At 32.1% G+C, this 72089-nt stretch overlaps 7 protein-coding genes and 1 pseudogene across 12 annotated transcripts; 5 read left to right on the forward strand and 3 right to left on the reverse strand.

The window, feature by feature from the left end:
* Positions 1 to 13782: 13782 nt before the first annotated feature.
* LOC107619355 (uncharacterized) lies at positions 13783 to 15652 on the forward strand. Of its 2 annotated transcripts, none has more exons than XR_015899757.1 (2): positions 13783 to 14196; positions 14880 to 15652. XR_015899757.1 is itself a non-coding variant. In XM_088499462.1 (2 exons), the coding sequence occupies exons 1-2, from the start codon at positions 13896 to 13898 to the stop codon at positions 15360 to 15362; spliced, it is 588 nt and encodes a 195-aa protein (XP_088355588.1). In that variant the 5' UTR covers positions 13783 to 13895; the 3' UTR covers positions 15363 to 15652. The 2 variants fall into 2 exon arrangements, 1 of the variants encoding a protein (XP_088355588.1); XM_088499462.1 differs by having other exon boundaries at positions 15076 to 15652.
* A 2518-nt stretch (positions 15653 to 18170) lies between these two features.
* On the forward strand, positions 18171 to 22418 carry GAUT11 (galacturonosyltransferase 11). Its single transcript, XM_016338254.3, has 2 exons — positions 18171 to 18754; positions 20569 to 22418. The coding sequence occupies exons 1-2, from the start codon at positions 18602 to 18604 to the stop codon at positions 22021 to 22023; spliced, it is 1608 nt and encodes a 535-aa protein (XP_016193740.1). The 5' UTR covers positions 18171 to 18601; the 3' UTR covers positions 22024 to 22418.
* Positions 22419 to 24354: 1936 nt separating this feature from the next.
* LOC107634844 (isoaspartyl peptidase/L-asparaginase) lies at positions 24355 to 26256 on the reverse strand. The gene is made up of 4 exons (XM_016338256.3): positions 26008 to 26256; positions 25695 to 25928; positions 25179 to 25265; positions 24355 to 25052 (listed from the first exon to the last, which is right to left on the reverse strand). The coding sequence occupies exons 1-4, from the start codon at positions 26167 to 26169 to the stop codon at positions 24564 to 24566; spliced, it is 972 nt and encodes a 323-aa protein (XP_016193742.1). The 5' UTR covers positions 26170 to 26256; the 3' UTR covers positions 24355 to 24563.
* A 244-nt stretch (positions 26257 to 26500) lies between these two features.
* On the forward strand, positions 26501 to 28926 carry LOC107611712 (protein BREAKING OF ASYMMETRY IN THE STOMATAL LINEAGE). Its single transcript, XM_088503044.1, has 5 exons — positions 26501 to 26522; positions 26884 to 26904; positions 27830 to 28200; positions 28316 to 28440; positions 28818 to 28926. The coding sequence occupies exons 1-5, from the start codon at positions 26501 to 26503 to the stop codon at positions 28924 to 28926; spliced, it is 648 nt and encodes a 215-aa protein (XP_088359170.1).
* Positions 28927 to 30692: 1766 nt separating this feature from the next.
* On the reverse strand, positions 30693 to 34017 carry MPB2C (movement protein binding protein 2C). The gene is made up of 5 exons (XM_016338244.3): positions 33456 to 34017; positions 33079 to 33162; positions 31916 to 32272; positions 31491 to 31709; positions 30693 to 31098 (listed from the first exon to the last, which is right to left on the reverse strand). The coding sequence occupies exons 1-5, from the start codon at positions 33660 to 33662 to the stop codon at positions 30928 to 30930; spliced, it is 1038 nt and encodes a 345-aa protein (XP_016193730.1). The 5' UTR covers positions 33663 to 34017; the 3' UTR covers positions 30693 to 30927.
* A 17677-nt stretch (positions 34018 to 51694) lies between these two features.
* LOC107619342 (uncharacterized) lies at positions 51695 to 55293 on the forward strand. Of its 5 annotated transcripts, none has more exons than XM_088501774.1 (5): positions 51695 to 52223; positions 52822 to 52860; positions 52954 to 53359; positions 54496 to 54806; positions 54913 to 55293. In XM_088501774.1, the coding sequence occupies exons 3-5, from the start codon at positions 52982 to 52984 to the stop codon at positions 55019 to 55021; spliced, it is 798 nt and encodes a 265-aa protein (XP_088357900.1). In that variant the 5' UTR covers positions 51695 to 52223; positions 52822 to 52860; positions 52954 to 52981; the 3' UTR covers positions 55022 to 55293. The 5 variants fall into 5 exon arrangements, with proteins under 5 accessions (XP_088357900.1, XP_088357899.1, XP_088357898.1 ...); XM_088501773.1 differs by having other exon boundaries at positions 52822 to 52852; positions 52934 to 53359; XM_088501772.1 differs by having other exon boundaries at positions 52822 to 52852.
* Positions 55294 to 57553: 2260 nt separating this feature from the next.
* On the reverse strand, positions 57554 to 59138 carry LOC107634817 (dof zinc finger protein DOF5.4). Its single transcript, XM_016338234.3, has one exon. The coding sequence runs from the start codon at positions 58905 to 58907 to the stop codon at positions 57957 to 57959; it is 951 nt and encodes a 316-aa protein (XP_016193720.1). The 5' UTR covers positions 58908 to 59138; the 3' UTR covers positions 57554 to 57956.
* Positions 59139 to 71251: 12113 nt separating this feature from the next.
* The window catches only part of LOC148578436 (zinc finger BED domain-containing protein RICESLEEPER 2-like), a 23606-nt pseudogene continuing 22768 nt past the window's right edge, over positions 71252 to 72089 (forward strand).

Consider the following 72089-nt stretch of genomic DNA (forward strand, 5'->3'; position numbering starts at 1 on the left):
GATGAATCAATTGGTTTATTTTGAAGAAACTTTACCTGAAATACATTGACTGCATTCTAAATTATTACTGCAATTGTTGGTAGAAACTTGATGAGAAGCAGAATTATTTGCTAAAGTACTTTGCGAAGAGTTGATATACCTTCCTATTTTTAATGGCTGCAATCTTTGATTGATATGATTCTTTATAGTTGATGTTGATGAGAAAAGATTACTAATAGCTGTGTAAGATACAATTAGAAGTTAACCACACAAATGCATTTTCGTGCATGAGACAATTTTGTGTAATTTTATTAAAATTGAAGGTTTCTAAATATTAGCATGATTGAAATTGATCTTATAAAAGTGTTTATAATAATTCATATGAAGATACATAATTATTTTTAAGTGATATTATTGAAATAGGAGAAATGTGTTAAATGCATATAACATTTTCAATTCATTTAAAATTTATATTATTTTAATATTAAAATTGATAGTTACATATAAATTAATCACTTTTTTATTATATAAAAGTTCAATATATGTTCTTACTATACTGATAGAAAAAAGTTGTCTTTTTTTACAATTAACGTATTGAAAAATAAAATAAGTGATAATTTCTAAAAACAAATTAGAAATTAAAATGCAAAATAACTACTAGTTAAATATCTTCTTTTAATTATTTTTTTTGTATTGATTTTACTCATCTTATTTTTCCTAGACATGTGTAATTAATAAGATCACCAATAAAATCATGATCAACAAAAAGATAAACTCAAGAGTGCATTTTGGTCTTACAATTATAATATGACAAATTTTATGGTGTAGATGGTATAAAATATCTACATCTATAGATTTTACATGTACTGTGTCATTATGTGACACTTATTCGATAACAAGTTTGACAGATTTAGCAGTTGCCACAAGTACAATGATAGAAGCAGAGATTTTGACTTTGACGGTCTGTCACGAGAATAATTTTAGTTTTAATGAGGTTTAGCATAATAATATTATTACGGTAATCTTTTTTCTGGGAAATTGATTTTATGGGCTATATGATTTTTGTGGTGGTATCAGGCTTCAACGGTTGAAGGTTTGGTATTGTGGGTTTGTTAAGAAAAACAAAATGAAATTTTTTTTTCAAACAAAAACATAAGTAAAAATATTTTTGGGATGTTATAGATTTAATGGAGGACACGACCTTTGGTGGACGAACAGTAGTAAAGAGGGAATGTGTCAACTTTAATGACAATGAAAATACTAATAATAACGGGATTTTTATTTAAATAAATTAAACAAAATATTTTATTTATTGAAATAAATAATTTTAAAAATTATTACAAAAATACGTAATTTATTCTTATTTCGTTTTTTTAATGTATCACGTTTACACTGTAAATGAAATATGTGTATTTTTTTAATTTCTATATATCTAAACGAGATATTTTGTTTCTCGTTTACGCTATAAACGAGATATATTAAAAAATATCTCGTTTACACTATGTATTTGTAAATATAAAAGTATATTTTTTGAAAATAATAAAAAATATTAATAAACAAATTATATCTCAATTAAAAAGTTAAAGTATTATTTAAATTGATTTAGTGTAAATCCTACTAAAAATTAGTCAATACAAATAGTGGAAGAAGCAATAGTGTTAATAGTGGGTAATTAGAAAAGGTAACCGTATAAGTGTGTGTTTGGATTACAGTTTACAAACAGGAGTTTGCATAAAATTGATTTTGCAAACTTGATTTTGATAAAAAGTAAATTTGTGTTAAAGTGATTTATGTTTGGCAATCTTTATATCAAAATGGATTATAATAAAATAAATTTTGTTTAGATTACACTACTCAAAATCACCTTTAGATAAAAAATTACTAAAATAGATATCAACTTAAATGATTTTTATATATTATCTTATCATTTTAATTTAAATATTTAAATAGATCTTATTAATTAATTTTATAATAAAATTAATATTTATATACTAAAATAAAAATAACATATAAAAATTGACAAAATATATTTTTAATTAAAACTAACAAAATATAAATTTTAGAGAGCACTAAGAATAATAAAAAAAATTAAATATTTACCTTGGTAGTGATTGAAATAAATCAAAAAAAATTTGATGATATTTTTTGTATAGTATATTTTTAGTACTCTTAGTACTCTTTTCTAATATGTTATAATTTTTTATTATTATTTATGATTAATTTTTTGTTTAATTTACTTTACCTAATAGGATCAATAAATTATATTATAAAAAGATAATAAAAAAATAATACAAAAAAATCACAATTTTAAAAATGTATAATATCAAACAAATAATTAACAAAAAATAAAAATAATAAATAATAAATAATAAAAAAAGAGAGTTCATATAAAAAGAAATAATAAGAATTTCATAAATAATACAATAACATATATAAAGTATAAAGTTGGTAAAATATAAATAAAGATTGAATGTTGATGGCGAAAAACCCGTTGGTAAAACGCAAAAGCTCAAAATTGTTGCTTCTTGTAAACGTGATTTTGAAAAATCACTTCTGTTTGTGAATAAAAAATTTGCGAAACCAAAAATTGAAGCTTTCAAGAAATCTAAACTTGCTTCTTCTCTTCCAACGTGTTTTCCAAAGACACCCTAGGGTGTGTTTGGCAAACACGTTGGGGGAGGAGAGAAGCTCGTTTGAGCTTCTTGAAAGTTTCACTTTGATGTTTGGCAATTTTTATCTTTGTGAACGCAGAATTGATTCTGCCTCTGAACCCACCTTTAGGAGAAGCTCAAATTTGTAGCTTCTGCGTTTCACGTTTTACGTTTCACGTTTTACGTTTCACGTTTAGGAGAAGCTCAAATATTTCTTTTTTACCAACCATACCCTTCATTTTCTTCTATAAGAATGATACTAGTAACTATTATCTTCACGGTCATTCTTTATAGTTCTTCCTATTTCTTCATAATTTTTTAGTTCCATTTTTTTTCATCAAAATCGTTCAGATTTATTTCAATCACTAACAAATTGAAATTTTTTTATTTTTATTTGATTTTATTCATATGAATTTTATTTACGTTTTATGATATTTTTTTTGTTCATATGATATATGTTGTTGGTTTTATGGGATTTTTATTATTTCTTATCTGTATAATTTTTTTTCTATTCTTTGATGTACTCTATTTTTGTTTTGTATTAATTTTTTTTATTTTTTATTCTGAATTTATAAAATTTGTAATTGTAATTATTATATACTATGTTTATTATCAAAATTTTGAATAATATAAATTATGATCCTATAAAAAATGACAAAATAAATAAAAAATTAATTATAAGTAACAATAGAGTCATAAATAATAAAAATTTATAGTCTAAAATAATACTAAATTAAAGAGTACTGACGATACTAAAAAAAATTATAGAATATTTTCTTTTTGTGTGACATTATAAAATTTATAGTACTCTCTTTTATATTTTATTTTTTATTATATTTATTTTATTTATATGATAAATATTTTTTTATAGTATTCTGATTTTGCAGGTATATAAAATTGATGTCTATTTTAGTAATTTTTTATCTAAAAGTGATTTTGAGTAGTATAATCCAAACAATATTTATTTTACTATAATCAATTTTAATACAAAGATTACCAAACATAAATCACGTTAACCCAAACTAACTTATCATCAAAATCAATTTTACAAAATCAATTTTATGCAAACTCTGGTTTGCAAACTGTAATCCAAACACACACCTAATAGTTGGCAGCTACTTAGGTGCTTTCACTTATTTCAATGGTTAGGAGAAGTAAAAGTATTAATAGTATTCCATTTTTAAAACCGTTCATCTTCTCTATTATATAAAATCGTCCATCTTCCCTGTTATTTCAAATGTTCCATTTTTAAGAGTTTGCCCAATTTAAATTATTAATATTTTTATTATTTTCAAAAAATATATTTTATATTTACAATGTAAACGAGATACATTAAAAAGTAAACGAGATAAGAGTAGATGGCGTATTTTCATAATAATTTTTAAAATTATTTATTTCAATAAATAAAATATTTATTTAATTATTTAAATAAAAATTCCGTTATTACTAGTAGATGAGTGTTAGGGGACTAAAATTTTGTGATTTGTAGTCATCAATTAGTATCGTTAGTATTTTAATGGTGTGAAATTTTATCCAATAATATAGAATTACTTACTTTTTTTTATAATTAAGTACTGACCAAATTTTAATAAAAGTACTTGCCCCTAAATTTTCTTATCATTAGTATTTTCATTGTTATTAAAGTTGTCACGTTCCCTCTTTATTGGATCTATAACAACCTGAAAACATTTTCACTTTTTTTGGTTTGAAAAAAGATTTCCATTTTGTTTTCCTTAACAAACTTACAATACCAGACCTTCAACCGTTAAAGCCTGCTACGGCAAAAAAAAAATCATGTAGCCCATAAAACCAATTTTTCAGAAAAAGATTACCGTAACAACATTATTTACTAATCTTATTAAAGCTAAAATCATTCTCGTGGCAGACCATCAAAATCAAAATTTCTGTTTCTGTCAATGTACTTGTTGCAACTACTGAATCTGTTAAACTTGTCATCGAACAAGTGTCACATAATGACACAGTACACGTAAAATCTATAAGTGTAGATATTTTATATTATCTACACCATAGAATTTGCCTTACAATATAATACCTTTTTTTAATTCAACTATTAGATCTTTTACCTATAAAGATTAAAGATGTATATTTATTGGAATACTCATATCTAAATTTTTTATTGGTATATTTTAGAGTTATCCTTAAGAAAGATTTACAATTGAGATATGCTGTATCCATTTTGAGATATCATTTAATCTACTATTCTTTTGCAACAAAATAATACTATAAGAAAAAGAACGTAAGTGAGCTTACTTTAAATGATTAGTGACAAAGACTTCCTTTAAACAATACAATCCATATTCATTTGACTTCTATAAGTCTCGTGTTCTTGTATAGAAGGAAGAATATTTTTTTTGGAAGCAACAATGGCAAAATCTGATGAGCATGTAAGATTAGGAAAGCAAGAGGTTAAAAATTTTCAATTTATATAAATTAATTTATAAATATATAAAAAATTTGTATTGATTCAAGAAGGTTACCTTTAGTTTGTTTTTGTAGCAATTTTCTTTTTTTTTTTTTCCACTGATCTCCCATCTTTTACTTGCATTCTTGGTGCTTTTCAAATTCATGAAATGTCAATGAAGACAAGTTGATTTTGTTTTACTCTTGGTTTTTATTATTTTGCTATTATATAATTAGATGAAATCTGAGGAAGTCCTACAATTAATTACATATCCAAGATGCTCATGAAATACATGCAACAGTTCTGCAAAAGTCATCAAAATATTATTAGCAAAACTAAAAACTATTCAAAGAGAACTTAAAACTAAATACATCATCTAACTTCTAAAGCCATTAAAGTGCTACCTCAAGACATATTACTTAATATTAATATAACATACCAAAAAATATTGTTACTATTAAAGTATTAAGTAATTAAAGATAGACATAGCAACCTTTTCTTTTAAATATTCCTTGTTGAAAAGTTACCATATCTTCCTCAACTTAACAGTCTTTTTGTTGCAGAAATTTTTTTATTTAAAAAAAAATGCTTTTTTCAGATCCTAATGCAAAAAGTTGTTATTTTATTTTTAGGTTTGCATTTAAGGTTAAAAAAAAGTCTAAAAAGGACTTAACCTCGTCAACATATTCTATGTATCCACTTATTTTTTTCATCTCTGATCTCTTCCGACACCTAAATCAATAGTAACAACCTGCCCCTACTCCAATCCATCAGTCACTCCAAGCTCCTTAATATTAGCTTCTCCTATTTTTCAATCTGAATCATCCTCCTTATTTGTGGAACGAACCACCCGGTGAATGTTGACAACACATACCATTGCATCACATACCCAAGTCATTCACATTCTTTTATTTTTTCCAAGAAAGAAAAACTCAAGTTGAAACAAAATATACATAAATAAATGCAGAAAAAAGAAACTTTTACATCATTAAATCACATGAAAAGTTGTAACTAACACTCACATATTTTCTCCTAACCATCCAATAAAATATAAATATTATCTAAAAAAATTCATATAACTATATTAGATTTGAGGAAGTTCCTTGACTACTTACATATTTAAAGATGCTACTCGGTACCCAACACTTGGATAAAAAGTAGTAACAAAAGAGCAAGCATAATAACACTTTTTTAGATTAAAGAATATTGCTGCATTATTTCTTTTATATGATTGAATTCATTTGCTTAACTTAAAATTTTAGAATACTGGATTACAGAATCATTCAAACAACACTTGTTGCTAGTATTCAAATTTAATCTAAATGAATAAAAATAAATCAATAAAGCAATTAAAAGGTAGCAAAAAGACTTACATCCAATGTCTTGGACTCCAATTACTTTTGTTTTGCATTTCTAATAGATTCGTCAAAGAATATTGCCTCCTCATCATATCTGTTGAAATCAGACATTATTCACAAATAAAAAAGAAAGATTGAAATTCCATAAAGTGATTAAGTTATCCAAAACTGACCATCTTTAGAGACCTTGAGCGATGAAGAACTTCTCAAAGCTCAAGCAACAACAGCAACAGTGTCTTCGAAAACCTCATCAGCCTTCACATTACCAAGAGATCCACAACCCCAAACCAAAGTTTGAAAACGCAGCAGCTATTCCACCGAAACACTAAGCAGGTAAAATAAAAAGCAAACACAGCGTCGAGCTTCGGTTAAACACGACTCCTAAGGCAAAATCCGCCGCTGCTGCTGCTGCAGGGTCTCAACCTCCTCTCCCACAGAAAGATTCATTCACCAACCTCAACATGCATACCAACCAACTACAACACCGTCAAACTCGCAGACCTTTCCCTTTGCCCTCTTCTTCAACTCACACCTTTTCCAGTCTTCCTTTTTGCTTCTGTATTTTCTCTAATCGTGAATGGTCGTGAGATTGAATTGAGAGAGAAACAAATTGAGGAAAGAGAGAGGGAGAGAGAGAGAGAAATGATAAATTCAATTTTTTTTGAAGAAGATTAAAAGTTTAAAACTCATTCCAAAATTTTTGCGGGAAAATTTCCACTAATGAGTTTTGTTTAGAATTTGAAATCAAAACATTTGGCTGATTAACGAAAGGCAATCCGTGTGATAGTGTTATCAGCCAATCAAATGCTACGATTATCTATTGTATTTGGAAAATTGGAATTTTGGAATTAGGAATACACAAAGCTTGAATTACCTGAAAAACTTCTGTGCAAAACAATATTTCATCCATCTTTTTAGGCTCCATTGTACAGTCACGCTAGTTTCAACATCCTATCATGAAGAGAAAAAAAAAACAAAACTACATAGGACAATTGTCACTCTCTCAGAAATCATCTAACAGTGTTAAATAGTGTGTGAATTTACTGTTTGGTTAGTTAACTATTATATATTAATAGATATTTTGAAACAAATAAATAGCTTTAGACCACTCAGATGGACATTTTTTTTTGGAAATGGAGATAGTAACTAATTATAAAGAAGAAAAAAACAAACAAAAAAAAAAGCCTAATGAAATAGAAACAAACTCTTAAATCACCGCAAGTGCTAGAAGCAATGTAGTTTTTTCAGCACCCGAAAGACCCAATAAGAAGATCATCCTGAGATTTCACACCAAAAAATGAGATATATAAGGATTCAAATATCATTTAAAAAGAAAAAAACTTACTCTTTAGAATATAAATGAGAATCATTTGACCTCAATGATTTTAATATTCTACTATCATCTTTAAGAATCTGAAATTCTCTCTTCTTGAAGAGTGCAAGGAGAAATAATCCCAGGACGCTCTATCGTTCAAATGAATAAATCAGGGAAAGCATTAGTTCTACTAATGGTAATATTCTCAAAATTTAACTAACAATCATATATAATAATACAGAGAAATTATTTTTAAGTATTCAGCAATTTTAGAAGTACCTCAAAAGTGTTGAGAGTGGCATTAAGCAAAGTATGAAATGTTCTGCTCCCAACATACAAATATCCCTCCACAGAGAAGTTCTCATAATGGACTTCAAGTCTAGAAATTTTAATCCCCACCCAAAAAGTAATCATAGCAAAATTCATAAACTTATTAACAATAAAAAAAACTTTGGTTTCGATGATAAATAGAGAGATAAACAGAACACTTATCCACTCTATCTCTAAGCCTGCGCAAGAACTTCTCATTGTCTTCTTCAACAACCTTTAATATGCTCTGCATGAGAGGCATTCGATCATGGAAGCCAAGTTTGATAACATCAACTTCGCCATGGACTACTTCACTATTATCAAGAACTTGCTTGCGATCTAGTCGCGAGAGTTCTCGTATGAGTGACAAATCAAAATAATTGGTAATGACTATGTTGAGTGATGAACATTATAAATCATCTTTGCAAAATTTAAAATTTGAAATGAAAAACAGAACAGTGGATATGATTATATGAAAAGAGAGAATAGATAAATGGTTAGCTTGTCACGAAAATGGATAAAAGAAGACGACATGTTTAGTGACCAATATTGATAAAATATTTAGCTTGTATAATGGAGGATGGATGCTCTGCATGAAACATGTGTTTGAACCATGGATATTGGAATGCACATTAAGCAGACCAGATAGGAATTAATCTGGTGGATGCCACGTTGGAATTCCACTGTCTAACAACCCTCTTTTAAAGGATTGTTATAGGATTCCTCAGCGACGTCGTTACCTTCTTACATGGAGAGTCCTTTGGACCACGTGTTACCATGTCATTGGCGGGTTAAAGTGTCACCAGTATCCATAATACCGGACTTATTCTTAAATAATTTAAGTTATAATTATTTATCAATTATACTTGTCGAGATTACATCAATACGTGTGCCCATGTTTCGTTGATGTCTTCAAATTCTAATTAACGTTATCTCCGCATTTCATTGGTGTGTTTTCTTAATTTTCTTTGATTATTCTAATTGTGGTGCATTCCCTCAGAATTATTCCTCCATACGTGTGTAATCTATTAAAGAATGGAAAAGTATAGGTAAACAATAACATTAGTAAACAATAATGTAAACAATGGGGTTAAAAAAGTAAATTAATCCTAAATATAATTAATGGTTTGATTAATTAAATTCTAATAATAATAATCATTTTTTAAATTAAAAAAATAAGGATTTTCACATTGGTGAATTGAAGCTCTGCAACTAGCCTCTCATCTTATCTTCCTCTCGCTTGACCCTTTTCTCTTCTGCACTCTCAACTCGATCAGCCACAACCCTCCGTCCGACACCATCGCCATCATCACCGGCGACCACCGTTGCCTACTCCATCTCTCTTCCCTTTCTTCTCTTTTTCTTTTCTCTTTCTCCATTTCTCCTCAATCCCCTGTACGCTACCCCTATTCTCTGTGCAAAGCCCAACCCTGGCGAGAAACCCCAGTGCAACCCAGCAGCGGCTGAGCTCTGTGCCGCTGCAACACCGCGCGTTTGCTACCCCTCTCTTTCCATTCTTTTCCTTTCACTAACGCAGGTTCCACGCTTCCTCCTGTCCGTGTTCTTTCGTTTATTTATTTTAACTAATTTTTAATTCTGCTTTTAGTGTTTAGATTAGACTTAGATTAATAGATTGATACTTTTTGGATTCTAAAATGTTTGATAGCTAATTTTTCTGGATTGATTGCTGCTTAAATTGAGTTTAAAATCTCTGTTTACATATTGTGCATACCATATGCTCGATGAAATGCCTGAGTGAAATTTTTTGTTTAATTCTTATGTTTGGCCAGCATTTGTCTTAAATTTTGTTATTTTTAGACATTATAATTTAGAATTGTGTAATGTTATGCTATTTTTAATGATGTTTAGATTGAGTTTTGATAAGGCACTTGATTATTAGTTTTGTTTAAACACTAAATTGGTTTAAAATTTTAAATTTGGTCATTTGATTAGTGTAATTTAAGAAGTGCATATCATGTTAAGTGAATTGAATGAAATTACCTATTCATGTATATTTTAAACATTCCACATGGTTATCATTAGATAATTTTAAATTTCCATCCTTATGCTTCCATGCCATGCATGCACAAACAAATTTAGTCACAACTCACTTAATAGATGGAAATATATGCTCTAAGTGGAGATGCTGTTCATTTTGGATGCTCACTAAATGTGTTTTTTGTTTTTGCATTCTTTTTTATTTTTTCACGCTATATAATATTGCTAGAAAATATATGTACAGTTGTGCATAACATACAATATAGTACTCAAAGGCCCCAAAATTCCAATTAGCAAGTGCACAAGACATACAACACTGATTACTACTATAAAAAAATAAATTAATTAATAAACAAATAAGAAGAAGAAGAAATAAGAGAGGATTGGCAAGGAAGGAATTGAAGAAATGAAAATGGAGAACGGGAGTGTATCATTCACATCCAAGAAGAAATAATGAGCTTTTTGATTTTTTCAAGCATAGAAATGGACTTGGTTTTAGGTTGTGTAGGTGCGATTCAGTTGTGGCAGATCCATGCATGCTCTATATAAATACTTAATATAAGCCTAACTAATTAGGTGAGATTTTTTATGAGCACACTTTTCATTGTTATTATTTCTTGTAAGTTATGTATAGTAATAAATTTTTAATGATATTTTTGAAAAAAAGTATTAATAAAATCTTTTTAGTTGAAACTTGTTTAATAGTACGGTATCTAATTAGTTTGTGTATGTTTGATTATAGGTCATAGAATGTACGGACATTACTGGAAGTGATGACACGGATCTTGTTGATGAGGTTTGGTCTCTAGTATATTGCTATTTTTTCGTAAACCGCATAATTGAATCGACCATTAATCCTCATGTTCATCGAATGATGTCTGTTTTGAACTGATTCGCAGTTATCGGATCATAGTTGCCTTGCCGAAGACGAAATACCAAGAGTTTGGATGCAATTTGAGCATTTGAAGCTGGCGTAGGATTTTTATGCAACATATACAAAGAAAGTCAGTTTCGATTCAATAGCGTAGCGGATGGTTATTTCTATTGGTACCTAGATGGTTATTTTGTAATGGCCTTGGTGTGGTGTGTATAATTAGTTACAATTATGTTAAATTGGATATTCGATTTAATAGAATAGTGGATGTTTATTTCTATTGTTACCCAGATGGTTATTTTAAATAGTTTGGGTGTAGTGTGTGTGATTCGTTAAAAGTATTATAAATTGGATGTTCGATTTAATAGAAAAGCGAATGGTTATTTCTTTTGTTACCCAGATGGTTATTTCGAATAATCTGGGTGTAGTGTGTGTGATCAGTTGCAAGTATTTTAATATGGATGTTCGATTCAATAGGATAGCGGATTGTTATTTTTATTGGTACCCAGATGGTTATTCGTTATAGTCTTGGTGTAGAGTATGTGGCCAGTTACAAGTAATAAAGGCTGGATGTTCGATTCTATAGGCTAACAGATGGTTATCTCTATTGTCACTCAAATGGTTATTTAGAAGAGTCTTGGTGTAGTGTGTAAATAGTAACAAATAATAGAGGCGGGATGTTCGATTCCATATGATAGCGAATGGTTATTTTTATTGGTACCCGAATGGTTATTCTTAACTAATAGCTTTTATGCTTCGCTAATATCTTGAAACAGAATCAAAGTAGTTAGAGAACTAAAAATGTTATTCACCATGGAAATTTATCCTTTCTGTTGTAACAAAATTCCACCACGAAAACACGTAAACAATGTGAAAAATATATTTGTGGTTTTAAGACTAAGGTCCAATTTGGGTTAACAACTTAAATAAGCTCTTTTGGAAAAAGAGTTTAAAGTAGAAGGACTTTTATTAATAGCAACTTATAAATAAGTTATTTTGTGTTGATTTTTAGTTATAAAAGTACTTATTTTAAAGTTGTAGTGTTTGGATAAATAACTCAAAAAATACAATTTTTTAAAGAGAATGAATATTAAAATTCTAATTCACAATAATCTTGATGGCAATGCAAAAGAAATTATTGTATAGTTAGTATTTGTTATTTTATTGTGCATGATATGGTAGGTGAAAATAAAAAATGAATATGAAATGTGTCAATATATATTTTGTTGCTATTTTTTAGCTTTTTTTATTGTGACTTTTCATAATTTAAAAGTAAAAAAAAAATAGCTTCTGTTACTTTCCAAACGGGCTCTAGGTACATCTATTGCTTTCTCTGATTCCGGTTCTTCCTCACAAGTTCATCAATGTCCTAGTGCTTGGTGCTGTGAGAGGTGATTTAACCTCCTTTTTCTTATTTCTTTGTACGGTTGTGGCATACATGTTCTTCATTTCAGTCCAACAAAGTTCGCACATTTTCAATGGATCAATTGTGTTCTCCCATGATAATATCCTCCATAATCTCCACTCTCATTGTCCGAAGCATATCTGTATAGTATTTTCATTGTGAGGGTGATGAAAAAACACAAACGAATAAGACAAACTGAATTTCAGAATCATATACACAAATTTTTTTTGCCATAAAATTCAGAACCGAAGTAATACGTCACGAGTTACTTTAACACAAAAGTCCGTCTCAGAATTGCATCAAAATGTCTTACAAAATCAAACATCCCTAACAAATATCATTTCAAATTAACTCAAATGAAATACAAATACATAAAAATTAAGACTGCTGGAATATTGTTAATCAACTCAAACCGATTTCATACCTAAAATAAAATTAAAAATGGCCCTTTGTTATTTTCTTGAAATATATTCCGAACTAAAAAAATTAAATAACTAACATTTACTTTACCATGGATTAATGTTAATTAATTTTATATTCAGAATGATCTTAATATATCTTATTCAAAATAGAACATCCATGGTCAACCAAGTAACAAAATAAGATAGTAATTATGTATAGAAAATGCATATTACACTATTAACTGTTATTAAAAAGATATCAAATAACCCCAAACCAGTTCAAAAACTTTATATACAGGCAGGTTTTGTAACATTAGAAGAACACAAGCGAATAATTGCCCATTGAATTCTAGAACCATAAACCCAAAATTTTTTCTTCCATAGTTACTTCAACACAAAAGTCCATCTCAAAATTGCATGAAAGTATCTTACAAATCCAAACATGATATCATTTCAAATTAACTCAAATGAAATACAAATACATAAAATTAGGACTGGTGAAATATTAATAATCAACTCAAACCGATTTCATAACTAAAATAAAATTAAAAAAATTTCCTTTGACATTTTATTGAAATATATTTTAAACCCAAAAAATTAAACAATTAACATTTATTTTATCATGAATTAATATTAATTAATTCTGTATTCAGAATGATCAGGACAGGAGGACCGTCGGCTGTGAGGAGAATAATTATGATGTTAGTAATTAGAATAATTAAAATTAGAATTTGAGTGAGGGGAGGTGGGGGACGAGGTGAACTGAGTTATTAGTGTAATTGGACTAATTTTTAAGACCCATTATTCATGTTGTTCAACAAAGTCATTGTCTACCTAGTATTCCTCTTAAAAAATTAATGTTAACATTGTCAACTCTTGTTCAGCAATCCAAGATCTTCATGACTCCCACCACGTTCATACAGAACTGGCCCCCCAACTAAGAAAATCACACATAAACAAACAAATAAATCATTAAATGTCCCTTTGAGAAGTTGGATCGTGACCAAAAGACAAATAAATAAATATCAAAGTCAAGTGTCACATTGAATATTGAAGCTGGCATTGTTCAATTTTATGTTCCCAAATGAACACACTATATATTATTAGCTCATACTATATAGTATAGTAACAGTTCCATTGTTCATAACTTCATATTGATTCCTTACAATTTGAAAGAAAAAAAATGGGACTAGGAAGAAGCAGGCCACGACTGAGGTTGCGAGGTTTGTGCTTTGGTAACGCGACCCCTCACGTAAGAGCTTCTTCTTCTTCTAGAGCAGAGTTTTCGAGCAACGATGTGCATGAATCTTCTAGAGACAAGGCTGATGAAAGTGGTGTTGAAACTGGCGGCAACAACCAGGTTATGGTGGTTATGGATTCTAGCTTTGAAGCTAAGGGTGCTCTAGATTGGGCACTCTCTCGCACTATTCAGAGACAAGACAATGTTGTTCTTGTTCATGTAGCCAAACCCACTAGTAGAGAAGGTGAGAATCACAAATGTTATTATATATTTACAAAGATTCCATTATGTGTTATTGCGAATTATGAGTTTTCTTAAGTATGAAGTAATAGATTTATATCTATGCTAATAATATAGATAATTCTAACCGTCCTGCCAACAACATACTAATTAGATCTTATTTATTTACAAATAATCAAACATTTAATTCAATAATAAAATACAACAATCCAAAATTATCCAATTATTTCAGCAATATTAAAGAATGTAAAATAAGATAATTTTAATATGTTTTGAATTAATTTTTTATTTTCTTCTAAATATTTTTTTATTCAGTTATATGTTATGATATCAAAAAAAATATTTTACCCAATCATCTAATATTAATGAAATATTAAATTAATCTCTTATCTTAGACATACATAAGATAATGAGTTTTCTTAAGTAGTTACAAGTAATGGATTTATATCCATGCCAATATATAATATTATTACACTTTTTTTGTTTCTTTTTATTGATTTGATGATTTGATAGACAGATTCTAATGAAAGAAAGTTTAATTTAAAGGCTTATCAACTTCTGCTTAAAATAAAAAACATACGCGAAATAAAGAAACCCGGAGTAAATTTCAAATTAAAAAGTAATTTCATTGATTCCTAGGAAATGGAACATTGTTCTGCTTATGTAACATGTATTCCTCTTCTTGAGGTGCAAGTAAGTGTAGTAATGCTTGAAGAAGAAGAAAAGGGCGCTGGATCCTCTCTATTTTTTTTAACACTTGAAAGAATAAAGTGTGATCTCTCACCTTTAATTTTATAAGTGGGACTAAAATTAAATAGAAGAGAAAAAACAATGAAAAGTGAGATTCTACACTAGATACTATCTATTTTTTTTTTCACTTGAGAGGATCCACTCCCCTACCATAATGCAAGAAGCGAAGCAACAAAGCGTGTCGCTGTTGGTCCTCGGACAAAGGAAGCGATCATTAATGCGGTAGCTGATGGCGAAGAGGAGGCTGCGGATGAGGACGAGATTGAGGTTGTTGAGTATTGCTTGAAGCAGAACTCACCTTGCATGACCATTGCTGTGAGAAGGAAGATTAAGAAACTTGGAGGCTATTTAATTTCTACTAGGGGTGCACAGATTTGGTCCGGCCCGGTCTCGAATACTTTAGGGGCTAATTTGGTGTGATTTCATCGGGTTTAGGGCTAGGTAAGGGTCTCAAAAATAGACCTGGTCATTATTTCGGGTCGGATCCGGGCCATAACTCGGGTCACCCGAAGTCGGCCCGGTGGCCCAGTCATCATACACAATTAATATTTTGTGTTATTAGTGATGGATAATGACTATTCTTATGTGGAATTTAAGTATTGTAAACCTTAATATTTTGTTTTATTAGTCATTATAAGACTATAAGTTAATGTTTTATGTTTAGAATGCATAAGACTTTAAACTAATGCATAATATTGTGTTATTTGTATTATTTAAATATTTGGTATTATTAGACAATATTAGTATTGATTGTGGTTTTGCTTTAGTATTGATTGTGGTTATGCTTTAATTTTAAAGAAAGATTGGTTCTTGTTATATTTTTCTAAGTGAATTTTACCATGTTAAATAATAGTTGGAGTCTTGAAAATTTGGATATTTTTACATGCTAGCTTACAAGAAGGTATCAATGTAATGTAATGTTAACGGCCCGGTTTTCACCCGGTATAATTGTGGCCCGAAAGTGTATTGGTTTCATCGGGTCTAGGGTTGGGTTCAGGTCTAATAAATAGACCCGATGTATATTTCGGGTCGGGTCTGGGTCACATCAAACCTGGCTTTACCCGGCCCATGTGCACCCCTAATTTCTACCAAACGCCATAAAAATTTTTGGCTTTTGGCTTAAATAAAATAAAATTTAATTTGAGAAAGTATGATGAGCCAATGGAATATTTGTACAATATGTACAATAAAGGTTTATGGAGTATTAGAAATATAACCATTAGTGTTACCTTTTCCTATCAGCTGAAACTTTTGGGATGAGTGGTATCATGACATGGTATTAGAGCGTCAGTTTAAGTTTTTGGGAAATGTTTATTATTCCTAGTACTCGGATGGTTATTCTAGATAGTATGGATGATGTTCATTTTGTAACTCAATAACCTATTGTACACATTGTACAAATAGTCCATTATCTCCCTAGCGGGATCCATTTAATTTTAATACATTGTGCGTAAAGTAATTTTACACATACATCTAATTACGTAATACATAGTAATAATAATTACCTTTTGCATTGACCACGTAAATGTCTAAATGGTTATCTAAAATAATAAATATAATTGCACCAGTATAAAAACGTTTTACAATGTCAATGTATTAAAATTAAACTCAATAAAATAATATATATATATATATATATATATATATATATATATATATATATATATATATATAGTTAATTAATGTGATTATTAATGAAACATGTTACTTGATGTGTAAGATTCAGGCATTAAATGAATGAAAATTGAAAAGGTGCGAGGGAAATTAACTTGGTAGGCTAATGAAAAACAGTTTTCAGTATTATTTGTGCTTTGTTCTGTAAAATGGTGAAATAAGAGGAATTTGTTTGTCAAAATAAGAGCTACACGCCTACACCAAAATCTAATATTCATAAAGTAAATATTAATATAGTAGAATAAATTAAATGTTTAAAAATTATTTTTTGTAATATAAGTTTGATGAAGATGTTATTCTGTTTGGCAGAAAATTAACTGTAATTGGGTGTAGTGTTTATTTTCTCTCTACCTTTATTTTATATAAAAATTAGAAAATAGTTCATCTTTAAATACTCTTCATTAAATAAATAAAAAGATATTATATTTTTATTAATTTATTATATTCAATTAGATCTGTTTTTTTAATTACGATTCAAATAATTAAGATAAAAGATATTTTTTTGCTGACATAACATTATATAATTAAATACATGTATAAATATATTTTATACTCACAATGTATGAAAATTAAATTTTAAAAAATAATTAAAAAAATGAATTAAGATTGTCAATTACTTTTTTTAATTTACATTTTTGAATTTTTAAGTGAATAAAATTTTAAATGTACGTTTATATTTTATAAACATGAATAAAATAAAAATTTAAAATTTTCTTTATTAGGAAATCAAAACATAATTAAAATATGAGTTAACACTAAAATAATTATTTTTTCTGTATTCTTACATCAAATAAATTGCATGTACTATAATACAGTTTTTCGGTAAAAAAAAATAAAAAATAATTATCTAAATCAATCTCTCACATTTTTAATGTTAGATATTTTATTCTTTTAAATTTTAAAATATACAAAATAATTCATAATATTTATTTTTAGTAAATAATATAATTTTTTTAATTTAATTCGAAGAGTAAAATAGTATTTAAAAAATTAAAAAAAATTAAAATAATCTTAAAAATTTTAAAAATTCTAAAATAATAATTTTAATTAAATAAAAATTATTAAAAAAATTATATTATCTAACATAAATAAATTTAAGAGACTATATTATGTATTTTAAAATTTAAAATACTAACTCTCTAACATTAAAAACTTCAAAACCGATTTGAGTAATTATTAAAAAATAAACTTTTTCAAATCTCATTTATTGAACTAAATCAGTTAATTAGCATAAGGGAGTGGATCCTCTCCAACGAAAAAAAATTAGATAATATTCAGTGTAGAATCTCATTTTTCATTGTTCTCTCTCCTATTTAAAGATGAGAGATCACACTTGAGTAATTATTAAAAAATAAACTTTTTCAAATCTCATTTATTGAACTAAATCAGTTAATTAGCATAAGGGAGTGGATCCTCTCCAGTAAAAAAAAATTGATAATATTCAGTGTAGAATCTCATTTTTCATTGTTCTCTCTCCTATTTAAAGATGAGAGATCACACTTTATTCTCTCAAATATTAAAAAAAATGAAAAGGATCCATTTCCACCAGCATACACACTATTTTTCTTTTCCTAAAAATTCAGTTGAGTTCATTTTTAGTTTCTTAATCTAAAATCTCACATTGTAATTTACCATTATTTGTCGGTCTTTAACTCTTATTCTCCGACTCCATCTTACTGTCACTAAAATCCTCATCATAGAAGAACAGATCAACATTTTCCAATCAGCTTTTTCAAAATCTCAGATTGCAACAATCCTCACTCACTCCGAATGCAGCAACTGCATGTTACGTAGATTCTTTTTGTCTTCACTTCACAAGCACTCAACAAAGGGGGCCCCTTTAATTATTGGCACCATCAATCACAAGCTCCCTTGCTATTAGTGCCTCAAAAGGATCGATTTTTATGGATTCTCGATCGAATCGAACACATGAGTCGCTCTGAATCCTCGATTCGGCTCTGAATTGTGGACGCAACCGCCGAAAGATGCGGCGACGGGCCGCCGATTTTCGGCGCCCGGTTCGACGGAGGTTCTCTTATTGGATCTGGGTTCTCCTTGGTTTGTCCTCTGTTGTAGGGTTAGTCTTGTTCGTTGTGCATCATAATCAGAATGAAGATCGGGACGAGTACCCCTTGCTGGTAAGAAAAATTACGATGCATATCTTCTGTTTGATCATTTGTCTCATTGTTTGTTGTGTTTTTGGTGATCAATTTTTTATTTTTTAGAGTTTGATTGTGATGGGATTTCTGCTTGGAGCTTAGTTTCAATGCTGTTTGAATCGGTTTTGTTAATCTGATGGGTAGTTATGTCGATGTGTTATTGTGGTGTTCTCTTTGCATTTCAACTACTGTAATTGAGTTCATCACATTTTTGCTCACTGTCAATGAACTGTGGTTTAGATCAATTTGTCTTAACGTTTTTTGTGTTTGTTAGCTGCCTCAATCTGATAGCTAGCATTGGAATAGGAAGAAAGCAATTGATATTTATTGAAAATATCCTAAAGTGAATCGAGTTGTCAGTTACTTTAAAATATACAGCTGAGATTGAAGTGTTTTCAATGTGGATCAGTGTTATCTTGAATTTCAATACTATCTTCCTCTCTTGTTTCACACGCGAAAGTAGTATCCTTGGACTGAACTGTTTTATCATGATGCTTGTATTTATCCGCCCTTCTCTTCTTCTAATTGCTCTTTTTCAATAACAATGAAGCCTTGACATGTTAGTTGTATTTTAATGAGTGGTATAAAATGTTGTTGTTTTGTGCACTATTTTCGAGCTTACAATTAGAAAGTATAGTTTTTTCAATCTCATTTCATCCTAGATTCAATAGTAAATGTTTCAATACTTTTTTATTTTTTGAAGGACAATGCATTTCCTCATTATTTCTATATATCTGTATACTTGAAACTTCTCCGGTACTGGGATATCAATAGAACAGTTTTACATGGCTAATTGATTTGTGTGTTTCACCACAATTATTTAGCATACTCTACTAAATAGCCAAAACTGAAATATCTTGGTTATTTGCTGTGAATACTGATGCAATTTAATCTCATGGTTGATGCTGAGGCAATAGTCTGGCATCCTGAGGGTTATCCTGCATAAACCAGAAAGAAGGCAACCGATGATTAGTTCCTTATTTTAATAATGCATTTTCCTTTTGGGCTGGCATCACAACATTACCATTACCTATACAATTTTTGCATGTTTGGTCAAGATTGTAATTTCTGTTGCTGGATGAACTATGGGAAATTATCTGAGGCTGTATTCATATTGTTGGAATTTGTTTCTATGTTCCAAAGTGTCTTCGGTTATCATGTTATCAAAGGTTTCATTTGTAATTTGGCTACATTGGACTGTGTTTGGTTCCTATTGAGGAAAAGGTGTTAGGTAGATAAAAAATGATTGAGTTAGATTGAAGAAGCTAATAAAGTAATAATAGATTTTGCATGGAAAAGGTCAGTGACAAGGATAGGAAACTTTTTTTTTTCATTTTTTGAAAATATATTTAGTATCGGCCTGAAGGGAAAGAGTCCAAAGAACATATTTTGTTGACTGGTATCATTTGGTGATTAGTATTAGAATCTAAAACATGAACTAATTATTAGGTTTGGAAACTGTTCTGTCTTTACTTGCACATCATTCCGCTTTCAATTGTTGATACATAAAATCCACTCTAAGGATCCAACACTTAGGAAAATATCTGAAACCATGATATCAAAACCTAAAGTGGCGGACTCAAGATTCTGGATGATATCAAAAGCTAAAGTTGACTGTCACCAATATGAACTAATAAACATGTTCAAAGTATGTGTTAATAACACATGGAGTGAAAAAGTATGGGATGTGTGAATGACTGTTGTTAATGCTTAGTTGATAGTGGTATTTCTTCCAAGTAGTTTATTATTCTCCAACTTCTAGTACTTATAAGGCAGGTGATTTTCCTTTGCAGGAGAGAAATGCTAGACTTGAACATTTTGCTAAGGAGAGTTTGAATTTTACTGAAGAAATTTTAAGTGTAAAATCATTTTCACGACAGTTAACACAACAAATGATTCTTGCCAAGGCTTATGTAGTTATTGCCAAAGAGCACAACAATCTTCACCTTGCTTGGCAGCTTAGCGCAAAGATCAGAGGTTGCCAACTTTTGCTTTCGAAAGCTGCGATGACAGGGGAGCCCGTAACACTGGAGGAAGCAGAGCCAATTATTAAAAGCCTTTCTTCTCTAATTTTTAAGGCACAAGACATTCATTATGACATTGCAACCACAATAGTGACTATGAAATCGCATATTCAAGCTCTTGAAGAGCGTGCCAATGCAGCCACGGTTCAAAGTACCGTGTTTGGTCAAATAGCAGCCGAGGGGTTACCGAAGAGTCTTCATTGCTTAAATGTGAAACTCATGTCTGATTGGCTAAAGAAGCCATCTCTGAAAGCACTCTCAGATGAGAAGAAAAACTCGCAGCGGCTTGTGGACAACAATCTCTATCATTTCTGCATATTTTCAGATAATGTACTGGCAACCTCAGTAGTTGTTAATTCAACTGTCTCCAATGCTGACCATCCAAAGCAGTTAGTCTTTCACATAGTCACTGATGGAGTGAATTATGGAGCAATGCAAACATGGTTCCTCAGTAACGACTTTAAAGGGGCCACCATAGAGGTACAGAATATTGAGGAGTTTCACTGGTTGAATGCAAGTTATTCTCCTATTGTCAAGCAGCTCCTGAATCCAGACTCAAAAACCTTTTATTTTGGGCTATATCAGGATGCAAATGTCGAACCGAAAATGCGGAATCCCAAATTTTTGTCTTTATTGAATCATCTTCGGTTTTACATCCCCGAGATTTATCCACAACTTGAGAAGGTTGTTTTCTTGGATGATGATGTTGTTGTACAGAAGGACCTGACTCAGCTTTTCTCACTGGATCTGCATGGCAATGTAAATGGTGCAGTGGAAACTTGCCTTGAAGCATTTCATCGGTACTACAAATATCTCAACTTCTCAAACTCAATTATAAGCTCAAAGTTTGACCCTCAGGCATGTGCATGGGCATTCGGTATGAACATTTTTGACTTGGTTGCATGGAGGAAGGCGAATGCGACCGCCAAATATCATTACTGGCAAGAGCAGAACGCTGATGGGACACTCTGGAAGCTTGGGACTCTTCCTCCTGGTCTTCTATGTTTTTATGGTCTGACAGAGCCACTTGACAGAAGATGGCATGTTTTAGGATTGGGTTATGACCTTAATATTGATAACCGCCTGATTGAAAGTGCGGCGGTCATTCACTTCAACGGGAACATGAAGCCATGGCTGAAGTTTGCTATAGGCAGGTATAAGCCACTATGGGACAAGTACATAAATCAAAGTCACCCTTATCTGCAAGACTGTGCCACAAGTTGAAATGCACTACTTCTCTATGCTTATGGAATTCTGCAACCCCAGATATTTTGAACTCATTGATCTGTGGTTTCCTTACTGTAGAGCCAGAAGTAGGAAATTTTGACTTTGCTAGGATTTTTTCTTATTATTTTTTATTTTTCTTTACCTTCATCCCCCTGCTATCAGTCTTGACATTGAAAGAGAACAAAAATGATTTCTTATACACTAGAAAGTTCATATGTCATAGGGGAAGAGATGTGGGAGAATACATTTTTTTGGTTAGTGGGGGCTTTCTTTTCCCCTTCTGCAAGTAGTAGAATGATTTGTTCGTTAGTAATTCTTGTAATAATTTATTTTATCACCTCTTTCAAATGACAAATAGTGATGTAATTGAATTGAAACAATTTTTTTACTCATCTCCTCATGCTTTATGAGATCCTTACAGTAACTTGATGAATCCTGCAACCTATTGATGATGATATATAACTCAATGCCGAGTTAATATTCAGATTGGTCTTTGAAATTATACTTGTGTCTCAATTTGATCCTTAAAGTTTTAGTTTATTCAATTTGGCGTTCAAGACTCACGTTAGTCTCTAATCTTGTTTTTATCATAGAATTGTTAACAGCGTGCTAAGATGAACTGAAATTGTCACACTAGACTCTAATAGCTATTTAATTTTGTTCCCTACGAAGTCTTTTAATTTTAATTTCACTTATTAAAGGCCTTTTAGAAACTACTAAAACTTGAAAATGTAGCCAAATTACATCATAGAATAGACACTATAATAAAGACACGTTATGAATTTTATGATACAAAAAATAAATCTTGCGAACTAACTAATGCTATTGTTAAACCTTTATAAATGTAGAACTCTACTTGATTTTGAGTGCAAGAAACTACTAGTCAGATAGAATGAATCCTCAAGAATCAAGATACAACATGCCAACTCCATCCCTTTTATTTTGACACACGCACTTAACTCCTCTACTACCTATTGCACTTCTATAACAATGTAACTACTTTAACTAGCTCTAACAACATACAATTACTCCCTTCTAATCCTTTTGTGCCCTCTCTTATTCTATTTTGTGTTGAAATAGCTATATGGTGATTCTAACCTGTAAGTATACAAAAGTTAAAACAATCTAACAAAAAATTATTGTGCTTTGTGACACATCGGAGGGGCAACCACAACAATCAATACATGGAACTCATCCTCCTCACTGATACGTTCTCAGGAGGTAAATAGAAAAATAACTATCCAACTATCCTTTTTAGAGTTAATAGTCAAATTAGTTCCGAATTATTGACTTGTTTTTCAAATTCATTTTTAAAAGATTTTATCAATCAAATTGATCCTTCAAAAATTATAAATTAATCATTTTTGTACTTCAGTCACTCAATTAATAGGTTTCGTCAACAATTGATAATATGAAATGTTAACTCACATCATATATAATACCTAATATATTCAATTGGATGCTAAACAAATATATTTATAAAAATCTATTAATTTAATGTCGTTAGGTTATATTAACATTATACTTTATATAATTGAAAAAATAGACTAAATTGATAAATTTTCAAAAACATATTTGTTCAACATCCAATCGAATATGCTATATATCAAGTATACTGTCAGTTAACATTCTATATCATCAATCGTTGATGAAAACTATTAATTGAGTGACGGAAGGATAAAAATGATTAATTTGTAATCTTTAAAAAGACTAATTTGATTGATACAATTTTTCAAAAATAAATTTGGAGAATGATCTATATTTCAAAGACTAATTTTACTGTTAACTAATTCTTTTTATCTTTATCTTTTCGTTGCTGCTGTGTCTTTTATTCTTGGAATTTTTTTTCCTTATCACTCACATTCTTTCTATTTGTCCCAATCATTGAAACTCCATACGCATTCGGATCCATCATTGAACCTGATACGAAAGAAATTTTATGATGCACTCAAATTTAACTTGTTATTCTACTTCTGAATAACTGTACAAAAAGTCAAAAGCCTGATTGGTTAGTCATTAGTTCATCAATTGTATCGTTTTTTAAATACCTACAAAAGCATCTTGGTTGCAACTTGCAAGTCAACAAACCTAAACAGTTCAGGTTTAGACAACTATGGATTTTAATAATGAAGGGTAATGTACACGTAGGTGCAGAAAATTTTGATCCTAATGTGGCATTCACCATTTAGGGTCACTGGTCATTTTTCAGTTAAGAAGGTTCTTGATCATACAGCGTAAGGAAAACCATCATTTACCATATATTACAATCAATAAAATTTGTATATTTCACATACAAATGAGGCCAACGAAGTCGGCAATGGAACTTCATTTTCTAGGAACTTCATCATAAAGCTCAGGATTATAATAGAATATGATCATATTCAAGATGCGGGACAAACTATATCATAGATCACGTAACATAACTATAGTATTTCATTATGTAACTCGAGATAGAATTTCTTATGATATCAATCATGTAAGAAACATTTACCGATGTCAGGATACATAAAGCTCTGAAACCAGGAAAGACATGAGGATTACTCAACTTGGGCATCAGACCAAATAGCAACCTCTGAGTAGCCATCTTCGGTAGCAAATCCACGGAACATGCCTGTTGTGTTAAAAGACATCACAACTTCTCCTGCAGCAGACACAGCAATCAAACCAACGGTGCCCTTTGGTGTGCGCTCGTGCACAACACAATCAGCAGCTTCCTTGAGAGAGAGGCCTTTGAACTCCATCAGGGCAGCCACGTCTCTTGCAACTGTCCCACGTATTATTGATTCACCTTTGCCTGTTGCTGAAACTGCACAAAGCTCATTGGCATAAGTCCCGGCACCTATGACAGGTGTGTCACCGATTCTGCCAGACATTTTGTTCACTAATCCTCCAGTAGATGTAGCAGAAGCTAGATTACCATGACTGTCAACAGCCACACACCCGACAGTCCCAATTTGGCTATCGCCATTAGCACACGGCTTTTCCTTCTTAGTATCATTTTGGATGGGTTGGGCGTTATAATCAATCTGAAGTTATCAATACAAAAAGTTAAAGTGATCAATGTGACATAAGATATGCTACTTTTCGACTTTAAATTCAGCATACTTAATAACCCCACCTAAAAAGCACAGAGCATAGGCAAATTCAAATACCTGGACCCTATTGGCTTCTTTTGCTAGCTTCAGTCTCTCAACATTTTCAGGAGTAATGAAATGGCTTGAATCTACTATCTCAACACCCTGAAATATTCGACAATGAAGATGTATCTACAAGCTACAAGTATTCATCTCAAAACAACAATTTACTAGCATATGCATTCAAATCTGAACTTCTAAATCATACAATTAGATGATGACATAGTAGGTTAACATCATGTGTCACATAATAATTGGTTGACGTGTTCATGGTTATAATTAGTTGACCAATCATTGTGTGACACATGGTTACGTGGTAGCATTCTATGTCATCATGCCACATGACACAAGACAAATCATCATCTAACTTATAAAAGCACCAATTGACTTACAATTGTATTATGATTAACAAAATCTTTAGGAAACTAATTTGGAGAATCTGAGTATTTTCCATGTATGAATTTGAGTATTAACTCAATAAAGTAATAATGTTGATGCAGAAAGAAAGAAAGAACAACCAAATGATGACCTAACTTGTTCTCTTGCAAATTGCTCTGCTCCATCAAATGCAAGATATATATGAGGAGTCTTCTCCATAACAAGACGAGCCAAAGAGACGGCGTTAACAACCGTGGTTAAACCAGAAACAGCACCACATCTCATAGTGTTGCCATCCATGATCGAAGCTTCCATTTCAACTGTGCCTTCGGAGGTCAACACAGAACCCCTACCAGCATTGAAGTGCGGAATATTCTCCAGTTCACGAACCTATACAGAAGAGTAAAAGCATGAGATCACAGAATCTTTGATGAAAGTGAAGAGAATACCGTTACAGTTATTACTGTACCACGAGCTCAACCACGTCCAAAGGAGGCAAATTGGATTCAAGAGCTTCGACGCCAATTTGAAGGCAGTGGCGGAGGGCTTCCTCACGGGGCTGGCGGCGGTCATGTGGCAGTGAACGGGAGATGTCGCCGGCGCCGCCATGCACAGCTATAGCCCAACCCATGGAGACTCCAGTCAAGCCAGATCTAGTTATGTGTGCCCGGTTGAGATTCCCAAGCCAACAAATTTTTTAAAAAATATTTGTAATATCAACTCATTTTATATTTATTATTATATATTTTATAAATAAATAAAAAGATCTATAATGAATTAGTTGTTGTAAATAAATAAATAAGGAAGAGGTACTAAATATAAAATAAAAATGTGTAAATAGAAGACACTAGTATTAATATTTATCAATATAATTATTTCACTATAATAGAAGTAATTTATATATTTACTAGTATATTATAATTTATCAATGGGCGTCCATCTTATTTATTTTTATCACATTAATGATATTAACACTCATTATTGGTAAAATAAAAGATAAAATAAGAAAATCAGACCCGATAGTACATAAGTTCAGTTTGGATAAAGAGCTTAATTAAGCTCTTTTTGAGAAAATAATTTAGATAATAAATGACTATATTAAAAGTAGCTTATAAATAAGTTATTTTGTATTTAAATTTTTAATTTTAAAAGTGCTTATTTTATAGAAATGTGATAAAAAGTAGTAGTATTATTAGAAAAGTCATTTTTTTAATTTCTCTATAAATTCCTAAATAACTTCTTAAAAAGCTATAATTTAGTTTTAAAAATTGCACTAGACATTAATACTATTATTTTTCATAAATTAAAAATTTAAAAAAATTACTTTTAAAACTTCTCAAACGAGCCTTCAGTAGCATTTGTTATAATGTGACGGAAAAAACATAAAAAATGTTATATAAAAAAACTAATTACTAAATTAATTATTATATATAATATTTACTAGATTTATCTACTTGGTCTTAAGATACATATTAAGATAATTAATTAAAAATTTTTTTAAAAAATACAAAAAAAATTAGATTTTAATACATTTATTTTTTATTTATTAAATAAAAATATTTAAAATATTTTATTAATAATAGTCTTATCATGTACTTTTAGAGTATATGTTTGCTAAATTCATATTTATTTAATTTATTTTTTTAATATATATTTTATATAAATAATTAATTTTTTTACACTCTTAACATAGTTGAAAAAACATTTGTAATATGATTTTTATTTTTTTGGAGGTAGTAATAGAAAAGAAATAAAAAAAATGAAAATAAAATTAAAATATAGGATGATAATTTAGATCCAGAATCCATGTAATTATGATCAATTTCAAATTACATGAGGAGCTAGCTGGTTTTGGTTTTATATGTTGATGGAAAATTATGGGCAGGATACCATTGTGAATTAATTAAATTAAATTAAATGGCCACTAATTTCTCACTTCTTTTTCCATAATTTACTACTACCATAACTGATGCACTACTGATTATTATTTAAATTTCAAACTGTGCTACTCATTTGACCTATTTCCACTTGTATATTCTAAATTCCAACTCAAAATGCCCATTTCTCTCTTCATCGACGAAACAAATATTGCTAAATTCCTTCTTATCTTCATCTTGCTTTTACTTCCAAACAGCATCAAATAAACATCAACATGCAGTGGACACTAACATGTAGAGTTAGCGGCAGAGTTTCATGTTTTTTCACTACAGGTAAACATACATCATGAAAATCTGCTACTTTCTTTGTTACCATAATGTTTATTATAATATTAAGTGACTATTTTCATCAACTTTTCATAGATGACTATAAAATGGCTTCATTACCTCACGTGTCAATGAGAAAAAGTAGTATTCAACATAGAAATTTATTGCATGAAAGTGAAAATTTTAGTAAAACCGGACAACTAAACGATCCAATGGTGAAGGACAAAGATGGGATTCAGCTTGGAAATCAGTATAATGATTCAAATTGGTCACTCTCAATGGATGAAGATTACATAGTATTTTGCTTCGGAGAAGATGGATCATTTGATGTTGTTAAAGAAGTCAAATCCAATTATGCCGATGACGAAGAACTACAAGAAGAAACTGATAAGCAGATGCATGGGAATAGATCAAATGATGATGAACAATATCAAAATTGTACAGAATTCTTTAAAGAGGTGCAATCTTATTACCCTTGATCTATTATTTTGTGAGGGTGACTTTAGAGGTTGAATAATTATCACCAAACTATTAGTTTCTTATTGATTTATATCTTCTTTTATTACTTTGTAGGAAGAGATAAAAGAGATGGAAACAGAGCGAATCCGAGAAGGAATTGATGAGTTTGGAAGATTGTATCCTGAATTAAGTGATTCTAACCGATCTGAAGGCAGTAATGGTTCTTTTGCATTCCCTGTGTAAGTAAAAGCATATGCTACCATATTTAAAAATGTTAACTATGCTCATTTTAAAATGTATTGTATAATGTAAATTGTAAAATAAGATAGTGTCATAAAATATTATAGTAGGTAAAATATAAAAGAGGAGTGTTAGGGAGTCAGCAACTTTTACATTTTGTAACCATCAATTAGCTATCAATAATGTTTTTAATGGTGTGAGACTACATCTAATGGTAAAAAATCATTCACTTTTCTTTTGATGGTTAAGTGTTGGCCACAAAACACAAAAATTATTGGCTCTCTTGACTTTTCCAATATGAAAATGGGTGGGTTGTTTATCAATGATTCAAAAGTAATTCTCAAGTTATTCTCTTATTTGTTTTGGAAAATTTCAGGTTAAATTGGGAGTGGATGGGAAGCCCTGTAAAGATGCCTAAGTCAGAAGATATTTGTCAAAAGAAGCAAAAGATCCGATTTATTCCATTTCAGTGCTGTCGATTCTGATCATGACTCCAGATTTTCCCATTTTTTTCACAAATGAATGCTTCTGTTTAGTGAATAATAAGCTAGAAATATAATTTACCATTTCTTCTTCTTGTCAAAACATAAATAACGAATTAAGTTTATCAAATAGACCGAAGAGTTTGGTTAAGTTTTTTTTCTTTTTTTTTTTACTTTTACTTTAGCATATCTATCATGCAGCTTGAATGATGAGATATATACATCTTTATAAAATATTGTTCATATTGTTATTGAATATAGAACTTCTTAGAATAAAAAAAATTGTAAAATGATAAAAACGATATGAGGAACTTATTATCTTTCCATTTATAAGTTTCTTTACAAGTATGTTTCATAAAATATTCGAAAAACAATTACGTATGTTATTTAACAAAATGAAAACGAAAAATAGTTAATATATGAAAAGTTGGAGAATAATAAAAAATAGATAATAATCAGCTATAGGTGTAAAACAATCTTTTTATATACCATCAATTGTAAACTCTCTTAACTTATATAGGTGTATGTAAAATGTAAAAAGAACTCCTATTACATAGCAATTATTCAAAGCTAATTGAAATCTTTATTTTAACCTATCCAACACTCACATGTTTTTATATATATTAATTAATATATATAATATTTTCTATTATAATTTAATTTTTTTAAAATCAATCTCGCTACATCTATACTCTTTATAATAAACATTGTTTTGACACTACTATTTTCTTAACTAAAACACACTTTTTTTATTAAATTAATTAGAAATAATATAAATACATAATTAATTAGTAATAATTATATTTTATTCGAGTAACAAAAATATTTGGTGTATGAATAACGTTTTTCTTTAAAGATTATCACCTCAAGTAGTGAATGAATGTCTTTATCATATAAAATATATTGGCCATTTATACAATTTAAAAGATTTAATTATTCTATTAGTCATTATAGTTTCACTAAATTTTTAATTAAGTCTTTATAATTTAAAAATTTATAACTAAATTCTCATATTAAATATAAATTTTCAATTGTGTTCTTTCTAACTTTTTTGGTTAAAAAATACAACTGTTTTTTTTTTTTTGGGAATAATCTTTTTTGTTTGACATAAAATGAAATTGTGAAATATTCTAAAAGCAAATATTTTAATATGATTTTTTTTATGAAAAATCATAATTAATAAAAATCTAATTACAAACTTTTATCTAAATATAGGAGCCTAACTATAAACTTTTTAAATTATAAAAATTTGATAAAATTATAAAAACTAATAATGTAATTAAACCTATTTAAAAATTAATTGGACGTTGAGAAAACTCTGGATTTTTATTTTTTGCTATCATGCGGCCTTTTAAAATAATTTAATAAGTTTTTGGTAATTCTTAATAGTCCTTTATTAACTTTTTATTGTTTTATTAAATCATTTCTCTGAATAATCTAAATATAACTCTACTTAAGTACTTATGTTAGTATTAAAGCAAGTTATTATTATCCTCAAAAATTATAATCCCTAAGGAATCTAGCTACATTCCAGTACCCAAAAAATCTTGGCTACAATGCTACATTCCTGTACCCAAAAATTCTAGCTACATTCCTTTCGTGAAGGCGTTATAGAGATCCGAAAATTGAAAATATAAATTGCTGTTCAAGTTACATAGGCAGACAAAAAAAGAAAAAGAGACTTTACAATTTACAAATATAAATTAGACATTAAAAAAAGATATACTAACAAATTAAAACAAGATTGTAAAAAGAGAAAATGTCGATAATTTCCATTGGTAGTTAACCCAAATGAAGATAAAACAAAATATTTTTACAGACCTTAAAGCATCACCTCATTGAACCAGCTTCACTTTATGATATAAAATGACACAACTATATGTAGTTGAATGAATCAAAAAGGCATTTTATATAGACAAACCATTAACAAATGCCGCTGATACAGACGAAAGTGCATTAATCTATGTGACTACAGGGCCTAGCGTGTAAGCAATTAAAATGAAACTACATACTGAAATTTTTGGATTTGAAAACAAATGATTGTAGATGTAACCTAGCTTTAGCGGCAGCAGCAACTGATTCTTCATCTCGTTTTTCCTTGGCAATGGCAAGTGCAGCAATGTAAGCTTTTCTTGCTTCTTCCATTTTCTGCAATTCCACCTCATCCAAATCATCCTGTTCAACCAAGCAGATATTTTCACTTTAAAAGTTCATCACCAACTCGAGAATTCAATTGATAGAAACTCAGATGCACTTGTCTTTATGTGAACTTGATAATTAAGAATTATTAAATAACAATATAGTCAAATATGTCAAATCATCTAACGGTTCTTGACTATCAACTTCACCTGCAAATAGACATATGAGTCTCTACCAATTCAATTATATATTTATGCATGTGAAATTGTGATCTTAAAACATAAGTGGTGCACATCAATCTCGTATATTTGCTTTGAGCAGCTCCCTCTCCACAGAAAAAGGAAGCCATAGGAAGGATGAAGAGAATCAATAAACAAGTTTTCAGATATATGATGTGCATGTTGGTAATAAAGTATTGATAAACTCACAATACTGGAAACGTAATTTAAATCACAAGGCTTGGTGTCATAATCATCGGTGTAATCAGCAGTATCGGTTTTTGTTAAGCCCTCAAGGAACAATGTAAATGATGAAATGTCTCCTTGCACAGAATCTAGCTCTTCTTGGAGTTTCTCCACTCTCTTGTTCGATGTCATTGCTTCCCACTGTATCTTTTCAAGGGCAGCTTGCTTGTCTGCAAGCTTAATCTGCATAAAAAGCAGACAGTGTTGATGTGTGAGAGACTGAGAGGAACGACTTTAAAACCTTCAAAAACCTACTCCGTCAATAGCAATGGGAGTATGAATATAGTCCAAAAGTATGGTTTGTAAAGGATGAACCCAGCTTGCAGTATGAACAACTTTGCTACTCTTGGTGCCACATTACTGATTAGCAAACACAAGTGGATTGGTACCTTAGCATCAGAGAGTTGTTGTTGAGTATACTTAAGCAAAGAGTCCTTTTCTGAAGCCTGGCTTTTCAGTTCATCGAGATTTGCATTAAAAGCATTCAGTTGTTCTCTTGTGTTTTCAGCTGACCTTAGAAGGTCATCTTTCTCCTGCAATTTCCTCTGAAGTTCCTCTACTTGTTCCTTCAATATAACTAGCTCTTCGCTGTCCTTTTCTGATGTCGAAGCTCTTGAAGAAAACATAGAAAAACTGTCAGCATCAGAATTATTGTTACCATTTTTGCCTTGTTCTTTTTCACCTTGGTCCTTTTTCTTTTTGACAGGAATAGATTGAGTGGCATTTTTCCCTCTTAAATCTGTTGCCTACAATGGATATGAACAATCAATTAGTTGATTATTTGAAAAAGGATGCAAATTGTACACATGAGCATGACCAATAGATAATTTATAAATGATGGCCTGTTGTAAAATAATTTAAATTTAGAATTTAGAAGAGGAAAAACTCATTTGCCCCAGATATATTTTACATGAATAATATCATTCACCAAAGCATCCAATTTCATTAAGTAAAATTTGGCAAGAAATAAGTTGATTGTTATAGACACATGCCAAACATGCAATCAAAGAGCAATATAAAGCAGTCCAATGGTATGAGAGCAATATTCATGTGTGCTGCAGCAGAACCATGCTCTCAGAGGAAAATAAGTTTTTTTTTTTTTTTTAATGAAACAGCTCTACACCACCGGTGGAGCAAACAGTAATAAACATAAGTACAACTAAAATAAAAACATCACTAACAACCCAACAAGTTAATACAACCCCTAGTCATCTTCGGCATTGCCATCAACAACCAAGAGAAGTACCACCAATCCACTCGTCAGATAGCACTAAAATAAAATAAATATAACAACTAAAATTAGGTGATTTGACTGATTTCAGATTTACATGTCCCAGTATATATGATATATATAGAAAGATGAGTTTGCATTATTTCAACTCTTAAGTCATCAATTAACAAAACCATTCAGAAGCGTGTCATATATTAATCAAAATTATATCAAATGGGAGGAAACCCTTAAATAGACAATGCTAGATTATGAACCCAAAAAAATAAAAATAAAAATAAGAAAAGGGAAATGTATTGCAGTCTTACACTATTACACACTTACTTTTTTAGACAACGTTTCTCTTGTAGGCGTTTTGGTGTAGATAATGGAACCACGACGGGTGAATGAGCTTCTTGCTTTACGATCCTATCCACATTCAAGAGTTCCACTCATCACTTCAAACTTCAAATCATCATTCACTCAATAAAGATATTTAAAAAATAAGTTTAATCAAATCAAATCAAAATAAGTTAAAGTTGCTTCCTTTTTTCTTCCTCCACATGGCATAATTACATAAATCATAAGAATAATTCTAAAATTGTTCTAATTTCCCCAAAATTTCGTTCCTTTGCTCTCACATTGGTACAAAAAAGCGTTGAGAAACGGAAAAAAGATGTTGAAAATTGAAAAACAGATAAGAGGGAAAATGGAGGGTTTACGATGAGGGACTGAACGAGAGGAACAATCTCGACAAGGTCGTTGAAGAGGACGCGATGCAAGTTTCCAGCACCACCAGATGCGGCGGCAGCAGCGGCGGCGGAGCTAGCAAGCTCGGAAGAAGAGCTATCTTGAGCTGAAAGCCACGAATTAGGGTCTCCGAAATCGGAATTTCCTTGCATATCCACGAATCGCTGCCCCTCGTACATTTTCTTTTTCTCCCACTGAAAAATTCGATGCTCGAGAATCAAGATCGAACAAAGAGAAATCAAAATAAACAAGGGCAAAAGAATTTGACTTGAGAGTGACACTACTGCGACGAGAGACCCTCGCTTTAGAAAAAAATTGTAGATTTTGATTTTCTATTCGAAGAGAAAGCAACGGATATTTTCGATTCAGTGTTAGGGATCAGGTTTGAAATGACGGAATTGCCCTTCCTGGTTGCTTTCGTAAGCTGGTAGAGTAGAGTAGCCATTTGGCAACACCCGCTGCCAATGTTTCAAAAAACTTCAACAACGACAAAATCATTGTTTCTCTTTTAACTAAATTATTTCATTTTATTTTAAGGCCAATTTTTCCGTTGCACGTTTATATTGAAATTGTCAAATTTTATTTGATATATGATTTTTGAGAAAAAAATTGTCAATAAATTCTTTCTCCAATTGTAATTTGTAGAGTTTGCTATGTTTTTTTTTTTTTAATAATTTTGCAACTCATATTTCGATACGGTAGACAATGCCTTATTTTAAATTGCATTTAAGAACGAACAATAGATACGATTAAGAGTAAAAATAAAAATCTAATTTAATTCTGGTTTATTTTTACGAAAGATAAAATATTTTTTGTTAAAAAAATGGTCATAGATTCTTTACTTCCACATTTTTGTAAGAGTATCATTAACTTTTATAAAAATAATTAGAAAATATATCTTTTTTTTTAAATTTATTAATTATATTTTGACCCCTTAAATTATTGGTTTTTAACTTTTCTTTCTTTTTCTTTTTTTGGGTACGAAAAACTAAGAGATTAGAGTTCTTAGAGAGTATCAACCAGATTGAAGCCTTTTTTTCCTTCCCTAACTCTGCCCTTACTCTCCCCTTCCCTTAGAGTTCTTGGAAAACTCTAACCCTGCCCTCCCCTTTCTTTTTTTATTTCAGATACAGGGGCATTCAGAGAAGAGAAGTAGCTAGGGTTTTCATCCAACTTCAATCCCTGCCATTCTCATCCTCTTCCTCTGCTGCAAATTTCCGCGACCTGCTTCCGCCGCCGCAACACGCCTCCGCCGCCGCCGCGCCCTGCTTCTGTATGTTCTCTAGTTTTTCGGCTGCATAGCAAATGCTTTGCTGATAATCTGTTTCCCTGTCTCCTTATTTTGAAGTGAAATATGTAGTTTGTGTTTTCTTTCTCTTGTTAACCTATATTCATAAGATGTGATTTGGTGGGGATGTATATAGATAGAGCAAAATCGTTGCATATTTGATAGGATAAATTATAGTTCTTTTTACTACTGAAACTATTTAGTCTTTAAGTTCAGTTGTCTGTCTGTGTGTGTAGCCAAATATAATACCCAGAAATTTGATATTGCTCCACTAGTTTTTTCTACCAGAATTGTCTGCCTGTCATTGCTATTGCTTTGATTCCTAAACCAATGTGCTGTTTTTGACCTTTTGTGTGTGTGTGTGTGTGTGTTTGTGTGTGGCTATGCTTAGCCAATTATAACACGAAAAAATTTGATATTGCTCCACTAGTTTTTCTTATTGGAGTTTTCTACCTGTCATTACTATTGCTTTGATTCGTAAACTAATGTGCTGTTTTTGACCTTTTGGATGACTCTAGCTGAAAATTTGAACCATACTGCAGTATGATGTTAGCTTTTAATATCACATTTTCACTTTACTAGATATTTGAAGCAGCAAGCATCTTTATTTGATATATGATTTTTGAGAAAAAAATTGTCAATAAATTCTTTCTCCAATTGTAATTTGTAGAGCTTGCTATGTTTTTTTTTATAATAATTTTGCAACTCACATTTCGATACGGTAGACAACGCCTTATTTTAAATTGCATTTAAGAACGAACAATAGATACGATTAAGAGTAAAAATAAAAATCTAATTTAACTCTGGTTTATTTTTACGAAAGATAAAATATTTTTTGTCAAAAAAAATGGTCATAGATTCTTTACTTCCACATTTTTGTAAGAGTATCATTAACTTTTATAAAAATAATTAGAAAATATATCTTTTTTTTTAAATTTATTAATTATATTTTGACCCCTCAAATTATTGGTTTTTAACTTTTCTTTCTTTTTCTTTTTTTGGGTACGAAAAACTAAGAGATTAGAGTTCTTGGAGAGTATCAACCAGATTGAAGCCTTTTTTTCCTTCCCTAACTCTGCCCTTACTCTCCCCTTCCCTTAGAGTTCTTGGAAAACTCTAACCCTGCCCTCCTCTTTCTTTTTTATTTCAGATACAGGGGCATTCAGAGAAGAGAAGCAGCTAGGGTTTTCATCCAACTTCAATCCCTGCCATTCTCATCCTCTTCCTCTGCTGCAAATTTCCGCGACCTGCTTCCACCGCCGCAACACGCCTCCGCTGCCGCCGCGCCTGCTTCTGTATGTTCTCTAGTTTTTCGACTGCATAGCAAATGCTTTGCTGATAATCTGTTTCCCTGTCTCCTTATTTTGAAGTGAAATATGTAGTTTGTGTTTTCTTTCTCTTGTTAACCTATATTCATAAGATGTGATTTGGTGGGGATGTATATAGATAGAGCAAAATCGTTGCATATTTGATAGGATAAATTATAGTTCTTTTTACTACTGAAACTATTTAGTCTTTAAGTTCAGTTGTCTGTCTGTGTGTGTAGCCAAATATAATACCCAGAAATTTGATATTGCTCCACTAGTTTTTTCTACCAGAATTGTCTGCCTGTCATTACTATTGCTTTGATTCCTAAACCAATGTGCTGTTTTTGACCTTTTGTGTGTGTGTGTGTGTTTGTGTGTGGCTATGCTTAGCCAATTATAACACGAAGAAATTTGATATTGCTCCACTAGTTTTTCTTACTGGAGTTTTCTACCTGTCATTACTATTACTTTGATTCGTAAACTAATGTGCTGTTTTTGACCTTTTGGATGACTCTAGCTGAAAATTTGAACCATACTGCAGTATGATGTTAGCTTTTAATATCACATTTTCACTTTACTAGATATTTGAAGCAGCAAGCATCTTTGGCAAATAGATCGTTATCCAAGTATCATTTTTTAATACATATTTCTACAAAAAGCTTCAGGAGACTATTTCGGTTAAGGTAATATATTATCTTTATGCACATACGTAGCTGTATTTATGTCATTATGTGCATGTATGGCAATAATGTTCTAATTATTTGCAAGTAGAATTTAGATGTTTAAGATCATCACATTCTTAATTGTTCTATTCTAAAAATAATATGCCCTTTACTGGCTGCTGGTTTGACTGATAGCTGATAACGTATTAATGATGTTTAACTTCTGTTATTAAATACGTTTTTGCTTGATAGTTTTGAAGGAAACATTCAATTAATCACCATACAAGTGCAAATGACTGATCGAAGAACTATTTCTCGGGCAGCATAAACTATTAGTTTATCACTTGTATCATGACCCTTTTGCAATGTATTTTTTCTTCTTTCTAGATGACATGTGAAGTTATGATAAACCACTATTTTATGGTTTATCTTGTGCTCAATTGAGTGGTTTCTATCTACCCTTTACCCACTTATTCATACTATTTACATGGTTTTATATTTCCTTCCTAATTATGTGCTTTGATGGAAAATATGCTTCTTTGATCTTATATTTGCTCATATTAAATCCTCTCTTATTACCATTAGATGCCTTGATATGTGTGTTAAGTGATTTCAGAGATTACAGGGCAGGGATGGCTCAGAGGATGAAAAGGAAGCATGCAAAAGTGGAAGGAATACAAGAAGTTGGAGAAATTACTAAGCTGTCCAGCCTGACCTCTTCGCACTCAAACAGCTATAACTTTAGCTACAAAGATCCAAATGACACAGTTCCAGTTGCGTTGGAAAGCTAACGTCCGGGGCTTCGATTTGATATATAATTTGCTATAGTTTCTCTGACGCTAGGCGACGCGACCGCGTGATCCATGCGGCCGCGTCACAGTGACGAAAAACCAGCGTGACAAAATTCGAAACCAGCGAATTCTGGACTGTTTTTGACCCAGTTTGTGGCCCAAAAAACACAGATTAGAGGCTATAAAGTGGGAGAATGCATCCATTCATAAAAATCTTTTCAAAATTCATAATTTTAGGAGTAGATGTCGTTTTTAGAGAGAGAGGTTCTCTCCTCTCTCTTAGGATTAGGATTTAGGATTTCTCTTAGTTTTAGGAGTGACTCTCAATCCCAGGTTTAATATTCCTTTTACTTTATATTTCTCTTTTACCTTCAGATACTCTAATGCTTTTATTTGTATTTGACTTATGTTGCCCAATTGGCTTATGAACTTCTCCATGTTAGATTTTACTACTTTGAATGTATTTTATTCGAGGTATTTTCAGATTTAATTTTGCTTTGCTTTATTTATATTGATGCTTTTTAATTTAGATATTTTCTTCCTTTTGGCTTTGGTTAAGTAATTGGTAACGCTTGAGCTGTCAAATAAAGGAGTGGTTGAAATTGGGAGTTGCTCCAATAACTCTAGTCTTTCCATCGGAATTGACTAGGACCTGAGGATTAAGCTAATTAATCCACTTGATCTACCTTCATAGTAGAGGTTAACAAAGTGAGATTAAAATCCAAATTTCATCAAAACTGATAAGGATAGGACCTCCAGTTCTAATACCTTGCCAAGAGTTTATTTTATAGTTATTTATTTTTATTATCATTCAACATACTGCTTCCTCACTTTCAAAACCCCAGTTTACAAAACTCATAACCAATAATAAGAACATACATCCCTGCAATTCCTTGAGAAGACGACCCGAGGTTTGAATACTTGGTTATCAATTTCAAAGGGGTTTGTTACTTGTGACAACCAAAACGTTTGTACGAAGGGATTTTTGTCGGTTTAGAGACTATATCTACAACGCGACTGTTTTTATGACATTCTTTACTGGCAAAAATCCTAACGTCAAAATGGCGCCGTTGCCGGGGAATTGCAAACGTGTGCCTTATTATTGGTTATTGTAAATAATTTTTTGATTTTTGCTTGTTTATTTGTTTTTATTTTTGTTTTTAATTTTGTTTTTTCATAAATTAAGAGGTTATTTGTTTTTATTTAGTTATTAAAAAAAAATTTTCAGATTTTTATTTTTAAAATTTTTATCTTATCTTATCTTATTTCAAAAATCAAATTTCAAAATTTAATTTTCAGATTCAAAATTTAAATAACCTTTTAATTTAAATTTATTTTTATTTTTATTTTTAATTTTTTATTTGCTACTATGAACTCTCACCCCTTTGGCTATGAGTCTGGTTACAATAATGTTGCAGGAAGAAGAAATTACAATGAGAACAGGCATCAAAGTTGGAACAATCAAAGATGGGAGGAGCCACAAGGATTTGATCAACCCTCATGGCAACAACCACCTCCAATGGACTATCAACAACCACCACCATATGCCTATGAACCCTTTCCTCAACATAACTTTGGACCACCAAACTCACAAGCCCCTTTCTGCCATTCACCTCCATATGACCCTAACCCTCAACCACCATACCAACCACCTTATGAGCCATATGAACCATATATAGAACCACCCCAATTCCAATCCAATCACTCCCAACCACCACCACTTTCTTTTGTATCATGTCCAAGTCCGACAACCCGAGAAGCAGAGGTTCGCCTAAGGAAAACAATAATTAAATTTCAGGCAACCGTTCAACAACTGGGGCAAGCATTAATTCAATGGGCTTCTAGGCGCTCAAATATACAAGGATCAGCCACAGCTCCATGTGGACAGTCTAGTGAAGAGCGTAGCATGAAGGAGATACCAGAAACCCTAGTGGACAAGACAGAGAATGAATTCGTACTAGAACAAGTAGAAGAAGCTGTCATTGTTCAAGAAGAAGAAGAAGAAGTGGTTGAAGACTTAGGAGATGCAGAACCTCCATGGGAAAGTCCAGTCATAGAACCCCCTTCCAAGACGTTTGAAATTGATGCTAAGGAGGGTGTACAACCTCCAAGGCATATCACATTTGAAGACTTAGAAGAGGTTGATCAAGAGATGGAGATTCAAGAAGAAGAAGCACAACCTCCCATGCCCTTGGAAAGCAATGAAGAGAAGATTGAATTGGAAGAAAGCCACCAAGAGGAAGAGGTTGAAATTGAAGAAGCTTGCAAAGAGGTGGTAATTATCAGAGAAGAGCACAAGGGAGTGGAGCTTGCAATTTCATTAAAAATACCTCCCCCTAAGTTGCCATCATCCTTCACAACATTCAAGTGGGTAAAATTCATATCCCATAGCTTTCTAATCCCACTTGAATATGGGCTACTGGAGACGGATGGTCAACTTAGAGCTCTTTGTGGCATTAAGAGAAAGAGAAAGATGGCCAGTGATAAGAATTGTCAAGCAAGGTTCAACATGGTTGTGTGCTCAAAGTTTGAATGCAAAGGTTGGTGTAAAGCTCAACTGAATGGGTCTAGGAAGTTGTTTGGCCGCTTACGTGAGAATTCAGACTGCTTACCATCCGGAGGGAACAATATTGCTCAACCAAAAGACGGGTGCAAAGGCAAGGTCTGGGACCCCGGAATCCATTCTATCAATCACCACTCTTGGGGCCTTGTCACTTGCTTTAACTTACTTGAAGGCTTTCTGCGCCTAGTTTGGGACCCCGAAGGTTACTGGAGATACAAACATTGGTGGAGATTCCTGGATGAGTTCAAGCACAAGCCACCATAACAGGAAGCTCACCAAATGTCCAACTTAAGGACTCTAACTAAAAGTGCTAGGTGGGAGACAAGCCACCATGGTATGATTGTTCATTTTTTCATTTTTATTTAGTTTTATTTGTTTTCTAGTTTTATTTTATTATATTGAACCTGGAGTTTTGCATCACATTCATATTAACACTGCATTCTTCATTTTTCAGATTAAAAAAAAAAAAAAAGCGAGCACGCGACGCGACCGCATCAGCGACGCGTCCGCGTCGCAAGGAGATGGGAGATAATATTAATATGAACAGAGAGTTTCGCAGGAGCAGCGCTGGAGGTGTGCCAATGGCACAATTCCACCCACGCGGACGCATGCCCCACGCGTCCGCGTCACCTGGGAATAATGGCCTCCCACGCGACCGCGTCACCCACACGGCCGTGCAACCTGAAAATCGACGTCAACCAGGTGCATGGCCGAAAGTTGAGCTGGAGTTGGGCTGGACTCGTGTTGGAAGCCCAAGCCTCACCACGCGAACGCGTGCCTCATGCGTCCGCGTCATATCCCCATGATGGCCATTCACGCGACCGCGTCAACTACGCGATCGCGTCACCCAGAATTTTGGCAAAAAGAGTTTTGAACAGAGAGTTGTGCGACCGCGAGGCTGCACTCGCGCCACTAGCACAAATCAAGTCACGCGATCGCGTGCCCCACGCATCCGCGTCACCCAACCTTATCGCGCACCACGCGACCGCGTCCCCCACGCGACCGCGTCGCCAGCGTCGAACAACCTATCCATATTAGTGCCAATTTTCTTATCTTCTCTTTTCTAATCCTAATTTCTTCCTTCTCTCTCCTTTCTCACTTTCTTTTTTTTCTTCTCATCCTTTTTCCCTCTCATTTTATTTTACTTCATTTATTTGCATATTTCATTCATTACATTATTCTCATTGGTGTTGGAGTTTTATTTGGATAAGTGCCTCATTTTATTTGAGCACGTGGCTACTCGGAGAAGAGATTTGACAATTGACATTTACTTACGGTTCTCATATACATTTGGATTACATTATTTTCATCCCTATTTTTAACTTGCACACCCAATGTATTTGAGATTATCATTCACAATTGTCATCATTACACATGCTCTTTAATTTGGCACATTTATGCTTGAGCTATGCTTTTCATGCCTATTATTTGCATGTTTTTATCCTCTTGCATCTAATTATTTTGAATTGCCCCTTTTGATCTTTATTGTTGTCTTTCCTACATGTTATAGGTACCATGTAGTTGGGCTATCATCTTTCCTTTGGCATTCCTTATCACTTGGAATTTTCTTGCTTCCAGTCTTAGTTTTCTATATTTTACACTCTTCCTTTTTCTTCCTCCTTAGGCATGGGTACCAAGAAAGAAAAAGAGAAGGTCACTGACAAGACACCAGCAAGGAAAGGAACCAAGAGATCTCCAACTAAGACACCTCCATCTACAAGCGTCAGTTGGAGCAACCCGTCCACCTGCACATCTCAGCATGCACCGAGGACGGTGCAATCTTTAAGTGTGGGGAGGTCGATACCAATCTCCATTGGTTAGTTATTTTCTGACTCAACACCAAAATTTTTATTTTATTTTCTTTGTTAATTGTTACATTTGCATATTTAATTGCATGTTTATTTGATTTTATGCATTTAGTTACTACTTGGTTGAAGTAATATTTTCTTTTTCAAAAATTTTTTTTTTAATATTTCACTAATTTAAATTGAAAAATTTTTTTGTGTTAAATTTGTTTGAAGTTGTATTTGAAACATGGTTTTTGAGCCAAAGAACACACAACCTGTGAGATTTGAGCTTATTTATATGGTAACATTATTTAACCATAGAAATTTTATTCCTGTGTGTTCCCTTCTCTATGATTGTAATCTTTACTTTGTTCCATTCTATATGTCCAATATTTAGTGTATTTACATGCTTGCATATGATTGAGGCCATTGTTTGATTTTAGCTCACTTATTCCAAAATTAGTCTACCTTTTACATCACCCTTGTTAGCCCCTTTGAGCTTTTAAATCCCTTCTATTTTATAACCACATTACTAGCCTTAAGTAGAAAAACAAAATAAGAATCCCAAGTTGAATCCTTTGTTAGCTTAAGATAGATATTGTGTAAAATTTAAGTGTGGAGAATTTTATGGGAACATGGGATGATATGAAAAAGTAGGGAATTAAATTGAATAAGTCATTTGAAAATTTGGGAAGCATGCTCATGTGAAATCAAAATAATTAAATTACCATATGCATTGAAGAAAAATATATTAAGTAATTAAATAAGGGGATACAAAATAAATAAATAAATAAATAAATAATAATAAAAAAAAGAAAGAGAGAGAAAAATGAAAAAAATATATATTACCCCAAATGCAAAATAAAAAGAATCAATGCACATGGGACAAAATTCAAAAATAAGTTTGATACATGAGCATGTAATACAAAAGTGGGAAAAATTTGGGTAGTTAGGTAAAGTATCTTAAAATTGTATAAAGTATGTATATGTTAGGTGAGATCTTAGACTAATCAAGGATTCACTTTACTAGCTCACTTAACCATATATATATCCTCACCTTTACCTTAGCCCCATTACAACCTTGAAAAGACCTCATGATGTTTGCATTGGTACATTAAATAATGTCGATTGGTTAGGTGAAGAACAAATTTTAGAGAGCATGACTAGGAAAGAATAGAGTGATTGACCCTAGACACTTGAGAGTTAGAGTGATATACACTACCAGTACGGGTTCAGTGCTTAATTCTATGTTTCCTGCTTTCATAAGCTATCTTCTTACAAGTTTACTTGCTTTTTATTGTATAATTTGAATTAGTGGAATTTGATTTATGTTTGTCTTGGAGAACTTATTTATTTTTAACCAAGTAAGTAAAAGCATTTAGCATGTAGTTGCATTCATAGGTTGCATTTCATACCATTCCTCTTCATTCCTTTATAGTTTCTCTTGAGCTTAGCATGAGGACATGTTTTTGTTTAAGTGTGGGGAGGTTGATAAACCACTATTTAATGGTTTATCTTGTGCTCAATTGAGTGGTTTCTATCTACTCTTTACCCACTTATTCATACTATTTGCATGGTTTTATATTTCCTTCCTAATTATGTGCTTTGATGGAAAACATGCTTCTTTGATCTTATATTTGCTAATATTAAATCCTCTCTTATTACCATTAGATGCCTTGATATGTGTGTTAAGTGATTTCAGAGATTACAGGGCAGGGATGGCTCAGAGGATGAAAAGGAAGCATGCAAAAGTGGAAGGAATACAAGAAGTCGGAGAAATTGCTAAGCTGTCCAGCCTGACCTCTTCGCACTCAAATGGCTATAACTTTAGCTATAGAGGTCCAAATGATGCGGTTCCAGTTGCGTTGGAAAGCTAACGTCCGGGGTTTCGATTTGATATGTAATATGCTATAGTTCCCCTGATGCTAGGTAACGCGACCGCGTGATCCATGCGGCCGCTCGCAGTGACGAAAAACCAGCGTGGCAAAATTCGAAACCAGCGAATTCTGGACTGTTTTTGACCCAGTTTGTTGCCCAGAAAACACATATTAGAGGCTATAAAGTGGGAGAATGCATCCATTCATAAAAAGCTTTTCAAAATTCATAATTTTAGGAGTAGATGTCATTTTTAGAGAGAGAGGTTCTCTCCTCTCTCTTAGGATTAGGATTTAGGATTTCTCTTAGTTTTAGGAGTGACTCTCAATCCCAGGTTTAATATTCCTTTTACTTTATATTTCTCTTTTACCTTCAGATACTCTAATGCTTTTATTTGTATTTGACTTATGTTGCCCAATTGGCTTATGAACTTCTCCATGTTAGATTTTACTACTTTGAATGTATTTTATTCGAGGTATTTTCAGATTTAATTTTGCTTTGCTTTATTTATATTGATGCTTTTTAATTTAGATATTTTCTTCCTTTTGGCTTTGGTTAAGTAATTGGTAACGCTTGAGCTGTCAAATAAAGGAGTGGTTGAAATTGAGAGTTGCTCCAATAACTCTAGTCTTTCCATCGAAATTGACTAGAACCTGAGGATTAAGCTAATTAATCCACTTGACTACCTTCATAGTAGAGGTTAACAAAGTGAGATTAAAATCCAAATTTCATCACAACTGATAAGGATAGGACCTCCAGTTCTAATACCTTGCCAAGAGTTTATTTTATAGTTATTTATTTTTATTATCATTCAACATACTGCTTCCTCACTTTCAAAACCCCAGTTTACAAAACTCATAACCAATAATAAGAACATACCTCCCTGCAATTCCTTGAGAAGACGACCCGAGGTTTGAATACTCGGTTATCAATTTCAAAGGGGTTTGTTACTTGTGACAACCAAAACGTTTGTACGAAGGAATTTTTGTCGGTTTAGAGACTATATCTACAACGCGACTGTTTTTATGATATTCTTTACTGGCAAAAATCCTAACGTCAAGTTACTATGGGGAAAGTAATCTAGAAATTGGAGTGGGATATTTGATAGTTCATTAGTTAGAATGCATGATAGAGAACAAGTGAATAATAGGTGTAATTATTATTCTTATTAACAGTTAAATTTCAGCTGGGTATTGTCTGCATTTCAAGCCTAAAGGCTTTTTTATTTGAGGGAGGGTATAAGAGACAAACTGCATCCACGTGCCTTAACCTAGCAACTTAGGCATTTTGGAGTGTTAATTTTTAGTATGTTCTCTAATTCATTTTCCCATTAAATGATATAGCAAAATGACAGAGCAATATTCTTTGTCAAATTCAGAAGGTGGTGGAAGGGTGTAAATATATTTTAGAAGGCCTATGTTTTGATTCCAGTACACGAGGAGTAAATTTTTTCCTTAGCAGTGAAACTTCATTTTGTAAGTTATTAAATTCTTGACTACGTGGAAGTTCTTTTGTGCTTTCTTTTGTTTTAGGTTATTATAGGAAGAAAATACAATTCTTGTGATAGGAAAAGCCCTCTAAGGTCAAGAAATATATATAATACTTGGGCTATAGTGTCACCTCATTTTACATTGACTTGAAACTACAACTATGGCTTGTTCGACTAAAATAAGGGGCTGATATGCTCTGTAGTTAGTTCTTCTTTGATATATTTTAAGTCTCTTCTGCCTTATAATATTTTCATATTAAAAGAAATAGTGGGAGAAGAAAAACTGGTAAGAAAAAACAAATGAAGAATGGGTTATTTAACTGTAAATTTTTATAGTTATGTTTTCTGTGCTACTATGAATGCACTTCATAGTTATCCCTATAATTATATTTTTAAGCCTATATTTACCTATAAACATGTTTTACATATAATTTTAACATATTGTAGGTTATAAATCTGGTGGCACTTATGATGACACGTGTATTTAGTTTAGACGTAGGAATGAAGATCCAATTTGCTGGTTCATGCCTGCACATTTTGCAGTAAAGTTATCCCTATAATATTTCTAAATTATTAGTTCATATTTTTGTCTAATAGTTTGAATGGATATACTAATTTAAAAGAAGTTCTTTTTTTTAGACTAAACCATGCTATGTACTCACACGAGTAAAGTGTATAATTAAATTAGCAGTTCAAAAATAGTTGTTAAATTGAAAACATCTTTTCATTTAACAATATTTATTTGTATGCAGTGATATGCTTTAAGCGACAAATATACACCGGCAGAGGTTATCTTTGATTTCCTTGGAGCATATATGTCACTGAAAATTAGCCACGTCATTAGGGTATGAGTGACCAATTTGTTTTTCATTAATGTACTATTATATTTTTTTAGTGTTTATAATGGTTTAAGGTTTATCGCAGGTGTTTATCCCTATCTGTGAGGAACTACATTGGTATTTGGTTATTGTTGACTTTACGAGTCGTCGCCTAATCATATTGGATTCACTGTCTTGTGTCGGAAAACATCAACAACGCAAAAGGAACGCAATTAAAGTGGTAATTATTTGTTCTAAATCAGTACTCAATGATTTAGAATCACTTAACAACTTAACAATTTAAATAACCATTTGTTGTAACTAGTACTCTTATTCAATTTAACTCATTTACAATTCACTTTTTTTTGTGTCATGAATTTACTCTTGTACAAGCAACTTATTTAGAAGCGATGTTAGATGATCATATTTTTAATGATAATAAGTCTAAAGTTATAGATTGCTCCACCTTTTGGCCTATCACACCTTTTGGCCTACCCACTCAAAAAAATAGATCGTAAGTCTAATATTTAATTTTTTCTCTTAAATATTATTACTTGTTCAATAGTTTATATCTTATATGGATACAATAACTATTTGTGGAATGCTTTATATCTTAGGCATGACAGTGGAGTTTGGGTGACCAATTGGATGAGAGAATGTACTTTACAAGATGATTTCAATATTCAGGTCATATTTATAACAAAGTATTTTTAACATAATTTTTTCAACACACTTCTAATTAGAATTATATTGTTGGTGCTCTAAGCAGATTAACGACTCCACACGAATGAGACTTGCCGTGGATATGGTTTTAGAGGAGTACAACGATTTGTATCTCGTAATACAAGAAAATGCTTGGCAATATAGGACCAAGGTGGAAGGGAGCATGAAGACATTTGGGAATGAGGAATTATCTTTTTAGATATTTTTAATATTTTTTTTGAAAGACAAATTACTAAGCTATGTTTCATTAGTTTTTACACTAATTTATCTTTCTATATATTACAATTTTATATTACTAGTTTCCTTTACTTTATCGGTTAATATAAATTATTCATAACCTATATATTTTATTTCCGTAAATAACGATGATATATATAGAGAAGAAAATGTGTTTCTATTTTCTTATTAAAAAACAGAGAAGGTGAGTGCAATATATATACAATTTATGTAAAATCTACTACTCATTAAATCTTTTAAAATCTATGAGATTTCTAATGACTAACAGAATTATGATGACTCACTATTTTTAGAATAATATATGAGAATAGAAACATGTGATGAAAAATAGTAGTAGAAAGGAAGGAAATGCTGATTATGTTTTTTGAGTTTGTTTTTGGATATATGAAGATAGTCGATTTAATATGCCCCCACAAGCTGAAGATGATATAGGTTAAGAATTTTCAATTTGAAAAGATTAGCATGAAACGATTGAGTGGAGGAAGATTTGATAAGGATGTCGGTCAATTGTCGAGAAAAAGGAACTGAAAGTAATTTCATCACACCCGCTTGAACTTTTTGTCAAACAAAATAACAATCGATCTTTGGATGTTTGAGAAGGATCCGCATTGCAACATTGTGGTGAGTTTGAAGGAGAAGCCATGATCTGACTAAGCTGCTGGGTTTGCAAATTGTTTGTTTCTCATCAGAAATTCCAACTTATCACTAAGACAATAATCAAATAAAGATAATTGGATAATGAGATCAAGGCATCATTACAGTACTAAGAACAAGCAAATTACAGAATGCCTCGTTGATTTTATGATTCCAAGAGATATTCCAGATCTTGATTCTTTCGTTTGTTTTGGTAAAAATAATAATCTGTTGGCCAGATTTTTTCTTGGATATACCAGATTGCTAATTCATATCACAAGATAACGTTAAACCCAGATATTTGAATAAAGATTTTTTCTTATATACAAGTCAATTGGAAATTTGATATTTATACTTATTTGAATTAAAAATCACTATAAAGATAATTTTTTCCTTGATATTTAATAAAAAGATAAATTAAAACTCCTAATTATAGACTGATAATTGACAAATAACAAAATAATTTGTTAAGATTAGCTTTGCTAATAACTAAAAATTCTATCTGAAATAGCATTTTTCTCATTGATTATATATGCATATAGTTTCCGTGAGCAGTTGAGCACCTAAATTTGGTTCCATTGAAACAATTTAAATCATAGTTCATTTAAACAAGAATAAGATATTCAATTAAGAAACTTTGCTTGGCTAGCTTAAAGGGGTTTAGCATGATCTCCAGCCACCATAAACTCATTTATTGATGGCCAAGTTGACCCTTATATTGACCACCTTCAAGCACCAACACTACTGAATGTTTCTAATGTTTGTGAAATCAAATTTAGTTTCAATTTAAATTTAAATGTCTCAAAAGTGATACAAAATAGCTTACTGAAAACAAATTATTGCTTTATAACTATACTGTGTCGAAACTATAATTTTAATCATTAAGGAAACTATATGGTATTAAAGAAATCCTCACAAAAGATATGGTAGGAAACTGATAAATAAAACAATGTTGCCTTCATCTATATTATTTGTATGACCCTCAAAATGATGAAGTGGTTTCATGAAGGAGGAGAAAATCATGATGATCATAGAAAAACTAACATGGCTTTATATCTACAGAAAGTGATCATATAAATTAGTAGACTTCCACATTTCATGGTTCTTCCTTCTTCAATTGCCTCTTGTATTCAGTCCAATCAATGCCTACAACACAAAGAACACACCATGATCAATCAAGTTTTTTCTCTGTGTGTTCTTTGTGTTGTAGGCATTGATTGGACTGAATACAAAAGGCAATTGAAGAATGCAGAGCAATGGAATGTGGAAGTCTACTAATTTATATGATCACTTTCTGTAGATATAAAGCCATGTTAGTTTTTCTATGATCATCATGATTTTCTCCTCCTTCATGAAACCACTTCATCATTTGCACTTGTATGGTGATCAATTGAATGTTTCCTTTAAAACTATCAAGAAAAAACATATTTAATAACAGAAGTTAAACATCATTAATACGTTATCAGCTATCAATCAAACCAGCAGCCAGTAAAGGGCATATTATTTTTAGAATAGAACAATTAAGAATATGATGATCTTAAACATCTAAACTCTACTTGCAAATAATTAAAAAATTATTGCCATACATGCACACAATGACATAAATACAGCTATGCATGTGCATAAAGATAATATATTACCTTAACCGAAATAGCCTCCTGAAGCTTCTTGTAGAAATATGTATTAAAAAAATGATACTTGGATAACGATCTATTTGCCAAAGATGCTTGCTGCTTCAAATATCTAGCAAAGTGAAAATGTCATAAGTAGAGATATTAAAAGCTAACATCATACTGCAGTATGGTTCAAGTTTTCAATTAGAGTCATCCAAAAGATCAAAAATAGCACATTGGTTTACGAATCAAAGCAATAGTAATGACAGGTAGAAAACTCCAGTAGAAAAAACTAGTGGAGCAATATCAAATTTCTTGGTGTTACACACACAAGGTCAAAAACAACACATTGGTTTAGGAATCAAAGCAATAGTAATGACAAGCAGACAACTCTGGTAGGAAAAATTAGTGGAGCAATATCAAATTTCTAGGTATTATATTTGGCTACACACACAGACAGACAACTGAACTTAAAGACTAAATAGTTTCAGTAGTAAAAAGAACTATAATTTATTCTATCAAATATGCAACGATTTTGCTCTATTCATATACATCTCCACCAAATCACATCCTATGAATATAGATTAACAAGAGAAAGAAAACACAAACTACATATTTCACTTCAAAATAAGGAGACAGGGAAACAGATTATCAACAAAGCATTTGCTATGCAGCCTAAAAATTGGAGAACATACAGAAGCAGGGCACGGCAGTGGCGGAGGCGTGGCGCGGCGGCGGAAGTAGGGCGTGAAAATTTGTAGCAGAGGAAGAGGATGAGGATGGCAGGAATTGAAGTTGGATGAAAATCCTAGCTGCTTCTCTTCTCTGAATGCCCCTGTATCTGAAATAAAAAAGAAAGGGGAGGGCATAGTTAGGATTTTCCAAGAACTCTAAGGGAAGGGGAGAGTGAGGGAAGAGTTAGGGAAGGAAAAAAAAGGCTTCAATCTGGTTGATGCTCTCCAAGAACTCTAATCTCTCTCAGTTTCTCGTACCCAAAAAAAGGGAAAGGAAGAAAAGTTAAAAACCAATAAATTGAGGGGTCAAAATATAATTAATAAATTTTCCAAACAAAATAGAGTATATTTTATAATTATTTTTATGAAGGTTAATGATACTCCTACAAAAATGTGGGAGTAAGGAATCCATGGCTCTAAAAATGATGTTGCAAAAAAAAAAGTAATTGTAGTATGAATATCTTTTAAAAAAATAGCATCAAACAAAAAATAAAATAAGATAACATTAAATGCTGATAATATTTGTATTCGTGATAATGACAGTAGAAAAGATAACGATAGTGATAAAGTATGATTACACACTAAAAATAGTAAAGGTAAGAGTGATAATGATGAGAATGAAAAAGGTGGTAGACTGGTAGTAGTAGTGGTCATAATTGATCATATTATTGAGATCACAAATAAAATTCCACAAAACTAATTTTAGTTACTATTTAACGGATTTTTCAATAAAGGATCGTATTATCCAAAAATAAAAAAGGTTGAGAATCCAAATATTTTTTTTGGGGCAAAAAACGCCTTGTCTATCATAAAAATGAATAAGGACGGGGTTGAATCTTTATTCTTAGACTAGTTCAAAGCTTTTCAATATGCACAAATATAACTAGAATAGAGTCTAAATAAAATAGTGTCAAAATCTAGAATTATATGTTCTTTGTCATTTTTAATTGTATTAAAATTAGTAAAATGACAATTAGATTTTCAAAGGTTTGACTTTAGACTAATTAGTATTTGAAGAAAAAAAAAGTATCAATTAAATCATTTACGATAGTAAATACTAGACATAGATGTTCTTCCGTCAATAAATAGTACGAAATGAAATGAAATTGCACATGTATTTTATTATTTACAGTGATGTGTGTTACATGAACATAAAAATGATGTAGTTTTAGACAATAAAACATTCATTATCTTTTGAGTTTTCATATAACTCTTATAAACTACTCTTTATTTACCACAAATCCTACCAAAACATGTGAAGTTTTTCTCGTAAAATTATTATATACATTTAGATATTTCATAAATAGACACGTCATAATAGTTAACAGTATATATAAGTATCATACTTAAGTTTTATATAATAAATAAATAAAAGGATATAATGTGTCTATCGTTTATTACTTTAAAAGATCAAATTAGTATTTTTTTTCAAAAATTAATTAGTACGAAGTTAAAATTTTTAGAAACCTAATTATCCCCTTACGATTAAATTCTTATTATACTTTTCTCTTACCATAATGTATTTAAATTTGACTAATTTGAATTAAATTAGACTAACTCTATGAAGGGATAAGATTTTTTTCCCTTTTATATATCCTTGAATGATAAGGATATTTTTTATGAGTTTTGATGTCACTTTGATTACACACTTTGGGCTAGGTTCAGTTATTCTAATTCAGATTTTAATTATTCTTTCCTAATAAAATAGGAATATTGTACTTCTCTTAATCTAACATTTTTTAAATATTATTATTTTGTAATATTAGATTTGATTGGAATCAGAATTTGAGGCTCTGAACCAAGTCCACCATCAATAATCAATATGATGATGATGATGAATATTAAGGAATGAAAGGTGGACCCAAAAATGGCTTTTATTTTTCTTCTCTAACAAGAAACTTTGCTGGCAATAGGTCTGGATGATGATATGCATCTCAATATCTCATGGTATGAACTCATTGAAGGAAATGGAAATATATCAATCTTCTTAGGGAATATCAATTACTACATCTTTATTCCATACATGTGACTTAGCTTTTGATTCACTCCCCCACTTTATTTTTAATTCCCAATGAAATCTATGCACACACAAGAAGACACCATCTTCATGTTCAAACTTGTATGGTCTCTCTTCCTAGTGCACACAGAACAGAAACATTGGAACAATGAAGAAACATTTATCAGACATGAGAATGTTTTTGCTAAGCGCACTAGTACCGGGTAATTAATTAGAACCACAATTCATTTTCTTTGATTATTTTCTTGTTCTTTGTGTTTGTTTATAATTTCTTTTTTTTTTTCATTTATTTTTAAAATAAGAGTTTTATTAATTTGTACACTAAGAAGTAAAAACATATATTAAGCATACTATAAAAAAAATTTATTATTATATTTTTAAAATATGTCCTTAGGAGACAAATTAGTTAAATCTTTATAATAATAATAATAATGAATAGTTTAACAAGTAGGACAACAACAAATCTCATCAAGTATACTAACATGGAAAGTTATTATACCATAAGTTCTGATAACACCCTTCACTCTCCGAATCAATGAATTTTGGTAAATCATTAATAAAAATCGAAACGAATCTCGGATGAGCCGTGTGCTAGGATTAAAGCTATCTAAATAATCTAGTGTTAGTTTAAGTTTAAGAAGATTGGATTTTTCTCTTTAAATTCAAAGGTTGATGCCCGCATGTAACTCTAAGATTTTCCTTTATTTGCACATGCATGATTGTGACTGAAAAGTCCATTCAATCTGCAGTTCTTCATTTTGCTCCTATGATTCTTACTCACTACACTGTGATTGTGATTAGGTTCTAATAGAAGTTGATTGAACTGATCAAGGTAACAAAGTAATTGACAATTTTAACTTTCATGGGTAAGTAGTCATTTTCACCATGCAATTTTTTTGTCTATGATCACCAGTCTTTCATTTTCAAATCCAGTGACAAAAGAACAAATCTGAGAAAGGTTATGGATTCAAAAGAGGGTCATGGATTTCTCATAAGGGAGTCTCCGGTACCGGGGCGGCGGGTGTGTTCATTGAATGAAGCAAAAATTGTTAAGGATTATGATGTGCCAGAGCTTGTTGTTTTTCTGTATGAGGATCATAAACAGTTTGTGAAGGATATTTGCATTGACAGAGGAGATTCAACAAAAGGAAAGTGTGTGTTAGGAGAATGTAGATTGGATCAAAACACACCATGTTTCTCTGGCTTCAAAAGTGATTCATCCAATTCAAGTAGATCAGAATTTACACCTACATGCATTAAGGATGTGAATGTGAACACAACTTATGAGAGTTCAAGTGAACACCCCACAAAGAGGAAGACGTCAGAGGCACTAGGAGAGGTTAGAAATGTTAATTCTTATGTTTGGACACTTAATCTCTTTGCTTAGGAAGAGTTTATTTTTAATGATATTGCCACCTAATAAGACTATAATTATTCTGATATTGGTATCTATGTCTTGTGTTCACTGATTTTGATGTTTTTGTCTTCTTTTTTTTTTTAATCATATGCCAAATATAACAGTTAGATAATGAGATATCCATGTGAAATAATATGTTAGCAGTTCAATTAGTCAGATTATGTACTTAAGTCTGTTTATTCGTTCTGTTTTTATAATATTTTTTCAATTCATGTGCTTGAATTTTAAAAATATGCAATTTGATTCCATAATGTTGTTAAACAGTGTAAAAAATACCTCTATTTTTCATAAAAGAATAATTTTAGTAGAAATAGGAGATTTATGTGCTTAGAATTAGAAGGCAGTCTACTGTACAAACATCCTGCATTAAAACAGGAACTACATTCAAATAAGATAATATAAATTGCTTAAATCCGTGACTTAAAGATCACAAAAAGACAACTCAACTATTGTTTCAGGCTCTTCTTCTAGTTTGGAATTATAACATATAAAATTCAAGTATTAACTTCATATTCTTGTTAAAGGTTGGTGTGTTTTCAGCTTGTACACGTGACCTAATGCATGTAAGTTTCTTAGGGAAAATGTTGAATAATGAGGAAAGAGCAATATTCATCAGATGGTTGCTATATATCGGACACAGAGCAAATTCTGCATTTCAAAGTGTTTCACTTCAGCTAACAATATTTTTCATAATTTCACATTCTGTAACATGATACTATAATTGAATAATATATTGATAAGGATAAATCATCCAAAGTTATAAACTCTGCAATAAGCTTCTGGCATAGATTTGTCATATGCTAAAATTCACAAATAAAAGAAATATTCTCCATCATCACACTCTACTTTTAAATCAAAACATTCAATGTTCAATGGTTTTGCTACTATCATATAGTAAATAGAAATTCAATATGGATTTGGCACCATTAAACAATCTAAAAATTCAGTTCATGAAGGACTAATAAAACAAACTCTACTTTAGTCATAAGAATTAATAAGGGTATCTCATGAACCAGTTGTTTTACATTGTTCTTCCCTCTGTCTTTCGAAATTCTTAGATTTTCCGAGACGATGAGTTTTCGAGATCTTTCAGTCTCAAGCATTGGCAGATGAATTCATTCTCAAGAACAATTAGCAGCAGAAAGGAGTATCCACATTATGCAGAGTATCAACAATTTCCTAAAGCCACAAACTTGTCTACTATTCCTCCTATAGGGAACTTACAAACACTAACAAGTTCAGGAAAAAGCTTTGATCTACAAACAGATAATGATCCAGATGAAACTTCTTGTGATACTTCAAAATCTGAAATGGCTTCTCATCAATCTAATGACAGCAGCATAAGCAGTAACTCATTCACTTTTCCCATGTAAATATATTCAGCTTTATCTTCTTTTTTTTTCAATGATTTAATTAGTTCCTCTTCCACAATGCAAATAACTTGATCATAGTTTTTGGCTTGTGCATGAAAACAGAATCTCCCCAGAATGGAAGGGAAGCCCTGTGAAGATGGTGAAAGCCGATAGAAGACTGCCGAGAAAGCGTCGATGGCGGAAGATATGCTTCCCCTGCTGCAAATTCTGAGCACTAACATTTGCGGCTAACAGAGTAAATTATATCAAATTGTGTGACATGCAGAAGATTTTGATTTGCCATGATATCATGGAATGCATGTGATAATGATAACAATTCCTTATGCCATATCATACTGATGAGTAAAATGACTCAATAGTCAAGTTTATGTTTTGAGATAATGACAACTCAAATCTTTTATCTACAAGATGTGGATTTGAGTTGGGAAGATTGTTTTTTACATTGAAGAAAATATAAAATAAATAATGAGTAAATAATCTTTTTGATACCTAATCATTTGTCCAAAAAGTCGTTATTCTCCACAATTCAAAAACTTTTAATTAGTCTCTGTCATCAAGGAATTGATCTAAACAATCTCTGTAAACAATGACCTGTTGAGATATCAGAAGCCGCTTAGACCAGTTACTTGGATGATTTGGAATCAATTAAGAATATTCAAATTGTGAAGAGGTACTATGTTCTTGAGACAAATGATCAGGACCGAAAAAGACATTTACTAGTGAATAAAAGAGTAAATGTTTATGCCATCCCCACATATTTGCTGAACTACTTATGCATCCTTAGTCTGAAAACAATGTTGCTGCAATTATCTGAGCTGAAAATTCATATTCTAAATTTTAAGACAATGTTGAAGAATGTATGCAGGACAATGAATATAATACAAGTAGAAGCTGGTCCAAATAAAATGCCAAAATAATAGTATTAGTCCGGTTTGGTTGACAAAAAAGGCACTTATTAGGATTACGGGTGTGGCACGAAAGTGAATATAAATGGCAAAGATCGTGGGAAATCTGATGGCACAATATCAAAGCATTTCTAAACATGCAACGTCATTACAATTCACAATCAATTATGATCATCATGCAATGCAATGCAAGTTGCAAGTTGCAAGTTGCAACAAACAACAAACTCTTTTCTTGGCCACTCAAACCTACTCTGACCTCACACATCAATCACCATGTACATTACACTGTATACATATGTATCATCATAACAAAGTTTTAATGGTTCACTTCAGCATCATAAAACAACACAGTGGATTTGAAACTGAATTGGGTAAGGGGGTGGGGAAGCAAAGACATTAATGCTGCACAGGAGAACAAGTTCAGACGTCAGAGGTTTGAATAGGGCAAGTTAAGCATTGAAAACTACACGCCAAGAGGAAAGAAGGACCACAAAATAAGAGAACGTAAACATGATATATGATAGATTACAATGACATCGTTTGATCTATATAGCCGTCCTCAATCGGATAAGACTTGCGGGTAACAAAAAGTGGCCATGTGGCTGGTTTTTGGGGGAGAAGGGGGGGGGGGGTTTGTTAAGTGTGTGTAACATGGGTGGCGTCGCTATCTGCGCTGCTGTGTCACATTAAAAAAGGGTGACGATGTTGTTGTCCCTATGAGCTTAGCCTTAGTCCATGACCATGATCTCTTCTTCACCTCTTTTGGCAAATATTATGGGCTGCAACTTCAACTCAAGGGACCCCTCATCAACACAGTGGTGTAGGGTACCCTATGTTTATGTATGCTTTGCCCATTCCTTTGGACCACTTGGGTTCCAAATTTTTACAGCGTTGACGGCGGAATATTAATCTTTCAAAGATCCAAAAATAATTGTGATTCTTCGGATAAACCCAGATATTAAGAATTGACAGTTATTTAATTGGTCGGTGGCTGACTCGCTTGTATGGTGGTGCATCATTATCAAGGTGACTAGGCACGAATTGAAGATGGTAATAAGCTCCACTTTTTGGTGTTGAGTTTCTTCATTATAATGAAAGAGCTAGTTATGTGGAAGTGGAAAAAACAGTGTGGTGGGGAATGGGCCGGGATGATATCATAAAATGTGCAGCAGCATGGTAGTTTCTTTGGTTGCTGTGTCAGAAGTGCATAGTGCATAACACAAGCTCAGAGGTTTCTGGGGGGACCCCACAACCCACCCACCTGCATCATGAATAACCGCTTCTTCTTCCTCCTTCTTCTCCTCTCCTCTCCTTCCCACCCAGCACTCCATCATCTTATCCATCTACCCACTCCATCCATCATTCTAATTTGGAACTCGCTGCATGCCCCTCACACCAACACCGTAGTAATAACTTTAGCTAAAACCTACTACTACATGCTCTAATACAAGGAGGAGAATTTCATTACACACCAAACTATAACCGACTCTGATCTCATCTTAAACATCAAGGATTCTTCTCTTCTCACCCACTCCCACGTGTCCCTCTCTCTCTCACGCGCGCTCAAAACACTCATCATCGCGCATGCAATGCAAGCCCTGCCCCCACCAAAATACAAGAGTGCTAGTTCTCTGTTTAATACCAGATTATTAAACAAATCTCATTTAATTATCATATTTTAATTAACCGTGACCTGTAAGTATGTAACTCATCATATTCATATACCCACTGATACGTACGGAAAGATTCAAATCTCAAGCTCAAAACAAATGCCAAATAATGATAGATTACAAACTAAATAAACAAAGAAACAGCTACATAAGAAATAATCACTAAATCGCTATTAAAACACTGCTTCTATATATATATATATATATATATTCTCTGTTTCTCTAGTCAATCAAATTCCACATTACATACATATATATAAGCATAAACTCAAAATAAAATTATATTAAAAAAAACAGACAAAACTAACATGGAAGTTAGTTAAGCATGCACATCACTAACTAAAATCAAGCCCAATCACCTCCCAAATTAAAAAAGGAAAAAAAAATATACATCAGATGATTAATTATACGAACCCCTTCCATCTTCTTTCATTCTTTTCAATTTCTTCTAACTTTAGTTTTGATTCCAAATTTACTTTGCACGTTATAAAAATAAGAGTTATATTTAAAAATAAAATTAAAAAAAAAAGAGGTGAGATTTTGAGAGGATATTTAATTTGTTTAGGCATTCTCAGGGGAGATGAAAGAGATTAGAATTATCGTGATCAGGCCATTGAGTTTGACTCCAGTAAGCATGATCAACGGAGTTGGGGAGATCAAACAAACCTTGATCCACACCAGCTTGCCAATCCAACGGTCCAAATCCACCGTTTCCCGTCTTGCTCGGAAGTGCCGACAAATCAACGGTTACAGTACTACCGTGTCCATGATGATCCAGCAAGCTCCCACCACTACCGTTCAGATTCTCCGGCAACTTCTGCTGCTGATGCCACTGAAACGACGTCGCATCAGGAACAACACCACCACCTCCAAATCCAAACGCCAATGCATCGTTGTTCGAAGAGGAAGAAACCATCAAGCTCGTCAGCGTCCCTATCTCAGAGAAAATACCGCTCTCCAAATTAGGGTTCGAGGAAGCGTTGTTGTTGTTATTCTCGTGGATCAACAACTTGGAAGAATCAGAGTTAAGCTCCGTCGTGCCGATGGTCGCCGCCGCCGCCGCCGCGGTGAGGTTAGAGCTCTCACTGCTGGAGTGAGAATTGGAGTTCTGGTCCGTCGGTGGAGCCTGAGACGACGTCGTTTGCGGCGGCGTTTCCGCGGAGGAAGTTGCGGTGGCGCTATTATTATTACTATTATTATTTTTGCTGGTTTTGGCGGTCTTGTTGTCGTTGGAACGCTTGGACTTGCGGCAACCGCCACCGACAGGGACGTTGCGGAGGACGCCGCCTTTGGTCCAGTAGCGGCGGCAGTTCTTGCAGAAGTGGCGTGGCTGGGAGAGGTTGTAGTTGTTGTAGTAACAGAACTTGGTGTTGAGTGAATCACAACGGGGACATTTAAGTGCTTGCTGCTGGTGGCAGTTGGTGGCGGTGTTCTGGTGAGGGTGGTGGTGGTGTGGCCTGAGCCTCCTGTCAGCAGCGGCGCCGAAGAACCTGGTGCCTCCCATTGAATGTATCTCCTGCATTTGGGCGTTGGAAAAAGAAGAAGAAGAAAGTAATAAATATAATAAGGGAATTGAAGAAGGAAGTGAGGTTTTGTTTGGGAGAAGAATTTGGAGTGTGTCAGTGGGTTAACTTGTGCATGTGGAACAGTGAGTGGAGATTGGAGAAGAAAATAAAAGAAAAGGAAGGAGTGGTTTGTGTTGTGATTTTGATTATGAGTCTGGTGACTGACAAATATCCATGTAATGCTCTTTCATCTCTTTGGATTTTTATTTTTATTTTTTTTTAATTTGAAGAGGGGAATTGACCAACAAACCCTTTAATGTTGGCTGAACTACCATTTCAGCCACTGGGACTGGGGACTAGTTTCTTAAATGCCGAAAATATCCTCCACTGTCGCAGGTGCCCGTAATGGACTGGCTGCCTTCTTGGAATTCGAGCTGCCAGCGTGGAACAGTTGCTGTAACAGATTTTACATGCAGCTCATGCACCTTCCGTACAGATAAATTTAATAAAGTAAATGATCGATATTTCAGTGATGGATTTATTTAGGATTTTTTTTAAATAAATAATTTAATTATTTTATTTATCAAAATATGTAATTTATAACATATTTATCAATTTACATAATTTAGCTTACTTTGTTTGTAAATGAGATATTTGGAGTTTGAAATAAAAAACACATATCTCTTACTATATAAATGAGATACATTCATAATTATTTCGTTTGTAGTGTAAACGAGATATGTGTATTATTATAAAAAATACAATTAAAATAATATCAATAATCTAAATTTTTAGTATATAATTAGTACTTAAAGGTAGAAGCATAGTCGTAAGAATCGAACCGGTGATCAAACTAGTCAGGTTACTAGTTTACTAGTTCAATCGATAAATCACTGGTTGAATCGATAAAACCGGTTCCACGTAAATAAAAAATAGTAAAAAATTTTAAAAAGTTCAAATCCATATCTTCACCATTTTAAGAACAACCAAGTCTCAAATTCTAAAGATAACTAATACAAAGATAAACATGAAATTAGTTAGTACTACTACAATAGTATCTTAATTAGACACAATAAGAATAACAATCTATGAACTATATCCAAGGAGTAATTTCAAAGTCGGGGTATTGTTATTCGTTTGACAAATGTGGAGCTACATCCTGATTGGTTTTATTTTGATTTGCATTTTTCATAGAATTATTAGCCCTATCATCATTCCGATCATTTTCTAAATCCAATTGATCTAGCATTATAGATAACGTTTCACAAATCAAGATCAAAAGTAATATAAAATATATTATAAAGCATACCAAAATCATAGTTGATCATAATTCATAAATAAATAAAAAAATACCTAAATCATCTAAAGGTAATTGAAGAGACATATTTGCAAGATCATTTTGTAAAGCATCAACTTCTTCAGGAGTTAAAAATGGTGGTGAATCTTCCAATATCCATTTCGAATTATTCTCAAATGCATCAAGACAAATTGAATCATAAACTTGCTTTCTCATTTGGTTCCTATGTTATCAAAATACTCCGTTACTCTTATGATGATTAAAATTTGAAAATAATGCTTTGAACTTAAAATAATTAAGAAAGTACCTTTGTTGTAACTATAAGTTGTAATGAACATAAACAATATCATTAAGTTTTTTATGCTCTAATCGATTCCTCTTTTTGAGTGAATGTGTTCAAAAATACTCCAATTACGCTCACAACCTGAAGAACTACAAGTTTGGCTTAAAATACGAATCACCAACTTTTGCAAATTTGGCGCTCCACAACCATAAGATTTTCACCATTGATCCTAACATAAAAAAAAGAATAATATATCACAATCATAAATATCAAATCATAAATACATCACAATCATAAAAGACTAATTTTATGAAGAAATTCACCTGGCATAACAGTGCTTTGTTCATGTATTGCAGATGGTCTTTCAAAATCTTGTTCAGCATTCTTAAAGATCCTCATCTCACTTGTCAGCTTAGAAATCAAAATTTGAATCACGATAAGCATATTTCTCAATGACATCTAGCAAGCCAGAAGTCATTTGCCTGTGCTTTTTAAATTCTTCATTATTAAATCGAAAAACTGGATTTAACCAATAACCAGCGGCATGAAGATTTTTTCGAAATTGTGAATCCCAACGTGTATCTAAATTCTTCAAATAAGGATCAACAACCTTTTTTCTTTTTTGAAACCTCTTCTCTATTTCTCCTCTAGCCTTATAAATAGTTTGATAAAAAAAACTATTGCAGCTCTGTCTTCACTATCCATAATACGTAAAACATGAATACGTGGCTCAATAAGCTTAATAATATCAGTTTATTGACTCTAAAATTTAGAATGTAAGACTTGATCCAAAAATCTTTTGGCTTTGGCTTATTTGGAGTAAGCTGAGCTTGTCTATTCTTTAGATCGAGGTCACCATAGCTCTCAAAGGATCCTTTTGCGCTAAAATACTTTGCAAAGCAATGAAATTAGTGGCAAACTGAATTGGAGCAGGATGAAATATTTTCCGCCCACTTGTAAATTTTCTCATCAAGAACAACAAATAGCAATGATTATAGACATACTTGGTGATCATTGAAACTTGTGACACAGTTTCTTCACTTCTTGAAACTTCCCAATATCTTGAAACATTAGATTAACATAATGAGCTGCACAAGGGGACCAATACAATTTAGGAAACTCAGACTCCAACAACCTTCCAGCAGCAACATAATTTGTAGTATTATCTGTTACAATATGCACAACATTCTCAGGACCAACAAACAATACAACATCCCTAAACAACTTAAACAAAGCATCAGCAGTTTTTGAGACATTATAAGCATCAACTGACTTTAGAAAAACAGTTTTTTTAGGACAATAAACCAAAAAATTAATTAAAGTACGCCTACAATTATCAGTCCATCCATCAGCCATATATTACATCCAGTTTGTTTTCAAATCTCATGATAACCATCAATCATTTTTCTCACATCCTCAACCAATTTTCTCAACAAATACCCACAGACTCTTGGATAATTTGGCCCTTTATACCCTGCACCCATGCTTGCAATAGCATCAATCATTCACTGACGATAAGCTGAATTAACTGCATTAAATAGCACAGAGGCATCCATCATCCATTTTGCAATAGCAATATCACACTTTTCCATAATTTCTTTGCTTTGGAGAATACTTTTGATAGTTGGTTGAGTTCCGGGTGTTGTTGCCGATGGAAAAAAGGATTGTTTTCCTTTATCATGTTTTCCTTTTCTAGAGCTAGGTACTGGAACTCCAGATTTTTGTTGTTGTTGCATCTCATTACGTTCAATCTCATCAAATTCTCTTTCAACTTCATCACAAGCATTATAACTTTTTGCATATTATTCTTGAGTTTTTCTTTTCTTGCTTTGAAGCTCTTCAATGCTTTGATCGAATTGGTGTCTCACTGCAGTTGGCACCTTTCGACATGACTTAATATCTCCTCCTTTTCCAGCCAAATGAAGCTTAAACCGATGAATTCTACCACCCCTAGTAACCTTCTCATAGTATATACATAACAGAATGGTTTTTCAGATTTCACAACTTGTTTACAATGGCCCCAAGCAAAATTAGTGTTTGCTCCATTGTTGTTTTTTTGGGTTCCAATTGATGCATCAGGAGTTGATCCTTGTTCTTGCGAGGATGGTATTTCTGATGGTGTATTCGCTGAAGCCATTCTAAAATAATATGGAATAGCAAAAGTATAAAACAATAGCTATTACAAATTCACATCACCTATTCCCTATTCAGCAATCCTAAATTCACAGCAACATCAACAAAAATAACTATAAACACTAATAATAAAAAAAAAGACATCAATCTGCCATTAACCTAAACAGATTCATAATAAAAAATTCAACAAATTCAAGAAATTCATAATAAGAATCAACAAATATAACATAACCAGAAATAACTAAAACAGAATCAACAAATACAACATAAAGTCATAAACAGAAATTCATAATTAACAATATAACAATAACAGAATAACTAAAAAAGTAGAGATAATGTAGAATGCAGAGACCACCAACTTGTTCGAGAGAAGACGTAGAGGATGGAGAGGATGCGACGACGACGACAACGACGATGATGCAGAGCAAAGAGCCACAGAGCAAGGAGCCACGACGAATAAGACGACTTGCAGGGGACGTCGTCAAAGACGCACCGTGTTCGGTGAGATGAAGAGGATGACACGGCTGGCGGTAAGGTGAGGTGAGGTTGAGAGAGGCTATGGTGTGATGAGGTGAGGAAGAATGGAAGAGACTTCAAGGAGGGTTACTGGGAAATGGTGGTTGTCGTTCAGGGGATTAGGGTTAGGGGGAATGGGGGTATTCGAGTGTTTTTTTAAAAGACCCAAAACAACGTTGTTTTGGCAAAGAAAAAAGAGTTTCGAACCGGATGGGTTACACAAAATAGTTGGTTCTCTAGTTTTCATTAAAACCAAACGGTTCAATTCGGTTCTGTTCCTTATCTTTCAGATTGCTCAACTGGACCAACCAGGTGACCGGTTCACCAATTTTTCGGTCGAACTGGCTGGTTTGGTCCAGTTCTTACAACTACGGGTGGAAGAGATTAAAACGAAGGATAAATAAATGCGGTAATTATGCCAACTCAATTGAAAGATGGAAAGCATGAAATTGATGCACGATAAATAAAACAGAAAAAGAATGGAAAAAGAATTGAAACGGTTATCTCTCCTAACAATTGACACACAGTTGAAACGGTTATTGAAACGGTTATCTCTCTTACACGGATAAATAAAACTGAAAAAATAATGGAAGAGAATTGAATCGGATATATCTTCTAACAATTGGCACACAATTGAAACAGTTATCTCCCACTCTTCCTCTGCTTTTATTTATCCCGCATCAACCTCTCCTAACAATTGACACACAATTGAAACGTTTATCTCCCCATTCTTTCTCTATTTTATTTATCCCCCATCAATTTCACACTTATCATTTTTCAATTTTTAAGAGTTGCCACAATTACCATATTTATTCTCATCATGGAACTTGAATACGTAGGAGTTCTATATTTTTCAAATTTAAATCAATCAAATTCGATCTATAATTTAATCTAAAATTTTTTTATGTACTCTCTTTCAGTACTAATTGATTAAATATATCCATTTTAATCTCTTCTACCAACCTTTTTTAGTACTAATTGCATGCTAAAATTTGGATTATTGATATTATTTTAATCGTATTTTTTTTTATAATAATACACACTGTAAACGAAATATGTATTTTTTTTCAAACTTTAAATATCTCATTTGAAAACGAGATAAGCCAAATTATACAAATTGGTAAATACGCTACAAATTACATATTTCGGTAAATAAAATAATTAAAGTATTTATTGGGAAAACATCTAATTTATTTATCTTGTATCTTAATATCACATATTAAGTATATAAATTAAGAAAATTTTTATTAAAAATATAAAAAAATTTAAATTTTTAATACATTTATTTTGTATTCATTAAATAAAAATATATAAATTTTTTAATAATAATAAACTTATAATGTGTCATATAATCTTCATATAATAAATTTGTACATCCACTTCTTCAATTTTTTTTAATTAGGTAATATAAAATAAAAATATATTCTAAGTTTTATATATTATTTTTTTATTAAAATTATTAATAGAAAATGAGAAACAATATTTTTTATCATAAAAAATATGTAAAAAATTGATATAAATATTACTTATCATCATAAATAATAGGATAATTTATATCAATAAATTGATTATAGATCAAATTTACACATATGTCCTTAATAAAAAGTAGTTACAAAGTCTATCCTAAATAGATATTTATAAATCGAATCAAACTAATTCGATTTAAATATTTACACGTAAATCGAATTAACTCAATTTATTAGCAAGCATCTAAGTAAATTGAATCAAACCAATTCAATTTACTATAACATTAGAGAGAGAAAGCTTGTTCTATAGTAAATCGAACCATATAATTTCAATTTATAAAAAGAGAGAGTTGAAAGGAAAATCAAATCACCCAAATTCGATCTACTTATTAGAGAGTTTCTCAACATAATTTGAATGCCTTTAATTTGATTTATTCTTTGTTTCTTATATAAGGATCGAATTGCCTTCATATAATTTATATTCATTCACTTTCCCTCTCCCCCAACCCTTGCCAAAGAGAAAATCAAGAGAGTACAAAGTGACAAAGTTAAAAATTGTGGTCATGGAGGACAACTCAAATCATATCTACTGACTAGATGGAGCTGCTCAAGTTGCTGGTAACATCAATGAGGTGGTGAGTAAACGAAATTTATTTTCTTTATGTTAGATTATAAATTTAGTGATCCTTCGTAACTTACAATTATTAGATTATAAATGTTAGATAGAGTAGTGATTTAGAATGGTTGATTAGAATTTTTGAATTAGAAATATTAGTGATAGTAATGATTTAGAATTGTTGATTATAGCTAAATTTAGATAGGTAGTAATTGTAGTTGAATGTAGATTTGTGAAAAGTTAATTTCTATGAATAAGGTTAGAGTAACATATATGGTGGGGACACCAAGATTGACTTTTGCATATATGATATGATTGGACTTTTAACCTTTTAGGATGAGATTGTCATCACTTTTCATAAAGATACTTAATTAATTATAAGATTATGATTTGGACTATTATTTAATTTATTTTCAATGAGTTATGAATAATATTAATTGAGTTATTTGTTGATTGTGTAAAGTTTATTATGAATTCTTAATAAATATTTTTTACTATTATGTAGCCGACCCGATATATTAGCAGCATGAGAAGTCAGCATGATATGCTCCAGGAAGGTTCCTTATGCCCGAATCTGCGACCCTTGTCCCGATGCTAGGTCCACTTCTCATATTCATTCCTATTATCCCACTCACACATGGCCAGGTCTTCACTTCGAAAAATGTCAAATTAGTAGTCAAACTCAACCTCAGTCTTAGCATAAGCAGCGTTCACGAGAAACCTCCTTACATCCTTGCTCTTGAAACTCAGAGTAACATTTATTGCAACTTGCCAAATACAAAATGCACGATAAACACTAAGCAGGAGTCATCTACTATCAGGCGCCTCCAAAGTAGCATTGATTCCATTGTGTTTATTCAATATAACTAGAATACCTGGTTGAGGCATGACATGCTACCAAAGGTGAAATAGAAAATATGACCATGATTCCGCATTCTCACCTTCAACAAGTGTAAAAGCAACAAGGATGATATTAGAATTCATGTCTTGAGCAATCGTCACCATCAAGGTACTCCCATATTTGTCGTACAAGTGAGTCCCATCAATACTAACCAGCTAGTGACTCGCAATTTAAAAGCCTCGATACATTGTGGGAATGTCCAAAAAAGCTGGTAGAAATAAGCTAATGACTCTCAACTTGGTCTTAACTCGGACATGACATGTCTTCAGCACTGCAATACTACCCAACATTATTGTCTGCACACCTAGAACTCATCTTAGCAACTCATTGTATAACTCTTTCCAATTCCATAAATATGCGCAACGGTCTTCTGCTTGGCTAATAACCAAACCTTACAATAGTTTGGTCTGAAATCATAATTTGCCTCTGTCGTATTTTGCAAAACCTTAATCGACAAAGCCGCATCAACTCAGACTATAGAAAAGATAAAAGCACATATAACATGGTAATTGTAACACCCTACCACACAAAGCTTTATGCTTAAATCGTAAAACAGAGGTGGTGTGGTATTACGACCTCTAAAAATAAAATGTATATATATAATAGCAGAAGAATTATAATATGCTAGGAGCCTTGAAGAATAGAGGAAACAAAAATCGCAAAAATAAATGTGCAACGCTCGAGAAACGAGTTAACTTGCGTGCTAAGAAAGCTACAGCTATCAAGTGTAAAGTAACCCAAAGCAGGAACAGAGAGTCAAAGGTACAAAGTAACGAGCTGACTCAGCTGTGAAGTCAAGACTGGCTGGAGAATATACACACATATATACATATATATACATATATATACATATCCAAAATCCAAATGTACATAAACAAAATCCTACCTCTCCATACACTTCCAAGAGAATCAAAAGAATAAGTTATGCGGAGAGAAAGCTAAGTACATATATATACATCACTGTACAACAAAACTACCCAGCAACCACTCCACTTCAAGAGTCCAGACGCCTAACGAGATGCCTGTCGACCTGCATCTGAAAAATAACAACATAGTATGGAATGAGAACCAAAGGTTCTCAGTATGGTAAAGGTACCATACGCTTAAGATATAAGGTCCTGGGAATTCCAAAGGCAATCCTAGAATGCTGACACTTAGATTATAGAGCTTAGAGTATTAAACAGAAGCCATAAAAGGTGGTTTTCTAAGAGTATCTAAACTTAACTTAACTTAATCTTAAGTCTAAGTCTCACACTGCCATTCCTCCATACCTCCATCTCCATCATGCATTTCACAGACAAATAAATAGATAAAGGCAAGCACATGAATGTTACAAATACTGCAGGTAACAAATATACATTTAACATGGCAAGCACATTTAGACACACCCAATTAAAGCACAAGCAAGTAATTCAAGTAATATGCATATGATGCATGCCTGTCCTATGGCTGATGAGGCTCATCTGTCGGTTATACAGCCAACCCGACAAGTCTGAAAATACTTAGACTGTCCCCCGTCATGCATTCCCAAGAGTCTATGCATAGGTTTTTCTCAAATATTCAATATTGCTCAATGGGGGTTACATTCCCAGGAATTTATATAGTGCCCGGTCACACTTACATCGTAGAGTCAACAGAGTATCGAGTTTTCAACCTGGCACACGTGGTGGCAAGCCACGGTACTTTATCCAAGGAATCTCGTATCTCAAATCATTCAAATTTATAAGCCATATAAATAATTCAATTATAATTCATCAACATCCACATCATTTTCAATCGCATCTCATTCATCATCATACATCAATCATATTCAATCCTTATCCTTTATTATCACACCTCCCATTCCGTCCATCAATAGTTCCAATTCAAAACATAATTCATTCTTTTCTAAATGAATCAAACTTAAAACATACTCATTTTCTTAATAACTCAAAATCAAACCATATAACCTTTGAATCTAAATCTTTTTAAATAATCCTCTAAACAAAATCTCTAACTTTTATAAAATTTTGGCAGCATCTCCTCTAAAACTCGGACTTTGCCACCTTTTTCGGGCCCAAACCTGCATTCTTTTCATTTCAACATACCCTTCCTCATCATCATAACAATCATCACAATAAAACTACCTCAGATTAACAATTATACTCATACAATATTCAAATCCATCAATCAAAATTCAACAAAGAATCATAGTTCACAAATCCTAGGCTTTTAATACAAAATAACCTTTCTCATTATCATAACAACCTCCACAATAGTTATACCTCAAATCAATAATTCACCAAATCACCAATTAATCAACAAGCACCAAACCAACCATGTTCATCAACAAGATACTAAGTATCAAATATACACATGCAATCCAACTTATCCTATGGTCATCTATCCTAAGTTTTCACAGAATATTATATATTAAATGCAAGAAACCTAAACCATACCTTGGCTGATTTCCACGTAACGACCAAAGCAATTTATTTAAAACCAAGGCAGCTCCTCAAAATTCAATAGACTCTAAGCTCAGCTTCCTCCAAGTTTTAATATTCACAATTTCAAGCTCCAATTATTTATTCACAACCTAATACACATTTATAACACATATATACCCAATTTAATACTCAAAGCTCAAATTCAATAAAATTAAAATGGAATTATAATTTCCTCACCTTACCCAAGCTTCACATAAGCAAGAGTGAACGTTTTCCTCAAGCTAATTGAATCCTAAAACATTAAAGAAAAAGAAATTCAATATCCCCACTTAATTTTCTAAAATTGGGGGAAAAGATGGCTGGGAACAGAAAAACGAGTTACCTATAAAATTGTTCCGGTAGAAATGTAGAGCTCAACGCGGTAGATGTGTTGCCGCAAATGGTGCAGCGATCGGAGCTCGGACGGAGAAGCTACGGCGGGTTGAAGTTACCGTAAGGTTTCGGTATGCTTCTCCTCTCCTTCCCCCATTTACGTTGCTGCTTCTGCTGCATATAAAGAAAGAAATGAGCTTTAAGCTCATTTAATGGGATGGTCCTGTTGGGCCCACGGGCCCAATTTGGGCCCGGTTCAATCAGTTCAGCCCGTTCGGTCTAATCTTGGGTTGTTTTCTTCGAAATTGGTGTCAAAATTCTCGTTTCGATGAGCTCTATTCTAATTTGATATAATATTCACATTTCTAATCTTTCTTATTAAAAAATAATTTATTGACTAATTACCTACTAATTTAACGGGGTTTATAGTAATCAAGCTTTCTATGATCACTAGAAATCTCTGTGGACAGACATGTGTGAGGTCCATTAAACTTTCTGACCTCCTAAGTACCCTTTCGCTGGTGAAGAGTGATCTGAGTTAACGAACTGCAATCTTTTTAAAACCCTTTACATTTTTATGCTACTTGATGTGATTTGACTCAAACACTCTATACTCAATCCCACGACAGATGCTATAAGTCTTGACACTCATCACGACTTTTTCTTTACTCTGAAACTGTTGACCAACTTGAAACTCAGTTGGAGCTGATGGATCTTATGAATCTGTGCCCCTCAAATCCAAATTGTGCATGTGGAAAATCTTGCTATGCTATGGCCTCCAAGTTTAAAGTTAAAAAGTGCAGCAGATATTGCTGAGTTCTAGAACACAAGGCGCCACCCTAACCAACTAGAATACTCTTTCCTAAATCCTCATTGCTATCCTCAATTATCATGGTAGGCTCCACATCATCATCATCATCATCTTACACGTAGTACATCTTTTATAGGATCTGGTTCTCCACCTTTCGCTAAAGCTGGTATCATCCTAAGAGAAGTAGCCATCATAATCGCAAGATCATCAAAAAAATAATTATCAACAATTTTTCCATCATTAATTCAATTAAGATCAACTACGAAGAATGGAGATGCTACCAACATTGCTTCAGGTGCAACTACAGCTACATATGTAGAGACAACAACTGGCATTAAGCTAGAAACTCCTAGAAGTGCTACAGATTGATGATTCCAATTCAACCCTCCTGAATTAGCGATTACATCTCCAAGCTTAGCCAACAATTCCTGGGTTCTTACCTTGGAAAACTGACAACGATTGCAAATCTTCGTCACTATCTATTACAAAAGAGTCATACTTCACAAAATCTCACACAACAGAAATCAAAATCCTAACAAATAATTTTTCCACATGTTTGATGCCATGGACTCCAACTTTCTATATTATAGTACTTTGCAGCTCAATAAAACTCGTCTGACTATCTGATAAAGACACTTATTGGATCCTTATCGGTTAATTTTATTCCCTCTCATATTTTTTTCTTAATAGTTTCCTATAGTGCACAAAAAATATATGCACACGCACTACAATAATGCCAATTCAAAGTATGCGTGTTTCGTTCTTCTTCCACTCCTATTTCAAAACCGATTAAGCAAAGAAACTGAAGATTATTCAAGGTAATAAGTTCGATTCTTCCTTATTTCTTTGTGTGTGTTGTCTATTTTATTGCACTCAAATCAGGGCACTTTATTTCTTTGTGTGTTTTGATTCTCTGTAAGGTCCATTATAAAGTTTTATTATATTTATACTAGTCAAAATGCTTTTAGAAGGATTTGAACTTGGGTCTTCTATCATATTAAAATATCTTTATCCACTAAGGTATTTATCTCTTTAATTATATATGTGTATTTTTATTTTCTTAATATCTTTAATCTTTGATGTTGGAATATCAAAAGTCAATCAAATAAAATAATTCTAAAAATTTTCCCTCCACATTAATAAAAAAAACAAACATACACACGGTCATTTTCTCTTCTCTTCTCCACTCTACACGCTCTTCTACCAGACTACCATCCTCTTCATCTTCTCTTCCTTTGAATGTACGTACTTCTTATTCTTTCTCATGTCATTATTTTTTATTTTATTATTTTTTATATTTGTTGTTATAATGTTAATTAGTTTTTCATCAATTAGGGTTTTATTCTATCAAAGATCTTTTTTTAAGTTCGAGTTTTTTGTTTGTGTTGTGATATTGTTTCTACTTTTTTGAACATAAAATTTTATCAATTTTTTTATTAAAAAGTTCTTATTTTATGCCATTGATATAATGAAAGTAAAAAAAATCATAAGATAATGTTGTCTGTCAATTTTTGTTTAGACATTACAATAGGCTTTAGAAATGGCTGAATCTGTAACTCCAAGTGATCTATTGGCCAATTCTATTTCTTTAAATGGAGAAAAAATTAACCAGTCAGTACCAACAATGCCAACAACAGATACTGACATTGCACCATTAGAAACACTAATAACTACATCAGCACCAACACAGACAACAACCATTACAAATCAACCAGTCACGGATGAAAATGCTAGTAATGAAACTGTTATTACAAAAAAAGAAAGAAGACTTCACCAATTTGGGACGATTTTGATCAAGTTGAAAGTTCTGAAGGTACAAAAGCTATTTGCAAGTATTGCAAATCTATGTTTTCTTATTCTAAAAATGGAGCTAGTACTTCACATTTATGGAGGCATTCTAGTAGTTGCTTACAAAGGAGATTGCATGTTGCTACACAAAAGAAGCCTCCATTGATTCTATTTCAACCTTCCAATTCAAGTGTTAATCCCTTTGTAACACCAGGTGTAAGATATTCTCAAGAGAAGATGAGACAAATAATTGCCACAGCAATTATGGTTCATGAGCATCCTTTCAGCATTGTTGAGGATGAAGTTTGGATGTGGGGCTTTCAATACGCTAATTCTGAATTTCATAAAGTTTCTCGCAAAACTGCTCGAAGTGATTGCTTGGCAATATATGAAGTAGAAAAGAAACAATTGAAGGCTTTGTTACAAGGTGTTAGGAAGATAAGTTTGACAACTGACATGTGGAGATCAATCCATCAAATTGTTGAATATATGGTTATCACATGTCACTTTATCGATGCCGGGTGAAATCTTTAAAAAGGGATTTTGAGTTTTGTTTAGGTACCTGCTTTTAGACGTGGCATCGACGTTGC

Source organism: Arachis ipaensis, chromosome B1 (genome assembly GCF_059453495.1).
Source record: "Arachis ipaensis isolate K30076 ecotype BB chromosome B1, ASM5945349v1, whole genome shotgun sequence".
NCBI classification, from domain to species: Eukaryota; Viridiplantae; Streptophyta; class Magnoliopsida; order Fabales; family Fabaceae; genus Arachis; species Arachis ipaensis.

Bases quoted from the DNA above. Each gene is read 5' to 3' on its own strand.
- GAUT11 (XM_016338254.3), top strand. From the start codon at position 18,602: ATGCGGCGACGGGCCGCCGATTTTCGGCGCCCGGTTCGACGGAGGTTC. The intron at 18,755-20,568 runs GTAAGAAAAATT...TTTCCTTTGCAG, and splicing joins GGGACGAGTACCCCTTGCTG to GAGAGAAATGCTAGACTTGA.
- LOC107634844 (XM_016338256.3), bottom strand. From the start codon at position 26,169: ATGGGTTGGGCTATAGCTGTGCATGGCGGCGCCGGCGACATCTCCCGT. The intron at 25,266-25,694 runs GTTAGGTCATCA...CGAATATTTCAG, and splicing joins AGCAATTTGCAAGAGAACAA to GGTGTTGAGATAGTAGATTC. The intron at 25,053-25,178 runs GTATTTGAATTT...TGATAACTTCAG, and splicing joins AAGAAGCCAATAGGGTCCAG to ATTGATTATAACGCCCAACC.
- MPB2C (XM_016338244.3), bottom strand. From the start codon at position 33,662: ATGTACGAGGGGCAGCGATTCGTGGATATGCAAGGAAATTCCGATTTC. The intron at 32,273-33,078 runs GTAAGTGTGTAA...TATCCATTGTAG, and splicing joins GAGAAACGTTGTCTAAAAAA to GCAACAGATTTAAGAGGGAA. The intron at 31,710-31,915 runs GTACCAATCCAC...CTTTTTATGCAG, and splicing joins AACAACTCTCTGATGCTAAG to ATTAAGCTTGCAGACAAGCA.
- LOC107634817 (XM_016338234.3), bottom strand. From the start codon at position 58,907: ATGCAGGAGATACATTCAATGGGAGGCACCAGGTTCTTCGGCGCCGCT.
- LOC107619355 (XM_088499462.1), top strand. From the start codon at position 13,896: ATGGGACTAGGAAGAAGCAGGCCACGACTGAGGTTGCGAGGTTTGTGC. The intron at 14,197-15,075 runs GTGAGAATCACA...TTTTCACTTGAG, and splicing joins CAAACCCACTAGTAGAGAAG to AGGATCCACTCCCCTACCAT.
- LOC107611712 (XM_088503044.1), top strand. From the start codon at position 26,501: ATGATATTAACACTCATTATTG. The intron at 26,905-27,829 runs ATGTGACGGAAA...ATTTTCATCAAC, and splicing joins CTTCAGTAGCATTTGTTATA to TTTTCATAGATGACTATAAA. The intron at 28,441-28,817 runs GTAAGTAAAAGC...GGAAAATTTCAG, and splicing joins GGTTCTTTTGCATTCCCTGT to GTTAAATTGGGAGTGGATGG.
- LOC107619342 (XM_088501771.1), top strand. From the start codon at position 52,075: ATGAAATCTATGCACACACAAGAAGACACCATCTTCATGTTCAAACTT. The intron at 53,360-54,495 runs GTTAGAAATGTT...CGAAATTCTTAG, and splicing joins CGTCAGAGGCACTAGGAGAG to ATTTTCCGAGACGATGAGTT. The intron at 54,807-54,912 runs GTAAATATATTC...GCATGAAAACAG, and splicing joins AACTCATTCACTTTTCCCAT to AATCTCCCCAGAATGGAAGG.